Genomic DNA, 70,677 nt, shown 5'->3' on the forward strand with positions numbered 1-70,677 from the left:
AATTTTCTTCAAATCCTCAAAAATGATGAAAAACGGCGTGCTATAGTATGCCGTACGGTAGGGGCTATAGCCCATGTTCAAAAATGATGAAAAATGAGGATAACATTTTTTTCAAAAATTCAAAAAACGATGGGTTATAACCCATGTTTTTTGAAATTTTGAATTTTCTTCAAAACCTCAAAAATGATGAAAAACGGCGTGCTATAGTATGCCGTACGGTAGGGGCTATAGCCCATGTTCAAAAATGATGAAAAATGAGGATAACATTTTTTTCAAAAATTCAAAAAACAATGGGCTATAACCCATGTTTTTTGAAATTTTGAATTTTCTTCAAATCCTCAAAAATGATGAAAAACGGCGTGCTATAGTATGCCGTACGGTAGGGGCTATAGCCCATGTTCAAAAATGATGAAAAATGAGGATAACATTTTTTTCAAAAATTAAAAAAACGATGGGCTATAACCCATGTTTTTTGAAATTTTGAATTTTCTTCAAATCCTCAAAAATGATGAAAAACGGCGTGCTATAGTATGCCGTACGGTAGGGGCTATAGCCCATGTTCAAAAATGATGAAAAATGAGGATAAATTTTTTTTCAAAAATTCAAAAAACGATGGGCTATAACCCATGTTTTTTGAAATTTTGAATTTTCTTCAAATCCTCAAAAATGATGAAAAACGGCGTGCTATAGTATGCCGTACGGTAGGGGCTATAGCCCATGTTCAAAAATGATGAAAAATGAGGATAACATTTTTTTCAAAAATTCAAAAAACGATGGGCTATAACCCATGTTTTTTGAAATTTTGAATTTTCTTCAAATCCTCAAAAATGATGAAAAACGGCGTGCTATAGTATGCCGTACGGTAGGGGCTATAGCCCATGTTCAAAAATGATGAAAAATGAGGATAACATTTTTTTCAAAAATTCAAAAAACGATGGGCTATAACCCATGTTTTTTTAAATTTTGAATTTTCTTCAAATCCTCAAAAATGATGAAAAACGGCGTGCTATAGTATGCCGTACGGTAGGGGCTATAGCCCATGTTCAAAAATGATGAAAAATGAGGATAACATTTTTTTCAAAAATTCAAAAAACGATGGGTTATAACCCATGTTTTTTGAAATTTTGAATTTTCTTCAAATCCTCAAAAATGATGAAAAACGGCGTGCTATAGTATGCCGTACGGTAGGGGCTATAGCCCATGTTCAAAAATGATGAAAAATGAGGATAACATTTTTTTCAAAAATTCAAAAAACAATGGGCTATAACCCATGTTTTTTGAAATTTTGAATTTTCTTCAAATCCTCAAAAATGATGAAAAACGGCGTGCTATAGTATGCCGTACGGTAGGGGCTATAGCCCATGTTCAAAAATGATGAAAAATGAGGATAACATTTTTTTCAAAAATTAAAAAAACGATGGGCTATAACCCATGTTTTTTGAAATTTTGAATTTTCTTCAAATCCTCAAAAATGATGAAAAACGGCGTGCTATAGTATGCCGTACGGTAGGGGCTATAGCCCATGTTCAAAAATGATGAAAAATGAGGATAAATTTTTTTTCAAAAATTCAAAAAACGATGGGCTATAACCCATGTTTTTTGAAATTTTGAATTTTCTTCAAATCCTCAAAAATGATGAAAAACGGCGTGCTATAGTATGCCGTACGGTAGGGGCTATAGCCCATGTTCAAAAATGATGAAAAATGAGGATAACATTTTTTTCAAAAATTCAAAAAACGATGGGCTATAACCCATGTTTTTTGAAATTTTGAATTTTCTTCAAATCCTCAAAAATGATGAAAAACGGCGTGCTATAGTATGCCGTACGGTAGGGGCTATAGCCCATGTTCAAAAATGATGAAAAATGAGGATAACATTTTTTTCAAAAATTCAAAAAACGATGGGCTATAACCCATGTTTTTTTAAATTTTGAATTTTCTTCAAATCCTCAAAAATGATGAAAAACGGCGTGCTATAGTATGCCGTACGGTAGGGGCTATAGCCCATGTTCAAAAATGATGAAAAATGAGGATAACATTTTTTCAAAAATTCAAAAAACGATGGGCTATAACCCATGTTTTTTGAAATTTTGAATTTTCTTCAAATCCTCAAAATTGATGAAAAACGGCGTGCTATAGTATGCCGTACGGTAGGGGCTATAGCCCATGTTCAAAAATGATGAAAAATGAGGATAACATTTTTTTCAAAAATTCAAAAAACGATGGGCTATAACCCATGTTTTTTGAAATTTTGAATTTTCTTCAAATCCTCAAAAATTATGAAAAACGGCGTGCTATAGTATGGCATGAATTGAACAAAGGGCATTGTTCAATTCATCAAAACATTTAGAGACAAACAAATAGACACTTATATGTAGTTAAAGCAACAGAGTTAAGCAACAGAAACAAACAACAATGGATTATACAGTGTAAAGACACCAATTTAATTATAAATGTCAATAAAGTTGAATATCTAATAATATCAATTTAAAATGTATTATCCAATACAAATTTCCTTACCATTTTTAATGTTTTAGTTTTGTATTGCTATTTTTATTTGCTAATTGTAGATTGACCTACTTTTTGTTTCTGGCATTCCGCTGCTTGTTATTTTTTATTTTATTTTCATGTGAAGTACATTTTATGTATGACATGTGCTATATAAATAAAGTTTAATATGTGAAGTACTTTAGTTGTCAAGGATGCAGACAGAGTTGAACCCAGGAGCAAAGTCACAACAAACTAGAGTATAATAATAAAGTATTTAATAAAGAATTACGAGATATCTTACACAGGGGAATGCAGGTAGGAATCAGGCATGAATCAGAATGACATCAAAGTCAACACATGAACAGGCAGGACATCTGTGACACAGGTTATAAACTGACAATGAGTGTTTGTACTGAGTCCAGTTTTATAGTGAGCAGGTTGATTGGAGAAGTGTTCACTGCTGGGCTGATTAGGTAGTTGACAGGTGTGTAAATGGAACTGGGTGTGCTGGAATGGGATATGGGAGGCCAGTGTGGAGACTGAGGGAGAGACAGAATGTGACAGAGTTGCATTTTATGTATGAAATGTGCTATATAAATAAAGTTTACACCACTGACTGTCCCTCCATATAAAATAAAGGCGAAAGTCACAAAAGAAAATTGATCAGTTACAATTCCAGACTATGAAGAATCATTTAATAAAGGAATACTTCCAGATTCAGTTAAAGATTAGCTACAATAATTGTGATATTAAAAGTTAAATGCTCGTCATATGACATAACAGAGAGGAATGGGCCGGACCCTTTGAACCAGGGACCTTCAGATCTTCAGTCTAATGCTCTACCAACTGCGCTAAAGCTGGGGAACATTAGACTGTAAGAGGGGGGGAAGAAGAAAAATGGAGGGGGAAGAAGGGGGGAGAAGAAAAAGAGAAGAAAGAAGAGAAAAGGAGAGAAAAGGAGAGAGAAAAGGAAGGGAAAGGGTGCAATTCTAACTCAGCTTCATGTACAATCCTGCTGCAAGCGATAATGTATCAGAATATTTTCAAAAAGCACTGAAATGTTAAAACTAGCTTCTAGGAAGGGGAAGTACGAATCCAAGCTCGGGGTCCCAGTGTCACCGGTTCAAGCCCCGCTTAAAACAAAACGATATTGAGTAGACTTATGACAGCAGTGAATGGCAAACCTTTAGCATTGGATTCAGAGTGATTTCGAGTAACTGCTACAGTCAACCAAATTATTTTTCACTACAGGGAGTCAAGTATGTGTTTACTGAACGTTGATATTAATCAGCATGCTCACATAATAGTTATAGCGATATCTGCTGTCTTTGCATAAACACCTTGCTTTTTTTGCGGAAAATGTTTTGCTTGCATCCTGGGATGAACCTGGCCGTGGGAAAGGCCAGCCTCATGAAGCTATTACCTGGAGAGGGATTGTCAATGACCACCAGAACAAAGAGTGTAGCTGATTTGAGTGCATCCCGTTAAAAAGTTGGATGCTGCAGGGATTGGCTTGGCTCAGGTCAGCTCAAGTAGGTACTTATGTGAAGAACTCTGATTTGACCTCACAGAGCCATTTGCACAATCTTTAGAATTAAATCAACAACACCGTGAAGGTGTCGGGTGGCCAGCCCTTTTTTGAAGCCTTCGCTGAGGCTGACTGTGCGCGCCTGATTTCCGGGCCACAGTGTGAAGAGAACACGATTTGTGACATCAGTACGAAGTCACTGCTGAATGAATGAAGTCTTTCTAGGGCATCGGTTGTGCTATCTGATGTTCTATGTGAGTAAATGGTCTGGACTCCCATTTGAAATCAGTCAACCGAGTTGTTAAAGGACTCTTTGATAGCTAAAGGTCACACGGATCTAATCAATTCTGCAGAGAGAAGCATCCTGGCTGGCAGCCGCAGACCTTGTACAGGCAACATGTGCCGATATGTCATGGTTAGCGTTTAAAAGATGTAAAAACTGAATAAATAATAGCCCAATAAAACCCAATACTTGACACTACAAAATCCTAAAATCCCTATTCTTGGGGCGAACATTCAGTGAAAATAGCCGAAATACAGGCTCACATCTTGTCACAATGCGAGAGGTTGTGAGTTTGTAGATGGGCTATTTTCAGTGGGGTATTTGTGTGGAGTGAAAACAGGAGGAGGCATGGGGGATGGGGTCAACTAAATAGATGAAATGGTTAAAACTCTAATTTTTCACACAATTGTTTAGTGATACAGAGCTACAGATGGAGTATGGTTTTGATTGATTGAAGTATTTATTAACAGTTTGCAGAATTACAGCACATTGCACAACTCAATACAAAAACTGTTAACTGTGGACGACATCATAAAGCATTACACTTGTTTACAATAGGGTCCACCATTTTCAATTCATCAGAACATTTAGAGACATACAAATATACACTTATAGCCAAAAAGAGGAAATCATCATAAAAGGAGGTAAACATATACAGTGAGGGGAAAAAGGGGTGGATTTTACGGGGGCCAGTTTCGAATTGCAGCCGTCCGTAGGTGCCCTTTGAGAGTATGTCTTATGACTGTCAGTAGGGCGTTCCACATTTTGGTGGCATAGGAGCGAAGAATTTAGTCCCTTGTTTGTGCCAAATCTGGGTTGCACATGGTTTGTTGAACTCCCTCTGGTGTTGTGGGTGTGGACTTCGTCGACATTAAGGAAGTATTTAGACAGGTATGGGTATCTTGGTGGTGTAGCGAATCTTGTGGACCAGACAGTCCCATTGCAAGATGCTGTACTCTGTCATCAACCCTAAGCCATTCCAGCCTATCAAAGTTTGCAGGGGTGAGGTGGGTTCGGGGAGTGAGGCCAAGTAGTAGCCTGACCAGTTTGTTTTGGGAAGTCTGGAATCTTGTTTTAAGGGCCTTTGAGGTGCTGTGGCCATGTCATTATTCCGACCTGCGACCTCCCATTGTTCCGAAATTACTAATACTATCTCTAACCCTAACCCTAAACATAACCGCAAGCACGGGAGCAGCGCATGTTCGCCAACTGGCAGCGCATGTTCGGACTAACGGCACTTCAGATCTATGGGTAGACTGCCTTGCTGAGATTATTATTTCATCCAAAAAGAATGGATTCAGTTTTTCCCAGGGGTAAAGATAGTTTATCAGTGAGCCAGGTGCAGATTCTACCGAGTTCAGAGATGAGGGCCTGTTCAACCTGCAGTTTGTTCCTGTCCGAGACCAGCAGTGCCGAGTCATCTGCGAACAGGAACAAGTTGCAGTCACAAGCTGATGTCATGTCGTTTCCATATATTAGGAACAGTAAAGGGCCTGTATGCTTCCTTGTGGAACGCCACAGCTCACTGGGACTGGGAGGAGGGGGTGACAGTGTTCCATTCACCTCCACCATCTGTTCTCTCCCCTCCAGGTAGGATTGCATCCAGCTTACTGATGTGTTATCAAACCAATTCCTTTTAGCTCGGCGTGTGTCAGTGGAGTGGGATGTTCTGAAGCCAGATTGGAATTCTTACTCATTATTTTGTGGCAAGATACTTTTGAACCAGTTCAGAATTTTTTTTCCATCACTTTCGAGATGGAGTTAAGAATAGAAATAGGGCAGTAGTTGCCGGGGTCTAATTTTTCCCTTTCTTGTGCAGGTGGGTTACTTTGGCAAGTTTGAAATCTTGAGGGACCTGTCCTGTTTGAGGTTAATTATTTGGGTGATGATTGGAGCTATAGAGACGGCTGAGTCTCTGAGAAATTTGGAGGGAATATTGTCATGGCCAGTGGCCTTGTGGGGTTGCAGGGCACTCCGTTTTTTATGTACCTCATCGGTTGTTACCATTACCAGTTTAAAAACGTCTTTACAAACACGTTTGTAAAGAAGATGTTTAAGTAGTTGTATAGTAGAGAGGATGATCCATTTACTGAAAAATTAAGTGTATACAACATGACAGGATAATACAAATGTTTTATCAGGCAAAACATTTAGCTTTGACTAATTTCCCCCAGCGAATATTTTGCCACATTAGAGATCCTGAAGTGCTTGTTCTGTAAAATGTATGCAATTTATAATTACAAGTTCTGGATGGAATTCCTTTTGAAACGGTAAGTAAGGGCGCAGGTTAAGGTATCCTCCATCAGCTGTAGGTTCACGAAGGCTAAGACACATTACAGCTACAATCTGTATGTTTTAACTACATATTGTCTGCTTCAAATGACTGTATTGAAATGGAAAGGTTTGCCCATAATATGCCTACAGACATGCCCAAAAAATACGAGGGATGGCAAGTTGAACGTGGCACTCACCGTATTTAGCAGAACAATCATTATTTAGCAATTTCACCTAATTTTCAATTTGGTTTAAGTTTGAAAGAAACCCTGTTCTATAGTGACTGAGCAAAATGAGGCTAATTACGATATGGTACAGTAGCCTTCTAAAGGTCACAGTATGCTACATTGACCCCTAGAAATGTATTCATTTGAATAGAGGGATATGCCAAATAGCGAAGATGTGAAACTCACAACCATTGGCCAAAGGGTGACGCTGTAGCAATCAATTGAAACCCATTTTTCTCCTGAGATGTTTGATCAATTTGCATTTGTACATGAAAAAATGAAGCCACCATGAGCCAATGAGTATTCTAATGGACTGGCTTCATTATTTTCTTTTTTGAATAAAATCATCTGTGTGGGCTCATTACTCACAACCCAAAGTTTGGATGAAATGGCTCAGTCGGTACTGTTATAAAAGGCAAAACTTCATGCAGCTAATTTAAACCCTGCCTGCTAAAAAGGTCACACAGGTTCGATTCCAGGCTCTGGCTAAACGACCTGCCAGTAATAGTGATGAAAAAGCAATACGATATAACCTATTTAGAATGCTTTAATTGTTTGTGTAAATGCAAGGAAATTGGCAAACTTTTGTTTTGAATGACTTTTACTCTGCAATTTTATTCTATTCTTTATAATATTAATTTAGTTTTGTTGTATGGCCTATTGTTGAAACTTTTCTAGTGTTACTATTCTGGAAAGGTTTATACCGGTAGATCTTGTATCTACTTTACCTGTATAAAAATTTTGAAAGTGAATAAATAAATAGCAATCCCTTTTACATGTAGACAGATGAACACACTGATCTTTATGACACACCTATACTCTACTATTTTGTCTGCACACAGTATTAAAGAGCAGGTGTGTTGCTCATTGTCATCTATATAGGCCAGGCTATATTTTAATGTGTTTCTATAAATAGCTGAGTGTGTGTGTGTGTGTGTGTGTGTATAAACTGAGTCACCAAGCATCACCAGTATGTGACTCAGCCACGTAGCATCACAACATGTAGATAAGACAGCAAAAAGACACATCTTACTCATCGTCGGTCGGGTGGAAACCTCATATATGCACCGCATTTCAAGCTTGTACATCTGCTACTTTTGTATGGCCCTGTAGTTGTATAAATTGTGTGTAAGTGTTGTTTTCTCTTGTATATTTTCTGTTGCTTTGGTCAACCCTGGTTGTTTCTAAATGTGCTCGTCGTCAGATGGAAACCTCATGTTCAAACGGTTCAAAACTGTTCAAATAAAAACAAGCCCAAATTGATTAAATCAATTAATTACCAGCTGCATTATTATCTGTGGGTCTGCTGCTGACGTTATGCCACTTTTTAGCTGCGCTTCACTGTTATGCTCAGATTAGTGACCCTAAAGAATTCTGAGGCAACATGGCTGGAGACGAGGCAGCCAATCAGAACTGCTCGACTAGCCATGTCGTGCAGACGATGGGATGTTATGGGTTGTTGCCAGTGGTGGCAACTGTTGTGACAGAAATAAGCTAAGTACTGCGGCCTCCAAAAAGCAAACCAGGCAAGCAACTGTGAATGAATCCACGTTAGGCTGGAAATATGCAGGCTTGGCAACCAGTGTGGCCAACTGGCGACAGAGCAGGCTCAGCAGAAAATGATCTCCTGTCGGGACTTTCACAAGCTAATATTGACCAGCTTGCAGCTGGTAAAAAACAGCAACAGTAGCAGACCTAGAAGCTTGTGTATGTGCTAATTGTGTGGTGTGGTAGTATGCTCAAGTAGAGCGTTAATTTACGGAAAAAAACACAAGTTAGATAGGAGATTTTTGCCCGCCAGCAACGATATATTCTAACAAATCACAGCATTAAACAGGCACACAGGTCATTCTTTCTCCACAAGACTTTATTGTCCATTTCAGAATTAAACTCGAGAAGCACTACTTTTCATCATTTCTGTCCATTTTTTGCACAATAAGAAACCTTTTGCAGAATCATAGCATGACCAAACCCTGGACTCAGCTGACAAAAAAAGAAAAAGAAAATAGCTGAAACGTATTGTGGCTTTGAACAGACTGCTTCACTTCAGCATTTAGTAGAACCACAGAACCAATAAGGATCAAGAGCCTGAAGTAAGTATGTAAAAGTAAACACTAACCCAAAAAGACCATTGGCTCTGCGACGTTCCACCATATTTACATGTGGACCGACCAGGAAACAGCTGAACCGTTTACATGTGTGGTTCTCAATGAGGGGCCCGGGGGACCCCCAGGGGTCCTTGCTGGGGGTTCCAGGGAGTCTCCCAGCTAAATTGTTGAGAGTTAAAGGCCTATTCATACTCCAGTTTGAGGTGATAGCTTATCACCACAGTGTAGTTTTCTGAAGGTTAGAAAACTACAACATTACGTCACTCGCCACGGTGATCAGCTTCACCCAGACACATCTCTGTTTTTACTGTCAGACAAGTCCTTTCACTCTGGGCTATCGGTCCCTTTGGTTTTGCAGGCACGAGGTTTTTGAATCTGCAACAGAGGGTTAAAGTTTAAGGACATCACGTTTATGATGGCCTCGAGTCATTATGAAAGTGATCGGTGAAGGTGCCAACTTATCACCAAAAACTGGAGTATTTATGAGCCTTAAGGGCTCACACCAAACGGACCGTTACTAGTCTCAAGACTTGTGGCTTAGTACACTCCACAACTGTGGGTCCTTGAAATCAAAACGTTTGAGAACCACTGCTTTACATACCGAAGTTTGAGTCCCTATGCACTACTCAACCACCCGCCCCCTCCAACTCAAAATAAAAAGAGATAATGTGGGATGTTTCATCCTGATGCCTATAGGCCATTTTATTATTCAAATATTATTTCAAATGGAGAACTGATTTTTACAGTTGGGGAAAAGAAAACACAGAAGTCCGTTCCTTCCCTGTAGGTTCACATGCCTCCATCTTGTTTTATGATTGTGTCTTGTCTTCCAAAGTCATGTTTTTTTTTTGTCCATATAAAATCCTTCCTTTTTTGTTGTTGGGTATAATCATTTACCGAAATGTGGAAATAAAAATGTCCCCCAAAAATAAAAACAAACTAATAATGCAAAAACAATCAAAATAAATTCCTGCCCCAGTGTCCAGAGAAGAGTGTGTGTGTGTGTGTGTGTGGTAGTGGTGGGTGTAGAAGAACTCACTGGTGGTCTGAGCTTAGAACCTGAGGTGGGCTTTGTGTTTGACCATGTATCTGTGGGAGACAAAAACAACAGCGTTAACATGAGTCACAGGACTTATATAGACGGATCGTTATGTTGTTGCTGTCGGGCAGTCAGAAACCTCTAAACAAACCCATCCTAGAGATTCATACTTTGTCGATGCCAGAAATAGCAGACCAACAGGCTTGCATGTCTGCCATTTTCAGCATGCGACAGAATAAATTAGGCATATGTGGGCTGGTAAATATAAAATATGCTTTAAAAAAAAAAGATAAAACACTAATGGAGATTCTGCCCAACAGCAACTATATATGCAATAAGTAATTTCTACATGTCTCATATTATTGCCATCTGAAGTCACTTGTCTGTCTGCAACAAATGCTGCAGCGTTCACCGTTCTCCATATCCACATGGAGCTTTGCTGCCCGGGCTAGAGAGGCCGAGTTTGTTCCAGAGGTCATGGGCTCTGTCCAATAAGCAAAGCAGCATAACAATGTGCATACACTCAAGTTGATATAGGTCAGGGCTATTCAACTGAATTGTTCAGGGGGCCACACTGTCAGACACCCAAGGGACAATATTCTGATGGCAATCATTGCTATAGTGTGTTACCGTAACAGGGGTCTTCCCAGATCTTCAGTAAACAATAAATACATTTTCAGATGGGTTGCCAATTTCAGCCAATCAGGAAGAGAATTGTCAGCTTAAAAATGTAATACTGTTCCAGTTCCAGATTTGTCTGACAATTTCTTTGTGTCATCACTTCCAAATTCACTTGGTAATCATGTACCCTGTGTGAGTTATCAGGCAATCATGTACCCTGTGTGAGTTATCGTTCCTGACTTGATCAAATTGGTATCCTGACCTGAAATGTTAATTTCTGATTAAAGAGCTGGAGAGAAAGGGAGACTCCTGTAATTGAACAAACACGCTATAGCAATGACTGCTATCAGAATGTAGAGACAATTAAAACTTATTTTAACCCATTCTGACTAGGGTTGGGATTCGGAACCGGGTCCATTTCAGACCCCGTTCCGACATTGCGGATCCGGAGCCGGTTCCATAATTTTTTTATTAACGGTTCCCCAAACGGTTCTCATCAGTCTCATTTAGCTCCGCTGTGTCTGTGCAATGTGCATGCATGCAAGCAGAGCCTGAGGTGACGTCACCCCACCTAAAGGAGTGTGTGGGGTCGGGGAGGATACGCCCACTGTTCTGTGCATTCAGCGACCGCTCACCGCCGCGGAGCGAGTGGGACAGTATGTCGAAGAGATCTCCAAAGTGTGGTTAACAGAGAGGGAAATGACTCTGAGGCTGAGCACGCAAAGTGGAATAAATGTTATGCTATAGTTGCCTGCAAAGGTTGTTGCAACTTGTACCAGTTGCACGTCCACATTGATGAAACAACTCAAAATCAATATGCCTACACAAGTCCACAACTCACGAGAATAATCTAGGCAAATCGCATTTGAGAGCCATGCGGAAAGCCCACAGAACCACCACAGCCGGCGGGGGATGAGGATGATGCAAGGCTGGTTCACTTTCCCCAGGCTAGTAACGTAATAGAAAATAAAAACTACTAATGTCTACAGAGCTTTTCATTAGGTGTACAACTGTTAATGGTGTTAATTTAGAACGCCAATGTCTCGACGTCTTTCTGCCTGATATTTTATGAATCACGCCAAATCAATTTGTCTGCACTTATTTTTTACAACTTATAAGCAACTCAACTGCTTTTGATTTGGCTCTAAATTATTCGCGTGAGTGTTGAAAGCCCAGCGTTTAGGTGCATATACTTCCATAGATTGATTAGCCTACTTTATAAACAGTTTGCAGAAAAAAGCACAGGAACGTAGCCTACAGTTCAATACAAGGTCTGCTAAAAGGATTTTATAATCAAAGAAAGCACTATTTATTTCCATTAGGGTAAGGGGTCCTTCATATTAAATTAATCTGAACATTAAATACAACATTTGTCACCACAACAATATAATTATTGCAATGTGTACTGTATTTAATATACAGCAAATTGCAATATACAGTACAAATTGCAACAATGATATTGTTGTGGTGGCTAGCTGGTGGTGGTGGTGAAGTTTAAATAATAGTGCCACCTCATAATTGTAAAGTGCATTTACAATAATTGAATTAATTAATTTGTGTTTATTATGTACTTGGTTAGGTTATTTATAATATAAGCAAATCTATGTCAGAAAAAAAGGGGAAACACACACACACACACACACACACACACACACACACACACACACACACCTGTCGAGAGTTTCCCAGAACTTCAGGAAGACAGGACGGTCCAGGTGGCGTTTGTGGTGGCTCAGCTCCAGCACCGTCACGTCCCACTTCCCGACGTTGGGGTCCGTCTTAGCCTCGTCATACTTCAGATGGAACGCACGAACTGCAGGAAACACAATAGATGGGACATTTTACATGAAAATAAAAGAGGAAACCTGTCTGTTTAGGGCTAATTAACAGGTCTCAACTGTTTTGGTCGCAAATGCGGCTGAAATGTTATCAGTGCGTCCTAAAAATATAATTGGGAGCAATTGTGTGACTGCCAATAGTGGCAACAAAGCGGCAAGTGGAGTGAACCAAAACAAGCCCTCCCTGGTCCCGCCATCCAACACATTCCTCTCTGAGGTTGAGCTGCCCCATTGAACCAAAACAAACCCTCCCTGGACCTGCCATCCAACGCATTCCTCTCTGATGTTGAGCTGCCCCAGTGAACCAAAACAAGCCCTCCCTGGTCCTGCCATCCAACACATTCCCCTCTGAGGTTGAGCTGCCCCAGTGAACCAAAACAAGCCCTCCCTGGTACTGCCATCCAACCAGTGTTGGGTATAACGGCGTATAAACAAACGGCGCTACCTAACGTCGTTATTTTTTTCAGTAACGGGTAATATAATTAATTACAATTGTCATTGTTACAACGCAGTTACCGTTACTGACAATGAAATGTGCTCCGTTATTATGTTAAGCGTCACCAAGCTTTCTGTTACCACGGGCCGACTGACAGTGTGTGTGTGTGTGTGTGTGTGTGTGCGTGTGTGCAATGGGGCTGCTGCACCTCCTGCTGCTGCAAACATGAAGCCCAACACACCGGCTCCGTCCGCCGCGCCGCGTCGCCTGGCGCGCCGATAGAACCAGTTATATTTTCCAGGCGGCGCCGCGCGGCAACGCGCCGCGTTGGACGGAGCCGGTGTTGGGCTTCACAGCACGGTTAGAATAAAACAAACATAGCAGTCAGTTGTGAACTTAGAGTACCTTGATGCTACACAGACCATGCTAATGCTAAAGCTAATGTTGACAGCCTGACTGCATGCGTGCTTGCAGGAGAGAGAGAGAGAGAGAGAGAGAGAGAGAGAGGGAGATGCAGGGGAGGGCCTCTCGTGTGTGTGTGTGTGTGTGACTGACCACTGACCAGTTGTCTTAAGTTCTGAGCCAATTTGTGTCTTTAATTAATTAGACAGTATTGTCTACCAGTTGTCTTGTCTGAAGTTGTTGGACTTTTGAGGTCCAAAAAGTTTGAGAGCCACTGGTGTAGGCAATTACACCTGGTTTACTGTCGAGGTTCAAAGTTCAATAAATATTATATTGAAGTGCAATTCATATATTGAAGTTGAAGTTTATTTCTCCCTCATGGCAAAAGGTTATGTCTTATGTGTAAGTTGTAACTTGTAAGTACCTGTCTATGCTGTTCTACTCTATGCACCTTGTGAAACCTGCTCCCAAAAACAATCCAAATTATTAGACATATTACTTTTTTTTACGCAAATAGTTACTTTTCCTAGTAACTAGTTACTTTTACAATAGAGTAATTCAGTTACTAACTCAGTTACTTTTTTGGAGAAGTAACTAGTAGTAACTATAACTAATTACTTTTTTAAAGTAACGTGCCCAACACTGCATCCAACACATTCCCCTCTGAGGTTGAGCTGCCCCAGTTAACTCTTGGTGCCAAAAGCGTTAGCATGTAGATCGTTTACTCATTGACACAACGGAGCAGAGTACTGCTGCTTCGACAAGAGCTTTGTGTACAATATCACTGCGTGTCAGAAAGTACATTACTTCAAGTGTTTGAGGTTGAGAAAATATCTGAGCCAGCTACGGAGAAAGAAACGGTGTCTGTGAATGAGAAGACGGTGCGTGTCAGAGCCAGGCAGAGATTATTCATAGGAACACACAGTTGGTATATTTCGGCAAATTAGTTTCTTTTGAAGCCGTTGTAATTTAAATATTCAGAATCAATCAATGTGTAGCCTATTGAGAAAGAGGGAGCACCGGTGCCACCAAGTGAAAAAGTAAATTCTGAGCCCTGTGGAAGCAATATTGCTGGGTTAAAGCTCAGTTAAAGTTAAAGCTCAATATTGTGATAGTAATAATCATAGCAATAGAGTGTTTGTTCAGTAACAGGGGTCAGCTCATCTCTCCATCTCTTTAATAAAAATAAATTAACACATATTTCAACAAACAAACATCAGGACTCATACAATGGGAATGAGCGTTACATACTCATTCTGTTTTTCACAGTGAGCGTCCGTGGTTCTCAAGACTGGATTTGACATACTATACGTGCTTGGTTCTTTTCTACGACAATGCGGCGCCAACATATGCCACAGCTGCTTAACAACCCTACACTATTACAATTAAAGCATTCTTTATTGTTATGAAAAGAACTAAAAGAGAGGTTCAAATTTTTGTGTGTGTGTGTGGGGGGGGGGGGGCGTCAAGTATAACATCCAGAACTTACTTTTGGCAAAAATGTCAACAGGCGATCCGTCGGGCAGCAACCAGGGCCATCCCTTGAACTGCCAGGCAGGACCCTGAACGAACACAGCTACCACACGGTCCCTGCAAGATACATTATTATAAAAAAATATTTCTAATAATATCCTTAAATTATTCTACACTGAATCAATCCATTCCACTTTATTTATAGAGCATATTTAAAACAACAGCGTTGAACCAAAGTGCTGTACACTAAGTAAACAAATATAAAATACCAAGAAACGGGGTGCAACACAAACCAAAGAATTTGGGAGGATGTGATCATACTTCTGTGCTCCGTTTTAGACTACTACTATCGGCATGACAGGCAAGCTTGGCTAACGCCAACACAAAGTAATCAAGTCTGGTTGAGATAAAAGCATGGCTAAGAGGTTCAAAATCAAAAAGGTTTATAGCAGACTTGACTTTGTCTAAAAGCCTCAGCTGGATTTAACAACACGTTAATCTGATTGTCAAACTTAAAGTCACTGTCCAATTTGACACCAAGGTGACATGTTTGAGAACCATTGCTTTAAACGATAATCAGAAAATGTGGAAGCAACCACAAATGAGCAACTACACATAGGCCCTCATTTATCAATCGAGTGTAAAATCTGCCACAGATTCGAGTGCAGGTTTCGTAGTACACCCACGTCGCCACGGCATTTATAAAGTGATCGCAAACAGCTGATCCTTCCTTAATTTCGTTCTGACGTTAATAAATGTGACGGCTGAAATCTATCTGGCACGCCCTATGAAATCAAGCCTCGCCCTCGTTTTTGCGACATGAACAATGGCAATACGACGGCTGGTAAGTTTGGTAACCAGGGTTACAGGAAAATATACGTTTCTCCCGTGTCTTGCTGCCCGCCTCTGGCGCCTCACCCCCCTCTCTCATACACACACACACACACACACAGACGCACACGCAACTTGCAAGCCCAACTGGTGTCTTGTTAAATAAATAAAGAGCGAACACCTGCATGAATTAAATAAAGTTTCCCTCTCACCTCGCTTGCCTTGCTGTCATGTCCACGCACGCACGCACCTACATGACACCTCGACATCGCATCGCCATGAATGGAATTAGTTTGTAGGCTGGCCTATATTAATTTTACCCATTCGTGCGCTGTGCACGGCGAAGACTGCGCACTGCTGTGATATTAAAGTCCTGTAGGTGACTGCCTTGACGACATGATAGCCTCTCTCATGCAGCATGAGAGAGGCTATCATGTCGCCACGGCAGTCATAATCAACGTTTATGTAGTGATTTGATCATTGATGAACGAATCATACACATATGGATGAAGGCTTGCCGCGGCTAGCTGGTATGTGTTGGCGACGCACGCCGCGGTCCCGTCCTCCCTCCCGACCCCCGAAAATGATCTCGCTTTTATCTGAACTGTCAAAGCACTTATTTAAATGGTGAATGATTAAGCCCCTTACGCCTATAGCCTGCTAGTAGGCTACTTACTACAAATAGGCAAGCTGTATGCTTGTCATTGTCACTTGGAAATAAAGGCGTGCAGTCCATGTATGCCTTTTTAAAAATAATATCATAATCACATATGCCGCATCACCGCATGCGCTCCAAAATCATCTCACAAGTGCGCTTGCATAACAAGGCCAGTAAAGCACTGTTTGAATAAGCACAAACTAATACATTGTAAACATGTTATATTGTTTTTAATTGCGCGATTTTAATTACTTGTAAAGTTGGAAATCTCTCCCTTTTTTTTTTACATACACATACCGTTTTATATTAACATTTTAGGAGTGAAAACATATGTTTAGATGCCTTTGACAGCGTGTCAGCAGTTCAGACAAGGCTGCTCCGCTTGTGTACGACAGAAAAACAGCCAAGGAAAAAGCGTAAGCAAGCTGCCGACCAGACGTGGGTTTTGAACGTTGTCACGTTCAATTTCAAGCTTTGCCGGAAATGGTAAATGTCAAAAATGTCGGCAATTTCGGCGTGCACCCATATTTTGGCGTACGCACGGTTGATAAATGAGGGCCTTACACTCTAAAAAGAAAACCCTGCGGATATTAAAAAGAAAACCCCACCGATATTTACAAGTGACTGAAAACTTCAGACAAATCAAGCCCAAAGTCACTTGCAAAAAGCAGACGTGGCAACACAGGTGGGTGACACTCACCAGTCCTGAGGAGCCAGCTTGAGGGGCTGGTCGATGACGCGGTAGGGCACGGTGACACTGACCGTGTTCCCACCAGGCTGGATCTGGTCTTTACGACGCTGGAGCAGCACCTCGTTGTCCCGGGGGATACCCTGCTTCTTCTTCTCCTCCGACGTCACAAACCTGAGAGAGAGAGAGAAGACATTTAAAAACTGTGGTTCTCTAACATTTTCATGTCAAAATCTCATGTAGGGTTCTGTATTTGGACGCAGAACCACATCAGAAAATACTTTTGTCCGTCATACAAAGTTTGAGATTGATAAAATGTTTAAAATTATTCACTGACCCCCACCCCTTATCTGGGGGGGTCATATATTTTGGGACCTCCCATAATAGTACGAGACAATTAATGACAGATTTAATATTAGGGTTGTTTTATAAATATTCCGAGTTGATTTCTTACACTTTGAAAGTAGCCAGAATAATCTTTTCTGACTTTTGGTTGGGGTCTTTCTTCACCCACGACCCCCCGGACTAATCTCAGTACTCATTACATTCCTCGCTCTGCTCCTGTTCCAGAACAATGTCAAATTAGATAATAATTGAAGCATTAAAAGTTTTTGTAGCTGGGCACAGATTACAAAAATGAGTAGTAGCTAATACTGGCCAAGATAATTCTGGCTACCTGACGAATTGCCCTGAGCTTCCACCAATCGAACAAAATGGATGGAATTCAGAGAGTGGAGGGTTCCAGTCAGGGGTCTTGCCCTCCCTGCTCCAAAGGCAGTACTTGAGCTCATCAAATGTGGTTGCAAAGCAGGTTGCAAGGGACGGTGCAGCTGCCTTAATAATAAACTCCTCTCTGCAAATGCTATGGTGGAGACCGTCAACACTATCAGGGAGGACATTCAAGATGATGACAAAGACGAATAGATCCTGTAAATAATGTATTGTAGGCATAATTGACCATGGGCTCTTTAAGAGGATAGGTGTGTGTGTGTGTGTGTGTGTGTGTGTGTGTGTGTGTGTGTGTGTGTGTGTGTGTGTGTGAGAAATAAATGGACACGTTCTGCTTGCTTAAAGTGAGAAGTTGCAATACCTTCATTCCCTGCAGTAACGCCTGTCAACCATAATGGCAGAATACTAATAAACTATCAAAGTACAATACATAAACGCAAGATACATACTTTTTAAATGCTTCAATTATTATCTAATTTGACATTGTTCTGGAACAGGAGCAGAGCGAGGAATGTAATGAGTACTGAGATGAGTCCGGGGGGTCCTGGGTGAAGAAAGACCCCAACCAAAAGTCAGAAAATATTATCAACTAAGAATATTTAAAAACCTATAAAACAACCCTAATATTATGAAAATCTGACATTAATTGTATGGTGTACTATTATGGGAGGTCCCAAATAGATGACCCCCCAGATAAGGGGTGGGGGCAGGGGCGGTTATTAGCGCTACGCAAACTACGCAGCTGTGTAGAACCCCGACGCTAGAGGACCTGAGAGTTCTCCCTGAAAAATGTCTAATATTGCAGCCCGTTCAGTCGCAGCGAAACGTTTTGGATAGTAACTGCAAAAGCCACAATGTTTCCTGGCCTAAATGACGTTGATTTCCTGCCTTTTCTCTGATGGTCCTGCATATTTCTCTGTGATTTGGGTTACTGTTTAAATGTGTCAATATGTGTCAAACAAATGTCATGTTTTACAGAATTGAAATGCCTGGCCACTGGAGACTTCTCATTATTATTTCTGATATTGCTCTTGTGTTCAATAATTCTAGTTTTCAATTCTCTTTTTGTTTTTCCAACATTGCAATATCAGGGGCAGGGGCACTTCAAAAACAAAACTACGTCTTGCACGTGATTCTTCCTCTCACTTTGATTTTTTTTGTACCTCGTGTGTGGGTGCAAAATAGTGTCTCCAGCGATCATAGCATTACAATGAATACAGTTGAATGACCAATCTATCGTTATTCAGAACAGACAAAGGGGGTGCTATTGTTCTACAAGATATTAACCTGTGATCCCACCATTCCATTGTCTGACCAGTCGATATCTAAAGATAAATATAAATGTATGCTCAGAGAACACCCAGTATACATCCCATTATATATCCTACCCTACCAAAAATACACAAGAGCTGTGAACCTCTGTGTCCCAGGATGCCCCATGGCGGGTATTGGCTTTGACCGAACCCATTTCACAGTATATTGATTTTCATATCAAAGATTTAGTTAGTTTTAGTGCTGCCGTGGTCCTGGTAATTGTGAACTGAAAACAGGTGCTCGTTGGCGAGGGTTCAAAACATGAAAAGATAAAAAGGAGGTCCACAGCACTCTGTTCCAGTCAAGTGAAAAAAAAAGGCTTTATTATAACAGCATTGTAAAGATTAAAAGATTGGAGAGATTGCAGATTCAGAGTTTCTTTGCACCATGGATGTGACTAGCCTATATAGCTATAAAGCTCTCAAATATTACATGGAGTCACGAGAGACTTGGTTACCCCCGACTGACTTGATTATGGACCTGGCTGAGGTGGTTCTTACGAAAAATTATTTTAAATTTGAAAATGAGTTCTATCTTCAAAAACAAGGTGTTTCAATGATCTATACTGAATGTGAAGGTAGCCTACTGGGGGGGGGGGGAAGTCACACTGTGTGTCATAGGCTCAATATGTCAGTTTGACACATTCAGTAGATCCTATGATCTTTTGTGGCCAAATATAATTTCTTGGGGTCTAATAGGACTATAGTAAATAATAAAAAAATAAATCGCTATAAAATGTTGTAAAACAATACATATTTAGCCTCATGCTTGAATGCCCCCACCCCCCTGTCAAAAACGGCTAAATACCCTAAAACGAAATAAATCAGCAAATGAAAAATAATTAACACTTTACTTTCTCTAATAACCTTAAAAAAAGAGCCTTGGTTGAAAAATAACTAAAGTTGTCCTTTAAGGCGAGACACTACAGGTGAAATCATGATTTTTTATTTTTTTTGCCATTTTACTTCCTAAACATGTTTTCTTTCAAACTAAAGCAAAATATATTTTCTGGGTGAAATTCCAACATCTCTATTTTCATGATTGGTTGTTGGTACAAAGGAAGTGACCATATTTGGATCAGACCACAGTCAGCTCGAGGTCCAGACCTTTCCAAAGATACATGCCATTATATGTTGTTGCCAAGGTTTGGATGAGATATTTTGTCTCAAAATAGTGGCTTCAAATAAAACGTTTTGGAATTTTACAATACAAATCTTTAAATGCCGTTTTCTCAAAATGAGTTTCTCATACCTGGGACAAAGAATCTCCACTACAGTTGAACTCACATACACCAAATGTTCCAGTCTTATTCATAACTATATTCCGCAGACATTTACAGATGGAATTGTTGATATATCATTCACAGCCTGATTTACATCACATTTTATACCTAAAAACATGCCGAAAATTGGGTTTTTTATGCCTGTTGACACTATTTTCTGATTTGTGGAGTGATAATTAGAGATATCAAAAATCCCATCTGTAATTTTCTTTGTCTCTAATGTGTCAACAAAATTAAATGATCATTTTGAACCTGGCTTTATCCGATCTTCAGATTTATCGTCCTGAAATGTATGCAAATTAGCGCATATAATGCCTAATTTGCATATTTAAACATAATTTCAGAAAACTTGTAATACAAAAAATCTTAGTTTTAATATAAGTAATCAACTGGAGAAGTTTCATTGTGATAGCTATTATTTAACTTTTTTCCCTATTCACCTGGGGTGTCTCGCCTTCATTTCAAATAATTTGTCACGCTGCACGCATGGACCGACGACCAAACGAGAGGGACTTCCCTCTCTCTCTCTCTCTCTCTCTCTCTCTCTCTCTATCCCCCCCTCTCTCAGTCTCTGTCAGTCCAGTCAGTGTCATGATTACACAATTTTCTAATTTGATTTTGAGCGATCACAAACTGTCTGCAGGCAATCAAGCAAATGTGATACTTAATATTTATAACAAATAACAGCAACACAAGCAGCTGTTCATTTTACTTTTATAAACCAGTAATTTGAGCTGCACTGCAGGGCAGACTGGTTGGGTGGTGGTTTCTGATTATATCAGTTATCAGGGCAACAGGTTTGTGTTTATTCCCGAATCCCCATATTGTTCCTGATTAACAAAGTAAACATTTTCTCATACTTTATCTAAAGCTTCTGTGTTGCAATAAATTATATTATCAGTATTACATGAAGTGAATCAGTGAATGTATTTGTTTTGCACTGGCATAGTAATGGCATCTTCTTAATTAGCCTATTGCAATCCCAGCAAATCAGGCACAATTTGCTGTTTTATTTGCATACGCATCAAAAGTGGCGGGTTGGCTGGGACGGTTTTAGGCGCAAAGTAACCACAATATACCGCTAATAAACTTACAAATTACATATATATATAGTATAATTATGTATAACTAGCTCTCAATGATGACGTAAGAAATATGTGGATTAAAGGCGTTACGTCATCATTGAGAGCTAGTTATACATATACGCACCATGTAATCTGGTCCCAGCAAATCAGGCACAATTTACTGTTTTTTTGCCGCAAAGTAACCACAGTATACCGCTAATCAACTTACAAATAACATATATATATACAAATCCAACTACAGATTACGGAAGTATTTTAGATCATGTATATTTTAACAAATGTGAAAGTATTATTACAGAAATTGAAGTTAGAGACACATATTACTCTGATCATGATTTAGTATTAATATCACTATAGTCCAAGATGAAATACATTTAAAACAATTGACAATTTACAATAAATAATAAAATAATTATACTGTATACGTGATAACATATTTTAATTCAGTTTATATACCTTTTTTTCATCACATATCAATGATTTATTTTTCTTTGAAAAACTAAAAAGGGATCCAGAATATTTCTAAATTGATATAACTGTATTTCTTATATAGATATAAACTTGAACCATACTTAATAATACTAGGTGTTTACATGCATAAAGTAGGTAGGTAGCAAATAGTTACACCTAATAATTAGACATTTCAAACGTTCCTTCACAGAGATACTGAGATTTGACAGTTTACAGCGGTCGAAAGTACTTGCGCGCTCTGCTTGCGCACTAGTTGGCCATTTATGGCCTACTAGTGTGCAACAAGCAAGTATGCACTCGACAGAGTGCAGTTCTAGTTTATTCAATGTTCATATCTTGCTCAATACTGAGTGTAGATTTGTACTGATTGACTCAAGTATAGTTAGTATAACCTTGTATCCCCACCCCCCCGCAAAATGTGTCTAGCACCCTTAAAGTGCCCTTTTCAAATTTCGGCCCCTGCCCCTCCAAATCCCTGTGCACGTCCCTGAGATTGAGCTAATGGCACAGTTTTTTCAGTACATGCATTGTACAGGTGGGTCGTGGGGGAGCTCACACTGTACTTTGTCTGCTATGCCGTTTTGCCTGGTAGTCTGCTGTGCCGTTTTGTGCACACACGCAAAGCACACACGGCCAATCAGAGCCCCCTGATTTGTAAATCCGGCTTTGGGTGGAGGTCAGGACATTTTTAACACAATCATTTTCTCATAGTTTGGACTCTATAGGACCAAGATCTGAAATTTTAGCACAAAAATCCTACAGGAGCAGTTTATATGACAGCTCGCACCACACAATTGGTTAAAATAGCTGATCTACAATCTCACAAAGTTGTGAGCTTGTAGATTGGCTGTTATTTTTGCTAATGTTCCCCCTAGAATATGGATGCTGGGGTTGAAGAGGTTGAACTGATACTTTGAGAACCAGCCTGTTTCTAAGGGTTTGTTTTTCTTCTTTTTTGTAACATGAACAACACAGGCCATGTGCTGTAGCAGTGTTAAGAATGTCATGTACAGTACATGTACAGTACACAACGCCTCTTACCCGTTGTAATTGTACATACTGGCTGGAAAAACCAGTGCGTCGTTAGCTCTGAAAATCAATTACTTCCCCACAAATGACAGCGCCGCACGACAGAGTATAAATTGGGCTTTAGAACGCCTGGTTGATTTATAGTTCCATTTACACCAGAGGTGCATCTGCAAGGCCCTGGCGTTGGCGGGTAGGCCACATGTGCACTTAATCTCATGAATGAATGCACGCTCATTTTTCTTTTCCAGCTTGGAAAGGGGAAAAAAAGCTAGCTGTATTTCCAGTCGTCTTTGTGACGTGGATTGGATTGGTTGTTTTTTCTTCAGTTTATGTGTGCATGGTACTGTAGATACGGAGGCCTAATTAAACATGCTGTTGGGTATAGCATACATTTATTAGACATTCATTATCATCTCGCTTGGTTCTACACAACCGGATAACGAATAATTCCAAGAAACGTGTGCTGAAAGGAAAACCCACGACCTTGCTCTCCCTGTCCCCTTTGTCCATTTTCTGAAAATGCAGAGTGACGAAGCTGGCACTGAAGAGAATTTTCTGAACTGAACTCATACTGAACTGTAAACTTTGGGGAGTTGAAACGGCAGCATTCATGCCAGACAGATATAAATACTTTACTTACGGTTGTTGATTAATATAGATTGTTTAACAAGCTAGATTGGAGACGTGTCGTGACAGTAGCAGTACCTCCTGGTGCCGAGTATATCCATAGTTTGGTAGGACATTACAGAAGCTCTAGTGGTGACATCATGTTTCTTATTCAACTTCATGTTGAATTAATATGTTTGTTTGCTACATTTCATTTCAACCAGAGGCTCTCTTTTACAGAGAATAGCAGCATGTTATGTGATGTTCCGTCGTAGAACGACGTTGCATATTAAAAATAGCAGATCTACAAGCTCTCAACGCGTCCAATCCGTAACGTATTAGCATTTGTAAGTCTGCTATGATTCATGGTCGAAAGGAAGAGCTGCTGTGAGTTTAGTCCCATCAGAATGCACAGCTGCCTTTCACAACCATTCGATGATCCTACATTAGGTAAAACTTTACTCGCTGGTTGTTTTCAAGGCTTGCAACAAAGCGTTTTAATGATGAATGCTCATTTATATTGGATGAAGAAAAATAAGATATTTAATCAGCGAATAAACGAAAATTTGACTACCTTTAGGTAATCAAAGTCGAATACCAAAAATCAGTATTCGTGAATGCCCTAGGCTTAGGACACAGACGTGAAATGACAGAAAGACAAAATGAGCAGACCTGGAAAACTATCAAAATTTAAGCTGATTTAATTATCTCTAAAATTATCTCTCTCCTGATTGGATAAAGCTGCTGTGGCGGACGGAAACGTTCGTACATACTACATACTATAGAAACACAGAGCTTTAACAATGAGAGCTCTGAGGACGACAAAGCAACGGTAAATCCCAACAGGCATAAACTCAGGCTTACTTGAGGTCTTGGAGGAGGTCCTTAGCGTTGAGCATGGTGATGAGAGAGGTGGTGGCAGCGGGGATGATGACGATGGGGGTCCGGGACCCTGCAGGGTTAGGAAGGAATTTAAAACCACGTACCACGGTAAAGGACACACACACACACACACACACACACACACACACTTGTGTAAAACGAGTAAGACGCACCAGGGCTCGAAATTAACTTTTTTACTTGGTAGCACTGGTGCTCCCAATTTCAAAATGAAGGAGCACCAGAAAAAAATTAGGAGCACCCACCAAAATCTAAGGAGCACTAATATGTAATCGATTTTTTACATTCATAAAAACAATAATATAACGTGTGGTTTACAAATAACATAAAATGACTAAAGTATAAAAATACATGCCAGAATTTAAAATGTAGTGTCCAGACTTTCTGTCCCTCATCCATCCATCTCTTCAAAGAGGCCGAGGCATCAAACATCTCCAGTTGAGGACCCTCGATCTAGTCTACACTGATTCCGGCCAGTCACATCACCCGTTTTCTTTTTCTTTGTTTTGTGTTTTTCACCTTCATAGCCTATTTAGATCATATAATTAGAATTTCTAATATAAAATAATTTCTATGTAAAACATGGTATTTATAGCTATGCCTACTCACTATGCCTACCACTTCAGTGCTGGAAAATTACTCTAATGTTATACTTAAGTAAAAGTAGCAATACTGCTGCTATGTAGAAACCAGGTAGAAACACTTACAAGTCTGCTATTCTCTCTCCCTCCCTCTCTCGCATTCCCTACCTCTCTCTCATTCCCTCTCTCTCTCTCTTGCAAGCGCGCGAGCGCACACACACGCACACACACACACACACGCCGGTCCGCCTCCTCCTCTTTTACAAATTACAATCACAGAGTCCGTAGCGTACCGCTCCGGTCTTTTCTGAATCGCTGCCTTGAAATAATGTACTTTCTGACACATAGTGAAGTTGCGAGCCGAGGCGCTCTGGAATGTGAGCGATGCAGCGCTCAACGTTGTCCCGTACCGTTGTGTCAAAGAGTAGTTAACTACACACGTTGGTTTGTTAGCATCAAGTGCTAGTGCAGCTAGCAGACAGGAGTCTGCAGTGGAGTTGGATAGAGCGGCTGCGGCTCAGAGCGCCCGTTTTTCGAGAATTGATCGTTGTAGCCAGGCGCACCACAGTAATTATTTGTAGTAGCACTGGTGCTCCCAAATATATTTTTAGGTCGCAAAGGTTAAAATTCAGGCGCATTTGCGACCAAAATGGTCGCTATTTCGAGCCCTGGGCACAAACGCGGGAAGCGAACGCCATAACCATATAAGGAGTCCCCAAAGCAGCTATACGTCCAAATATGGAGTGTGTTGCATCAATCACAAACAAATCACTCAGCAGTCAGCTCCATATATGGGCACAAAGGGGACACACACGGACACACACACGGACACACAGACAGACAGACATGATCTGCTAGGTCTCATAGTAAGTGCTCACTGCGTTCGCAATCACTGTGTTCACAATCACACACATTTGTGTAAAATCTGCTAAATGAATGCTTACCAACAAATGTGATGACTTATCACATTTGTGATGACAGCTTTGAGTGCCATTTGGTGGACAAAAGTGGTGGTGCTTGGGTGCCGGGTGTTTTCAGGCTATTCCACTATGACTCGCGTCCTGTTTTGGCTTCCATCTCGAATGCTAAAGTATTAGCGAATTAGAAAAAAGCCTGCAAAGGTGCAGCCTAAAACAGAAACTAATGGCTATTGAGAAAAACCACCAGTGCGGGCGGGGCCCTGGCAACCGTGCATAGCAACAGGAGCTATTAAAAAAATGAAACACAGCGAGGCAATGCTATAGCGATATCAAAAGCCTTAAGACGAGCCTTCGTCATCTGTACCCAGCGGCAGGTAGGTATAGGACGGGTATACTCGTCATACGAATCCAACGTGTTAATGGTACCCCAACTTTCAGCAGCTGTCACAAGGGTTGGAACAAATTGAAAGGTGATATTGACACCTTTATTCAACCTTTGTGAAGAAAGTCATTGGTAAGCATTTATTTTGCAGATTAGTCACAAATTTCCCTAAATAAGATTGAAGCTTTACATTTTTGCTTTTCTGAAATATCTGAGACCATTAAGGTTTTATGGAAGGATTTACACGTTAAGCTACAGAACATGTATTCTTTTCCATTCTAATTCCAATACTGGAATCAGTCATGGCGAATGAGAACTTGAATCCATGCAAACAAAAACTAAAGGGCCAGGGGTTAAACAGAAAAGAAAAAGAGGTCACAGTTGTCAATGAGAATTGATAGTTTGCCATAAATCAATGGCCATCTTTGAACAGTAACTATACAGTTCAATCTATAACCACGCCATCCAAACGGGTTAAAACCATGCATACAGTACCTTTCTTCTGATTCGGCGGAGGTCTGGCTTGTGAAACTGGAGACGGAAGAGGAAGAGAAAGAAAAGCATAAATCACACATGTACAACATACATTGTTGAATTGAAATAACCCACCAACTACTGTCACATATTTTCGCTATTGTACGTCCAGACCCGTTACTTTTAATCAAATGGAACAGAATAACCTGTGTTCCAATGGATCTAATGTAGTTCATATTTAGTCATAAGCAATTGTTAATACCTTTCGATTTGTTAAATGTTTAGATTATATAAAACACTTTCCCCTTCTTCCTTCCAAATTTAGCAGATCTACAAGTTCCAGACATCATTTTGGCATGTTGTGAGCTTGTAGAACGGCTATTTAAGATACTTTTGTGTGTCTTGTATGACGAAGTACAAGTAGAACATTAATTTACTGGGGAAAAAAGTAGTAAAAAACTAAAAAAAGAAAATAAATAAAAATGTGTGGGGCCAAACTCGTGACGCCAGGATTAATGTGGTCAAAGTGAAGTGAACAGAGGAACCTACAAAACCTGTCTTACAAAACACATTTGCTTGTTCACTGCTTGCACCCGGTGTAATCATTTTCCTGTGGAGGACATGGAACAGTAATGATTTTATATACGCAGCTTTTTTCCGCTGGAGGCCTCCTGGATTATTAATAACGCAGCACGGAAAAGCAACACCAACACATAAATCAGATAAGAAAGCCATTATTGCAGGTATACCAGGGGGTATGGTGATGATCAGATGAGTAATCCCTTTACAGACATTTTATTGGAGACCCCCTTGAGCTGAAAGCAACAGTATCACAAATGCCAAAATAAACAAAATAACAAACTTTGGAGCACAATATTAGTAATGGGAAATATGTGTGAGGAAAAAAACTAAAATAAAGAATTATAATAAAAATAGTACAAAATATAACTTGGAACAAAAGACTGATTGTGTTCTACTTCTATTTCTGCGGGTAACTTTCCTTTTTCCTTCACTCCTCCAAATTATCTTTTAACCCATTTGGGCGGGAACCCCTTTTGGTGTTAGCATTATGTTATGCTTTAGCTATTGAAAAATAGCAGATCTACAAGCTCATAGCGCGCCACGAGGGGCGTGCTACGAGCTTGTAGGTCTGCTAAATTTTGAAAAATTGAAGAACGACTGACATAGAAACATAGCTTTTTCAGAAAGCTGTCAGGATGTAGAAGAATTTTTTTTAATCTGATCTCAGGTCAGAATGGGTTGAAGCCCCAACACACTGCAAGTATCCGACGCACGGGTTAGCAAAACAAGCTCATTGTTTACAAGGGCTGCTGCAGCCACACTGGAGGCGTCAAAACCTGTCGACGTGTCTCTCAGGGCTATTTCTGGAGCGTCGACGTTGTGGCACAGACCTTCCCAAATGAGATGGAGAAACGCAGAAAGGTTTAACTCTTTTCATGTTTCACGGTTTTGTCAGTGATGCCGTGTCACTTGTCACAGACTTTACATCAACCCTGTTTATCAAGGAAAAAAAACAAACAAACACAGTCTTACATAATTGCGCACACACACACATGCAGACTTCTAAACAAAGCACGGGTGCTGTGTCTTAGGGTCAGTGCTGCAATGGAAGAGGCGAATAAGAGGCGTGATTCATCACAGCACAAAGACTGGGATTGAAGGTTTCCAGCAATGGATAGCTGGAGGATGTGACCTTTCAGGGTTCACCGACTCCGAAAAACAAAATAAAAATACTGAGAAAAAAAACATATCGTTTCTTTTATTATATATATTTTTGACAGCCCTTACCACGTTCTACCTGGTGTACCTATTTGGTCAATTTCTAAACATTTGGATATTTAATGTTTTTCCCCAGGACTAGTATCTTTTGTGGGCTTGTTGATGGGCTCTTTGTCGTACAGTATGATGAAGCATAGTGTCTTTCCCAGCAGCTTCATACCTAAAATACATTCCATCACATCACCTCGCCAAGCGCCCCCGGTGAAAGGTAAAGCGATGGATAGGAAAGTACACAGAATGTTGTTTAGCAGCAAAACCTTTGACATCCTAATAGAAAAAAAGAGGAAAAAATGTAACTAAACCATTTAGTGATTTTAGTGTGTTACTTGTGCTCCGCGAAGCGTTCCGATATGTAAATTCTATATTTTTGCTGCATGGGGAATAGAGGACGACAGATATGCGGCAGTAGCGAGTGTGAGCAGAGGTCACCTGGGAACCGGAATGGACACCAGTGTCAAAGTGTCCCTGAGCCAATATAGTAGAGATTGGTGATTACTTTTGATGCAGTATGGTCTTTCTCTTTTATGTTTAAAAAGGGTCTTAAAAGTCTGTAAATCATCACTTACTGTCATCTGGGGACCCCTAAAAAATCATGTGGGGGAACCTCCTGGGGGTCCTGACCCACAGGTTGAGAACCGGTGCCATAGCACCCACGTTGAGAAACCCTGCTGTGGTGGTACTGAGCTACTGACCTGGACGGGGGACGGGCTGCAGAGCTGGAGTCTGAGCCTTCCTGGCAGACGCTCCCTCCTGCAGAACACACACAAACAAACACACACTTTTAACAGAGTAGCATAAAAAAAAGGCTTACATATCCTTGGGGAGTTGTCTTTTACTGCCGTTCACCGAGTCGTTACTGCAGTGTGTAATAAAATGCAAATAAAAGCAGATCTCAGATATGAAATATGTATGAAGTGGGTGGTGCCTAAAGCGGGCATCTACAGCAATTATTTGCAACCACTTAACTTGTATATCTACAATTTTTTTAATTCCAACTCCCGGAATCCCCGGTTTAAAACAGTGAATTTGCAACTGGACAGTCCACACAAGTGTGAAATGCCTTGCAACTTTTTTTTGCGATTGGACAAGATGAATCACTTCAATGAGCCGGCATGCAGAACTTTTCTCTGCAAATCTTTCGTATGGACTTTAGGTAGCTTAAGGTCCCTATAGGTTATTCAATCTAAATTAACTGTGGGATGTAGCCACAGAAACATTTAACAATTACTGTACACGCCTGAGAAGCAAAAAAAAAAAAAGTATCGTACTGAAATCCAATGATAACTATTTAGGAGGGAAAAAATGCCTCTTTCAGTATCATCTTTAGGATGATAGGCAAGTTAAGGAGAACTAAGAACAGATGTGATGCTCTGTCCAGGGGGAGTTTATTTAATAAGGCAACACACCTCCCTCGTTCCGTATTCATAGAATTCCGCTTATGAAATATGGAGGTTTGCAGTGCTTTACCAATTTGTTGCTCATCCTCCCATTTTCCTACAGGGCACTATTGATTCCCCTTGGGGAAATTAAGTGAGTATGTGTGTGTGTGTGTGTGTGTGTGTGTGTGTGTGTGTGTGTGTGTGTGTGTGTGTGTGTGTGTGTGTGTGTGTGTCTGCATGAGAAAGATGAAGGGGGCAATGCTGAGGGTCACACCCCTGCGGTCTAGTTGTAATCTATCATTCAGTGACATTCCCACAGGCTGGAGCGCAAACTCGCACAGGACCTTTGGAAAATAGCGCAGCCGTGGGCTGACCGGCAGTCCAGCTACCCTCCCCCGGCGACTGCTACTAAGTGCCGATACGGTCAGGAACACGGTGGCGGTGGCAGAGTCAGAGCGGGGCCAAGTGACACAGAGAATGACACTCAAGTGATATAGTGAGTGGTGTTGAGTACGTAGGCCGCTTGATATGAATAAAAAACACTCTTGTATCAGAGCGTGTGGTGCAGGCCAACTCCAGGATACCAGGATTTTAAGCTTCCAAAATGTGTCTATTAATCAAACAGAAAAGATGATGTTTGGGCAGTTTGAGGAATGTCTTTAATGAATGAATGTCAAACTTCATGCTTGAGCAGTCACATTTGCAAATCTTGTCACCACATCTCGATCCCAAGGAAATCGCAATAACACATCTGCCAACTACTCTATTTATACCCAGTCTTTAATTCACTGCTTCTCTCTGCATTTCCTTATAGCAACAGGCCAGAGTTTATCAGCAGACTGATTCACAAGAGTGTGTATACACACACCCCACTGCATAAAGCCCTTCTGGCAACTAACTGCAAAAATATATCGAAACCGATATTTACAACCCGACAGGTCGGAACTAGTAGATTATCAACACATGGTGCTAGTAACAACAGCACGCTCCAGTTGTTACTGTTGTTTCACTGTCGTTTGAATTAATTAATTTGTCATGAGTTGACTCATACACTTGGCTATAGCTGTTCTGTGCACATGTAGGCGCACGTGACGTCATTAATTAAATTGCCGTGGTACAGAAAAAAATAAATCACCATTACACCACTGGTTACAGCTTGCATCAGTGGAAGTAGTATACTTCAAGTTCCAATTTCTCAGTATCAGTTGGTCAGAGTCAGAGGTAATAAACCATGTGAAAAGAGCATTTCTTGTGTGCTGGCACTTTATTCTTTTCCAATTTATCAGTATCACAATGAAAACTAACTTTCAAGTGCTTAACGAAATCATTTGCTTACCCTTCTCTCGTTTTAATATTATCGCTAAATAATCTATCACGTTCTTATTTTGAATGAGAGGCAGTTGAGAAGTCAGAAATGAAGAGTTTAGTATATCCATCAGATCAAAACCACGGAGAGCGCTCTAGATTAGGAGAGACGAGGCATTCTTTCTGCCGCGGTACAAAAAAAAAAAAAAAAATCTCTCGCCTGATATCATTGAAGATGCGCTAGGACGTGTACACATGTCCTTTGAATCCGTCGGTTGGATTCCCTAGGGCGTGTGGACACGTCGGATGGACGGAACCTATTAATGTTGAATTATCAATACAACCTTAGTGTTTAGCCAATAATTAGCTATTTTTCAATTTAGTCTCAGTCAAGTTTCAATCACCGCCGTTTGGAAATGCACACCTATTCAGTGTGCCTATATCTGAACGTACCCTATATTTAGTAAAACCAGGGGGGCAGTCAGACAGATTTTTTGTGAAGCCACTAAGGAAATGAAAGTTCATATAATGGCCTGTTGTGGCGCTATCATTGGGCTCAAAAAAAACCCATAGCCCCATAGAAGTCCATGTATTTGGGCCCAACTTCACCTAGACTGTATTACCTTAATAAACATGGTCATGAATACTTTTCGCTTCCAGTCACTAGTTTAAAGTCTCATTTCTAATGTCATAATATTCTTTTTGGAAAATGATGGCCCCATTTATAAAAAAAAAATGTCCATAAAGTCGCGCATGTTCTGAGGGGCGTGGCTACCGTTACAGTTCATGAACGGGATCCCCCACCCACTCGAGTCAAAATAAAAACCAACGAAGAATAAGGGGGGGAAGTCCCGCCTCGTTGTCTGGGCCAGCCAATGGTCAAACTGGGCTCAAACGGATCTTGAAAGATGGCGACTTACAGTGCAAGGGATTTCAGGCTTCATTTTACGTTCATGTTAGACTCGGGGAACGCTTTGTCCATATTTTTTACAGTCTATGAGTAAAACTCATCCTTTTTAAATTGAGTCACGTTTGTCGACTAAAAGTTGAGTATTTTAGTCCAAGAAACTTTAAATGTATTTCATTTTCAGTTTTAGTCAACAAAAACTTTTTAGTTTAACCATATTTTCAGCCCTGACTAGCCACCACAGTATGATTTTTAGTATGCGGCCGCAAATAGGCCCAATAAAGGCAAATATCACACACCCACGCATTCACGCAAACTCCCCTAACTAAATCAACCTAGAACCCTGGTATAGAACCAATACCACACTGATCCCAGCAAGACACTTGGTTATATAACCAATGTCCAATTCAACCACCTGAACCCAGTACAGTAACCTCACTAAAAACGCCGGGACTATGCTCCACACGTCCCAAACTCTCTGTTCTGGCTCCAAAACTATGGAATGTACTTCCCATTACAATCAAAACTGCATCCTCACCCCAATCTTCCGAAAACCCACCTTTTCAGACTCCATCACGGCCTGTAGCACTTGCCCTAGCCCCTTAGATAGCACTTTATGTAGACTTAGATAGCATTTTATACAGAATTATAGCATGCTATGTAGACCGCACTAGAATTGCATTTCATGTAGTCATAGCAATTTATAGTATATATGTATAGTATATACGTATAGCTTTTATGTATAGTTTCATTATATAGATATTCCACTGTTACGTTCTTAGCTTACACATCTTTCATGATAACTACTTTATGTATGTGATGTATTGCCATGCTTTTGTTCTTGCTTAATGTAAGTTGCTCTAGATTAAGAGAGTCTGCTAAATGCCTAAATTGTAAATTGTACAACAAGACAACACCTATAGAACCAATGTCCAGTTCAACCACCTGAACCCTGATAAGTCTAAATTCATGCTGAATCCAAATCTACGGCCAGATGTGTTGATATTATGTTCCTAATAAAGGTAGCAAGAAGTTAATTATAAGCATTAGTTAGGAAAAGGGGGGAGTTGCTCCCCACAGCTGCTTAGTCCTGCCTACAGGATGACAAGGAGGAGGACTTCATCTTCATCATACAAAAAGGTTTGGTCAGCCAGCCCTCTCTCTCTCTCGAACGTATTGGACACCTCCTCCACAGCTCTCTCAACCCGCTCTGAACACACCACCTTTCCACACGGAGGATGGGGAAGTTAGACACATGTCCCTTCCACCTCCGCCGGCAACAGCCCGACAGCTGTCTCTCTCCAAGGACGGGTGACAAGGACACAAGCACTCCAAGACAGCAGCCGCAGCAAGCATTGCATCATTTCATGTGGGTGGCAACTCTTTAGTTTGAGAGTGTAGATTAGCCATTTAGAATCATTGATCTTTCGCTTTCCTTTACTATTTTATTATATTGTCTCTTCTCAGATTACTGGCCATTTAATTTTCCTCATCTGACCTTAAAAGGGAATGCCACTCATTTTTAAAATGTTACTGTGTCATTAATATACCTTAGAGTTGTGTGGAAATAATAAAAATGTCTCCCCATTCTGTGTTGCCTAGAACTGGAGGTCTGAAAAACATCAGTAACATTAAGAAGTACATCTTTGTGATGTACTTCATAATGTTACCGATGTTTTTCAGACTGGCAACACAGAATGGAGAGACATTTTTATTATTTCCACACAACTCTAAGGTATATTAATGACATAGTAAAATGTTGAAAATTAGTGGTACATACCAAGAGAATCCTGACACCATTATGATGGTGTCGCGTCACATCCAAGGACACAGGGGTTAAAGTGGTCAACACTATTGTTTTTTCATTGTAGATTCATTATTATGCAGTATGTAAAACACAAGTGGTTATAGTATAAAACAAACGAAAGAAACGAATCAGAAATAAATTCTTCTGCAAATTGGTTTATAAATACAGCGAGGCACCATGGTAAGGATGAAATAATTGGGGGGGGGCATGCCATATCTCCCACCTCCTATCAATTGTGAAATACTGCTGGAAAGGCAGATATTACACAATGGTGAAAACAATATCTTGAACGGTGACCACTGACTACACACAGGGGAGAATTTATCAAGCCTGAGGTTTGGAACCGCTCCAAATGGGTGCCGGGGGAGCCGATAGCGCTGCTCCAGCATAATGGCCCCTGTGGAGGTGTCGATGAGGAGACCATCGCACCCAATCCCCCCGCCCGACACCCCTCGCACTTTTCACCACACGCAAAGTGGAGATATCCTCTTGTTCCTCTTACTGAGGGGTGGGAGTGAATACAAATAGGTCATGAGCCCAACCCCCGCTCGCCTCCGCTTCCCACAAAGCAGGCGGAAACAGTAGCAACAGCAGCTCGTAAGCGGTAGAGATGCTGTGATGTGTCGGTGGTGGATTGAGGGGGGCGGGGGGGGGGGTAGAGTGTACCATCACTGAGGCAGAGGCAGGAGCTGTCTGTCAGAACCCAGACGCACAGCGTTAGCTCTCAACAACCACCCCACCTCCCCCCACAGCTGTCTTAAGCCTCTCACCAGCCGCTCACCTCCGGAATACAGGCGACAACACACACACACTGCGCGTGCCCGATAGCAGGCAAATCCATCAAAATCGTAGGGAGGGAGAGAGTGCGAGGAGGGGTGGAGGAAGGGAGATACGAGAGGGGAAAAAAACGACATGACAGAAAAAATTTAATACGAGCAAGGAAGCACATAGGAAGAGGAGGAAGGAAAAGCAAGAGCAAACGAGAAGGCTGTGGGTGCAGGCAGCACAGGAGGATGAGCAGCAGCAGAGACAGAGGGTGGCTGCTACAACGCACACACGCACATACACCCAGCCGCTACGTTCATCTGCCCTGCCTCGGTGCACGAGGCAACAACCACAGCACAGCCAGAGGACCCCGGACGCCCTGGGCTCTGTGAGCGAGTCGAGATCAGCACACCGCCTTGCCCACTCTTTTCCTGGAGAGGTGGCAGCCAACAGCACAAGCTAGCATCAAAACTCTGCAAGCACAGCCTCCAGGGACGATGCACCGCGGCAGAGCAAGAAATTGCAACACCAGAGCTCTCAGACACATGCATGGCCACGCACATATGCGCTTGCATTTTGGTAGGGAGCTGTGCGTGTCAGGAAGAGGACCCGGCAAAGAAGAAAAACATGTTCCGTTTGAATGATAATGATGAGCTGGTTGGCTGAGCAGACGGGGACTTAGTCATTCTAGAGGAATAAAAGGATGAGGACTTGGGTTATCTAGCCCATACATGTCAGTGAAGCAATAGCGGATCCACAACATCGAGGCACAACACGCGACCGGCTATGATTCACCAAGTCCGAGGACAATTGGGAAAGAGGAACTGTGATTCAAGCTGAAACAGGCGTGTGTGTGTGTACGTGTGTGTAGTGCATGCTACAAACGTCCGTTTCGGGTCTGTGGTGGTGGGCGACCCGATACCAAGGTATGTAAGAGAGACAGTTCCAAATCTGAAGGCCTTTTTTCCTCTCACGCTTGCATGCCAAGTGCGTGTACGTTCACATGGCTGGGAAAGGAAATGCTCCTTTTCATTTCAGTTGACGCGTCCATGAGAGCCGAACATAAGTCTTTTCAGTGCTTCTGTGAGCTCTCACAAACAGTTCTTTGTCTCTGGGGGTCCTTTAAGAGGGTTGTGTGTAATTCAGTAGAATGTGAGAGGACACACATCACTCCAGGGGGGCTTAGTGGCCCACAAACAGAACATAGGCTGACCATTCTACAGACATTTCTTATCAAGATTCTGCACTTTTGGGAAGCATAGTGGAGAAGTGCATTCAGCATAAAGCAGTGTTTTACTGTGTTTAGGCAAGTTAGATTTAAGAGTTTTTAATGCCACTCAGAATTACATTTAACTACTTGAATCCTCGCATCACTCATCTGGGGGGAGAGACATTTGGGAAAGACTGCTGATTAACAAGCTCACAACGTGTTGCAATGAGATGCGTTGCTAGCTTGTAAATAGGCTATTTTCAAAGAGATTTAGTGTAATAGAACAGCTGTCGTTCAAAGATTTGAACTACATTTTAAGTGGTTTAAGTGGATAAGAGTAAGACCAATTTATCACTTACAAAAAAGCACAAATAAAACACAAGCTAAATAAACCCTAAATCCTGTTTTTCTATCCGTCAGTCATGTTTCTCATCTGGCATTTTTACAGTCTTACAAGTCTTTTTAAGGCCTTTTTAATGAATTTAAGTTGAACTTTTTAAAGGGGCCACATAAACTCCGATAATACATAAGAGGAAGGGAGGAACATCTTTGAGGGTGGAGACGTTTCTTAGAATCTAGCAGACAATGTTTTACACAGAATTATTGTACTGCACAATAATTTGTGACTTATTTCAAGATCAGAATAAAGTGTTTGCTTTCAAGACAAAAACAAAAAGTTTACAGATATTATAATTATGTACAGTATTATTGGATACGATCAACGTATTTGCATCTATGAGGTTAAATACTTGAGAATGGTTTGAATGAAAACCCAAATCATACCATATTCTCAACATGACAGAAGAATCAAGTTTGCTTCATTTGCATTTAGGAATACTTTACTACTTTACAACGTTAGTTTACTTAGGGCTATTTAGGGTTAAGTAAGTTATTTCATCACATATTCATAAGGAGGAAGTAACACAATCACATTTAGCTTCATTTAACTCATTGATCCAATGGGAAGGATATTACTAGAAGTTTTGCATCGTAGATGGCTATACTGATTTTCTTTTCCTTTTTCAGAAGGCCGAAATTCATACAGCACATCAGAGTTCATTCACAATGCTGGACCAGACATCAGGTTAAGGTACGGGCTGTTTCTCAGGTCATTTACTGAATGTTGTAGGCTTCAGCAGTGTCTACAGTGCTACTAGCATGGTGGAAATGTGGTGCCATCTTGTGAATGTCAAGGTCAGTCCATTTCAAAATCAACCAAACCAATAAATATTAAAGGGAAAAGTAGCCGTTCTACAGAACCAACAACATCACAGGAATAAATAAATACTATAGCATCGTTTCCCAAACAGTGGGTCGGGACCCATTTGCGAGTCACGACTCACGACTCGAGTAAAAAACCCATTATCTTAAAATGGGGGAAAAAAAATTAATACATTTTAAAACAAACAAAAAGCAATATAGATGAAAATAATAATAATAATTAGAAAGTAGTACAAAATGGCCAATCTACAAGCTTGTAGATCTAGTTTCACTAGTTAGGGTCCCGGACAAACGTCTAAGCTCTCTTTTGGTTCTTAACCTGAAAGGTTTGGGAACCACTGAAATAGACTAGTGATTACAGCAGTAGATGCTCTTAGCTTCAATCATTGCTTATTCAATATTTGTTCCAAAATTAGAATATTGGACACATTTAAGATTTTACTCTTTCAGTAGTCCCATTTCACTAACTAAACTAATAACAGAAATTCCATCCGACACCTGACGGCTCATTTAAAAGCACATTCTGACAAGTGTGACAACCACTCAGCAGGTGAAGCAATTCCTTCGAGAATTCAGACATGGACTACTCCAGTCAGCTCTACATCACTCAGGTACAATGTGCTGTCGATTACTACGTGGATAAGTGACAAGAGCTGAATTAATCTGAAACCATCAACGCTCGAGACACTATGGAGAGATAGACAATAGGACGTAGATGTAAAGTGGGGCCAGGCCATTTACAGCTATAAACACATTTTTTATTGATATTTCACGGGTAGCCAATGCAATTGGGCTAGAACAGGTGTACAGTAATATGCTCATGTTTATTTGTCAAATCGAGAAGCAATGACTATTTCCAGATCCTTACACGTCAAGACCGGCTTTACTTTGCTAACAATCTCTAAGCTGATAAACACTGCCCCTCAACACATTGCAAACTTGTTTGTAAAAGGTCAAGGAGCTGTCCATATGGACACGTAGGTTCCTCACTGAAATGTGCACATGAGCAGACAGGGGCCAAGAGCGTTAGGGCAGTGAGGGAATGGGTCTGGCCTTTGAATTGCCTACTTGTAGTACTGTCATGTTTTCACTGTCATGCCTTTTATAGTATGCCCTCTCCTTTTCTCCCATTAGGACCACATTCCTGGAGATTGGCCTTGGAGCAAATCAATATGAGCCATTAACGGTTCCAGGTGAAACGCGGAGAACACAGACTTCAAGAGCCCCTTGGGAGAACTACCGTCACATATTCTCCACAGTTTCTGCATCTATGAGAAGCTGCTTGCAACTTCCCTGACCAACTCGACTGTGGTCCAAGTGGATTCAAGATCACGCACAGCCGCTGGACGCCATGCAGTGGAGGAGACGCCACTGCTGTACACACATCGCTGGGCTCCTGTATCTCCTCTCGCTCCTGGGGGTCGTGGTCTTTCTGGTCCATCGGGACTGGTTGCCTGGCCTCGCGGGGTCGCCGTGGTGGCGAGAGCATCCCGTGGACCATGGAGGCAGCGGGCCACACTCCAAGGCAAAAGGAAACCAGAGCCACCAGCAGCCCCTGTGGCGGTTTGTGATCATTCCACAGCCGACCATCAACATGGATGGCAACAATGCCAGCTCCCGGCAAGATGCCGATGACGACTCCTCTCCTCGGGGGGAGGCAGGTCTGGAGAACTCTCTGGCAGCCAATGCCAGCCAAAGTGAAGAGGGTGGCCCAAGTGGCGTGCTATCGCCCGGGCCGTACCCCTATATCATTAACGAGGCAAACAAATGCCCAGAGGGAAAACCACCACCATTCCTGGTGCTGCTGATAGCCACCGAGGCTCGTCAAGTAGAGGCGCGGGATGCCATACGGCAGACGTGGGGAAATGGGAGCCTTGCTCCAGGCCTAGGATTCATCCGGCTGTTTCTGCTGGGGGCGAATGAAGGAGAGCTGGGGCACCTACAGCAGAGGACCTTGGAGTCTGAGAGCCTGAGGCACCACGACATCCTTCAGCAGGATTTCTTGGATACCTACAACAACCTGACTATAAAGACACTGATGGGGATGAACTGGGTGGCCATGCATTGTCCAAGGGCCAGCTATGTAATGAAAACCGACAGTGACATGTTTGTCAACACCGATTACCTCATCCACAAGCTGCTCAGACCCGAACTGAATCCCAAGAAGAACTACTTCACGGGAAATAATATGAGGGGCTACGCACCGAACCGAAACAAAAACAGCAAGTGGTACATGCCCCCGGAACAGTACCCAAGCGAGAAGTACCCCACTTTTTGCTCCGGGACAGGTTACGTGTTTTCCGGAGACCTGGCGGCGAAAATCTATCGAGCCTCTCTGAGAATTCGCCGCCTGCATTTGGAGGACGTGTACGTGGGGATCTGCCTGGCCAAGCTACGGATAGAGCCCACGCCGCCACCCAACGAGTTCCTGTTCAACCACTGGCGAGTTTCCTACTCCAGCTGCAAGTACAGCCACCTGATCACGTCCCACGGGTTTCATCCCAGTGAGCTGCTCAAGTACTGGCACCACCTGCAGAGCAACAAGCACAGCGCCTGCATCAGCACCAACAAGGACAGGCAGGGAAGACCTCACCAGAGCAGGCTCAATGCTCAGAGAGCACCCATTACTGCCAGGTTGGGATAGCACTAGACATGAAAATCACTGTATGAAACTCACAATATACTGTACATGTTGTTTTCGGATATATTGCAGATTGATATTTGTACACTTAATTTTCTGAGTTTGGCATCAAGGTCCCAGATTCAAGCTTTAGGTGAAAAAGAAAAGCAAAAAAAAAAAAAAAAGCAAATCATTACATGTTGCAGCTATGTCAGTTTTCTATGAATCCCTCTTCATGTATGTTGTTAACACCAAACAAAATGGATGTGTAATGAAAGACAATTGTTAACATGTTCTGTATTTTCCAGATTCTGTACGAACCAGCTTTTTACAAACCAGCACAAAAGGCTTGCACAAAATATTTACACCCACTGTTTTATACCTGGTTGCCAACTTGTGATGTGACAAAAATAATATGAAGTTAAGTTGTTTATCAAAGCCTGCACTGAGCCATGAGAGTTCATATACACTAGGAAAGAGTCAAGTAGTAAGAAACAAAGATGTACCATTGGGTACCAACTACCAAGGGCCCGTTTCAAGATTTAGAAAAGGAGAAAAGAAAATCAGTCAAATTTTCTATAAACCTTTTTTATGTATTGTGGAAATGCCAAAAAATGAATGTCGTAGAATGAAAGCAGGTTTATAATGTGTCATTCCACAGATTCTGCACAAACCAGCTTTTTACAAACCAGCACAAAAAGCTTGCACAAAATAATTTCACCCATTGTTTTAAACTTGTGATGTGTCAATAATCTGAAGTTGTAAATTGTTTATCAAAGCTTGCATTGAGCCTTCAGAGTTTATATGTATACAGGACAAGATTTCAAACGTAAGAAACGAACTAGAAAGCTATGGTACGGTTTACAGAAGCTATTGTCAGTGCCAAATAAACAGTGAAATATCAAATGGCCAACGTCACTGAAGTGTTCTTTCAAGAGTGGAAGCGTTCAGATAGGAAGTTCAAATCACAAAATCGATGAAACTGGTAGTGAAAAATGGAGGGGAACGCATTGAGGGGCACCTCAGCTTTCACAACTGCTCGATAGAAGGCCATGGTATTGGAGACGGAGCATTCTGTGGGCTGTTAGCAGTAGCCTGTTAGCAGCAGCCAAAGTGCACCAGATGTTAGACATTCATGTTATCATCTGGCCACTGCGAGCTAAATCAAACAGTTGCTGCTAGCTTAGTAGCCAACGTTGACATGAGCCCTGTTGAATAGATTAGAAGCACCTCCTTAATACAACAGATAGTACTAGACATATTGTTAACAGAGCAGAATAGAAATGAAACACTGGTTTATTTACTTCACTGAAACTACGTCCTATGAGTCTTTCAACAGCTACATTTATTTTGCTTCTGCATCTGTTTGAAAGGCGCCTGTGTACTGTGCACACCAATGGGGAGGTACGCAAACAGCTCAAATTCAGAAAGAAGTGCACAAAGGTGAAGGCTGTAACTGGAATCCTCATAATATGCAGTACAAAGAACAGATCAGAGCCCCACTTCCCCATAACTATATCCCAGATCAGAGCCCCAATTCCCCATAACTATAACCCAGATCAGAGCCCCACTTCCCCATAACTAAAACCCAGATGCAGCAGCAAATATATTGACTTTTCTGTGGTTGACAATGATGGATTTAGGTGGTGAGTAAATTTCAAATTCAATTGTGGCCGCAACAGTGCTACCAGCTCTACCAAGAGACAAATACTAAAGAGTAGAGCCTCAAATAGCAGAGTGTATCGACTGTATTGACTACAGATGAGTAGACTCTACGAGCAGTCACAGCTCAAATTATGACACCAGAATCAGAAATTAAAAGTTTTGTCTTAAAGACACGGCATCTTTTCACTCAACACACTGGACTCAATCATCACACCATAACTCTTGTTCCAGACAAAACATGGATGTGAGAGGCTGAGGTGTCCCCATACCATACATAAAGTGCTTTGCACGCACTTTAAACCTTGAGTTGCAAGTGACTTTGAGGTAAACTGCGTCAGTCGTCTGCTCGATCGAGAGACGTTTAGCAGCATTTTTTCCACCAACTGCGTTCCAACTGCCACAGCTGTGCTGGCCTCCAAACAATGTTAAATCTTCTTGTACATAAACCGATAATGGATGTAGCCACACGATTGTACAGCTTGCTCGACATGATTGAACATGCCTCGGAGAGACAAGCTGCCGCTGCAGCACTACCATGCGATGATCGGCGCAACACACACGAGATGGGACACTAGTCTGGACACTGCCAATATCAGACGCAGAGGACATCGTAAACTTCTAATATCACTGGAAAAAATACAAAATAACCACTGTGGTGTGTGAAAAGTCCCGGCCCACAGTCTCTCTCATTATTCCCCTCGAACATATCGTCTCTCTGGGGTGGACACAATACTTTTGTGAATACTTTTGTAGTATGATTAAGTAGGGCATTAATTCATGAAAAAACACAAAAAGTTAAAATATGGAGATAAGAGGTTTTTGGCTCGACAGCAATGCCATGCTACAACAGAGCACGGCAAGGTTACACACTCTTACAATTCATATTCAGGGCTTGACACTAACGGTTGCCCGATTGCCCGGGGCAAGTAAAAAAAAAAAACGTCGGGCAGGTGAAGGTTGCTACCGGGTAGGTGTGCATTTTGAGTGGGGATACAGCCGTCTTTACTTCACTATAAAAACAACACGAGATATCCGTCTTGAATGTGATCAGAGCGCAGCGCGTCTCCCCCTCTCTTTATCAATCTCTCTCGTCTCTCCCAACACACACACACACACCTCCAAGTGGCTGCGACATGCGCTCCGCGAAAACAGCTGATCTGCGAGCTCATCAATAGGTTGCAAAATGAGCCATGAGTTTTTTCAAGCCACCAAAAAAATTATGGTATTTGAGAGCACCTGTACGACTGTCCATATTTTTTGTGGCATGACCAAAAATGCTTCCCAATGTCTCTGTGAGCTTGCTGGCAGGCAGCTAAGACAGTGTAGCTTGCTCGTTAGCCGTCACTCGTTAATGTGTTCCACCTGTGTACTCTCAGAAGCGCATTGAAGTGGGCAAAATCAGAACCTCTGTGACTGTTTTGCTTAAAGGGTAAGACCACTTTTTGAGAGTATCCTTTCAAATGGGAAAGGAAACATTTCAAGCAAGCAGTAGAAAGTAAAAGAATTTACGGTAATTTATGCGATGTTTTTGGGGGGCAAGTGGCCATGACCTTAGGGCAAGTAGAATATGACGAAGGGCAACCCCTGATATTATTGGAGATTTTATTTATCGTGAAATTGTCCCATCATACACAGGACCTGAATTGAATCTGTATTCTGTACTTTAACTGCCTTTTTCCACTCTGTACCAAAATCAACCTGAATAAGGGGGTTTTGTCACAGCGTACAGTCATTGATATCATCGCAATTGTGCGACGCATTGGTCATTTTAAACATTCTAATCTTGCCTACTCCAGACTATTTTAAGATTCAGAAAGAAGTGAACCCCCCAGACCAGCAGCTCAAACGCCTGCAGCAGGACTGACCTGGTGGAACAGCACTGTTGCGGTGACTCAGGGGTAGAGTGGCTGCATGGTAACCACAAGGTTGCCAGTTCGAACCCAGGCTCCTCCAGAGTTGATGTCGAAGTGTCAAATCCTAATTGCTCCTGATGTGCTGGTTGGTACCTTGCATGGTTTCCGCCGCTATCGGTGTATGAATGTTTGTGTGAATGTAATGCTATCTATGTAAAGCGCCTTGGATAAAGGCGCTATATAAATGCACCATTTACCATTGAATCTGAGCACCTGTACACTCCTCGATCCAAGATGAGAACTACTTGTGTGCGTGCCTGCGAGAGAGATTATTATGCTCATCTAGCTTTGTTTGATAAATGGAGCTATGCTTAAAAGTTAATAGTGTTGTGTTGTAACTTGTGCTATAGACACATTCAGAGACAGGTGCCCTGGTGGCAGCAAACGTATTTCCTGTAGGCAGAGACAACATAGCTGCGGTGTACAGTCACGTCAGTCAGCTGTTCTACCTTGAATGGGAAAGTGACTTATGTTAGTCTGCTCAAACGTTACTCTTTTACCTGATTTTTACTAACATTAACTTTACAAAGATGCCCAGAACATCAGGATGAACCTGTGTAGTTTATGGCTGCTCCAACAGTAGTGGCAAAATTCAACTTCGGAGAGAATGAGCCGGCTAAGACGAGGCAGTGAAAGGTCCTGAAAGATACATAACATCGGTCTTAGTGTTACCCAATATTTCTGTTGTATGAACAAAAGGCTGCTGTACTTTATATGCTTAATAATAACAATAATGTGTCAAATAAATCCCAAATCTATTTGATGTCACTGTTACACTGCACTGATCTGTACTTGTCTTGAGTAATATGTCTCATTAATGATAGTAATACAATATTATTATTAAGCATTTAGTATTAAGTATGAGGTAGGCTATGAAGTACAGTAGTATTGTATTCATTCATACAACAGAAATATTGGGTAAGACAGACGTTATGCATCCTTCAGGACCTTTCACTGCTTCGTCTCAGCCAGCTCATCTAACGGCATTCCGTTTCTCTCCAAAGTTGAATTTTGCCACTACAGTTGGAGCAGCCATAAACTACACAGGTTCATTCCGATGTTCTGGGCATATTTGTAAAGATAGTGTTAGTAAAAAGCAGGTAAAAGAGTAACGTTTGAGCAGACTAACATCAGTCACTTCCCCATTCAATGTAGTAGAACAGCTGACTGTTTACACTGCAGCAAATAAGTTAACAGGAAATAAGTTTGCTGCGATCAGGGGACCCGTCTCTGAATGTGTCTATACTAGTATACTGTAGTGTAGGATGGTTTGCATATCCCTCATTTTAGATTTTCGATGAAAATAAACAGTTAATATAAACTATAGAATAAAAAGTTAAAACACATTTGGACTAAGCTACTGTATGAAGCCAGGCAAGCCCATGACTAATCAAAACATATGAAATCCATCATGAATGAATGAATGAATGAATGAATGAACACCCGATCGCCCAGGACGAAATTCACCGTCCTTTCAATTAGTAACACCCAGCGCCGAGGACGAAGTTTTATCAAAAAGACGGAGGTTATTGATTTCAAAGCCGATCGCATCACTCCACAGCCTGGGAGCGCCTGATGCACAACATTCAACGTTGTGAAACAGTGGGACGTCATCAAAAATGTTCCCCCCCCGTTTTGCCGACGAGAGCGAAAATCTTAAAAAAGGTTAACTACTCTTGATCTAAATCATCCCGTTCAATTCTAAGAAAAGATCATGTCTTAGACGGCCCACCGCGGTCCCGTCGCTAGTCGTGTTAGATTTAAATCATACCTCCCGTTGTTGTCGATCAGGCTCTAGAGTGTTTTGGCTACATTTAGCTGTTACAGCCACATCCGGGATAACATCCGGTCCGTCGGTAAAAGTGCTCCGCTACTATAAATCGCCGGGCGCTATGATTTAATGGATTAAATAACCCCGGGCAATCGGAGTGTTAATGTTTTTCTTTTGTTTTCTTCTAATAATAAGGTATATATAAACACAGATTTTGCAACACCGCACTCAAGCCACAGAACAGATACACAGGCTGCTTTCTGACATCCTGGGCCCGGCCACAGCAGAGGTGCAACGGGTTGGTGAGGAGAGTTCTGCAGCGAGCGGCTCAGAGCCCCCACAGAAGGTAACACAGACTGGTTTGCATGCCATGTATAATAAACTGTTGGCTGAACTGAAGATGGGCAACATGAAGCTGCTGACAGCAACGCAACATCACCACAGATTACTTTTTACCTGTCAGAGCCAGTTGTAAAAATAGATAAAGAAACGAAATAAACCACAATCAAGCCAAGGCCAATGAAGGACGATTTCCTCTCTCGCACAAGCAGCATGATCCCATCTCTGTGTGCCTTGCACAAGCGTAGATAGCGAGTGTCTTTTTCAGTACAGCAGGACTTATGGATTAGAAGAGGAACAGGTTAACTGCCAAAAATGCTGAGATGCTTATATTTAGCAAAGCAAACCTGCCATTCATGCTGCTTAATCAGAAGTAAGCTTTGAGTCAGATCATCAGTGTCACACTGATGAAGGCTGGATAGCCGAAACGTTTGTCCTTTGTTTCAAATATGAAATAAACTATTTGAACTGCAGTCTTGGTGTGTGCGACCCACTACCCTTTATTTTGATAGGTTTTGAACGGGTGGCGCACCAATAGTCAGAGCACGGTGGTCATATGAAGAGTGACATGTGAACAGTGTACATAGTTCTTATTCTCATTTTTAGAAAAGAAAAGCTTGTAGCTAAACTCCAAATTAAGAGATAGAGGGAAATGTTTATTGTTGGTGCACATGTGTGTTGTGCCTCTTAGGCCCCATTTACACTGGCAGCCAAATCCAGCCTGAATCAGATCTGAGCCACATCCAGATTGGAATCTGATTTCTTTAAATGAGTCATGTTACTCATTTAAAACAATACGTGTATGTAACCCCCAAATTTTCCTTTAAGCTGCACTATGTGACTTTCCTCTTCCACCCCGGATTTGACCCTGGGTCTCCTGCACAACTGCTGACATTTTTACCTTTGAGTCAATGGAGCCTGCCTGCTTGCCCAGGGGATAAATTGAATCTCGACCTTCAGGTGAAAATTTGTGTCAAACTAGAAACGGGATGGTGTCAAAGGTTATGTCTTACCTAGAAATATCTCAACAGAGACAAAATACAACCACCCCAGTTGTATAAGTTATATATTGTTTCAACATGTATTGTACCGTGGAGTCATGGACTTTTTTTGTTCCTATCGTATGGTTTAACAACAGTGTGGAGCAACAGTTCTTACCGTCACTGACTTCAAGGTCATGCCGTGGTAGGTTCCCATGGTGTCGATCTTAAAACCCTCCGTTTCTGGGGGTTGGCGAGAGAATAGGATTTAGTAATAAATCCATAATAAATAACTTAATGAAATAATATCTATATAGATCTATATATTGGGCATGTTATAAGTGAATGTAAAAAAGTAAAAGTGAATGTAAAAACGTCATGAGGTAGATTGGCCATGTTCACAACAAAAATAAATGAAACCGCTTCTCAATTACCGGTATTTGATTAATCAAAAAAATAACTGATAGAATAATCTCTAAGAAGAAAATTGATAGTTGCAGCCCTGTTGTATATGACACCACATTTGATGTTTAATATCATGGTCAGGCAGAAACCTCCAATTTCCATATTTTTTATGTTTTTCCATAAATGAATACTGTACTACTTGATCATATTACAGTGTCACACAAAAGCATCAAAAGTAGCAGATCTCCAAACATGGCACTTTGTCTGAAAATCATGACATGAGGTTTCCACTCGACCAACGATAATAACACTACAAAGCTTAACATAATTAACTTCAGACAGTTACCCACAAATGCCACAGTAAATAGTACTGTTGTACTACTGCACCCACTTCTGGACGATTCACTTAAGGGCCAAGATTGCAGATATTTTGAAATGCAAATTGCAAATAATAATAATAATAAAAGATTCACTGTAAACGCATAAAAACACTTAAAACCTACATACTTTATTGACCAGGTCGCGAAGTGCCTATACTAGGATGCACCAGCAATTCCCTCCAAACCTCAGCCAAAAAAAACCCCAACAAGCTTGCATTGTGACACATGTGAGCTTGTAGATGTGCTATTTTCACTGAATGTGTGTGTGTGTGTGTGTGTGTGTGTGTGTGTGTGTGTGTGTGTGTGTGTGTGTGTGTGTGTGTGTGTTTTTAAAGACTCACCCTCTTTTCCTTTGAACCTCTCCTGATCGTATCTGTTGTAGGCAGCTGGGACGGGCTGTTTGTTCCTGATGGAAGGGTCCTGGACACAACAAACACACAGTTACCATTTTGGTACCATGTTTGTCTACTCAGTCTGTGTCTAAGGGTTGGAAAGTGGACAGCTCTATATATATATTGTTTTCATGCAAGAACAATGGATTCTATTTCAGAATGCTAACTTTCCAGGAAGAGAAAGGTTGGAAGATCCATTAGTTTTCTACTGCCTTTGAAGACGGCAGAGGCAGATTTCTGACTTGTCCACAGTCCACCAATGAGACACGGTCGAGCAGATGGAAATGGTGCCATCTTCTGAGAATTAGCAAGGAGCAATTATCCGAAGATAAGATTGAAAAAGGCTCAAGTGCTCCTTAAATAATTATACTACAAATACAAAAAACAAACAAATACATGATTCTAATGGAAGGGGTCCTGAACACAACACAATACACCGAGTGGTGAATAAAGTTCTGAGCCTGTTCGGTGCCCTTGGTAAAGGGTTTAATAATGGCTGGCTCACTGACGGCAGACTGACGGCAGACCCTCAGTTAATTTCAAGGTCCATTTCTTGGGGGGAATGATACAGTCATGGAGCAGCTTTTAATGGAGCCACCAGAGAGAGCTCTCTGCAAGGTTCATCAGCGACAGCGTTTAGCTGAGCATGAGGCGTGTTGGAATTAATTTAGCAGAAAAGCACACGTCTGGAATGCCAAATGCCTTTACAATATCTTCACCTGGATTTAATTAAAGTTGGTAATGTATTTTTTTTATATTAAAAAAAGGGTTAACCACTAAAACCCCATATAATTTTGACATACAGCAGTAGGTCAGAATAGCAGACCTATAAGAATTAAGATGAGCTATTTTAGCTGACTGTTCATCCATTTTCTACAATTTGTTTTACTGCCAATCATCTAGAAGCCCTTCCATTTAGGTCAGTGGTTCTCAAAGTCTTCAATTTAAAAACATTTGAGAACCAATTAATCACTGATGAAGTGATGATATTCCAACAGGTGTTTCAGGACTCTTAGGGGGTCCACCAAATCTTTAGGCGATAGGAACCTATTTTTATATTAACCTAGATTAACCTTAAACCTAGATGACCCATTCTGGGGGGGAAATCTGCCAAAAATGGCATGTGAGCTTGTAGATCTGCCATTTTTGGAAATGTTTAATCTGCAACGCAATGTTATGTAGTGGTGGTCCCTGCGTAATCTCTCACTAAGCTAAGGGGTCTTTGGCCTGGAAGCCATTGAGGTTGGTTTGGGGGTTGTTCTCACCACTTGGGTGGCATTCTGTGCTGGTCTCTGCTCCGGTGCGCGACCCTCCTCTCTGGCTTTCACAGACTGAAGGATGGCGAAGATGTTTTTGGAGAAGTTCTGGAAATTACACGAGACAAGAGACTGTCAAAACCTCCAGCCAACAGAAAAAACATTCAGAGGATGTCAAACACAATTTATGTACGGGTTGACATTTCAGAAGTTTACTGGAGATTAATTTAAACGTTATCTTGTTGCCGGCAGGTCTGTTCAAAACTGTTACTTTTCAAGAAATGGAATAGAACCCGTGTTACGATGGACAGGCTCTTGTTAACACTTATAACAATTTATTACATTTTAATTAAAATCCCACACAATCAACCATTTTCACTTAATTTTCCAAAATATTCAAAATAGCTGATCTACAAGCTCCATGAGCTAGCTGTACAATTACTTAAAAAAAAAATTGTAAACTACCTGATCATACTACAGCGTCACATAAAAGCATACTTTTTTAATTTTGGACAGCTTTGTCAGGTTTCCAGTTTCCACCCGACAAAGACAATGTATGCATGTCAGTTTATAACAGCCAGAGAGCTATATCCATCTTGACGCAGCGCTGCCATCTACAGGCAAAGGTTCATTATTATAGCAGTGAGATAACCAACCTGTGGTGAGGACATTTCAAGTGGGTCGGCAAATAATTGGCAAAGCATAGTAAGATTAAAATGATATAAACATGAATATAAAAAAAGATATACATATGTAAATAAATATGTCATGGTATTTATTTTCCTTTAAAATAAATAAATAGGAACAATCGATTGATTGATCTTTAAAATGAACATGCTCTGCAGCTCTGACAAAAAGCAGGTGGCCCACCCATCTGATGGGTTATGTGGATTCATGACTAGTATTTAATCTGGAACAAAAAATTATGTATGACAAACTGTCAGTGTGTGTACAAACACAGCAGTGCAAATGAGTAACAGTAATTAGTAATTACTGACCAGTAAGACGCGCAAACGCGGGAAGCGAACGCAGCGCGTACATATTTGGGTTTTTTTAAGATTTATTTTTAAGTTATTATTTTTTTAAGTTAAGTTTTTAACTTAGCCATAACCATATAAGGAGTCCCCAAAGCAGCTATACGTCCAAATATGGAGTGTGTTGCATCAATCACAAACAAATCACTCAGCTCCATATATGGGCACAAAGGGGACACACACACACACAGACAGACAGACAGACAGGATCTGCTAGGTCTCATAGTAAGTGCTCAGTGCATTCGCAATGACATACAGTACATTCTTCAGCATTGGTTCTCAAAGTGGGGTCCTTGAGGGGGTTCCAGTGGGTATCACCCAGTCCTTGAGAGGGTTCCAGTGGGTACCACCCAGCAAAGGTAGGTACTTTGCAGAAGATGCTTGTCTCACGTTTAAGATTTTAAACAGACTTGAACATCCATCACTGAAACAATTTATAGATCGAAGGGACAGTTGTGCCAGAATAACCAGGGCAACTACCAGAGGGGACTGTGAAGTGCCAACCAGATGTAGAGTGTTTGGTAAAACAGTCTTCTCTGTTAAGAGCCTTCCATCACTGGAACAGTCTCCCTACAGAAGTAAGAGAGGCCTCCAACTATTTGACCTTCAAATTTAACCTTAAGAGGTGGCTTAAAGAAAACCAAATCTGTAATCACAAGTAATTGTTAGCTCTTTTTGTCACTGGTGTCACTTATCACTTTTCTCTATAATTGTTCTGTCCCCTGTACTATGTTGACTTGTTTTTGTACTGTATGTTCGATCGATATGTTTTCGATTTGAAAAATGACGTGTTGATTAATGTGCATCGTCCCTGTTAAATACATAATTAAAATAAATAGTAGTGAATGACAAGCAGCCAATGTATCCATTATTTATATGATGGCTATTCAAACATTTTTACAAATTCCTTTCCTTTTCAGATGGGGGTCCACGGCCTAATTAATATCAATTTAAGGGTCCTCAACATGAAAAAGTTTGAGAACCATTGTTCTACAGCAGGGGTGCCCACACATTTGACTTGAGAACTACTTTGACCAGCTCAACAAGATCTACCCAACATTTCCATTACTGAAAATAGTTTAAACTGTACCTGAGGGGGCTTCATATAAGACAAACACACATGTAATGGGAAATATAATTGGTAGGGTTTTTTTGTATATAACTTTGTAATACTGACACTTGTGCACAACACTCTTGTGGGTTTGAGCTGACATGCCCTTTTGATGTCAATCAAAGTCACCTTAATTAAAGTGGCAGATCGCGGGTGAAGGATTAACTGCAAAACGGGGCCAGTGAATGCAGGCCGAGTTGAATAGTAAGAGAGTGGCGACACACTTTGATCTCTCCGCAAAGCGGGTGCCTATGGGCTATAGTTCCAAACATTGGAACTATCCCATTGAGATAGAATGAGCACTCTTACTCTGAATGCAGGCTGGCTGTGTTGCTACCGGTCTGATTGGCCGAAATTCACATCAGCTGTTACAAGTCAAGTCAAAGTTGCAAGTCCACAATGACTCACGGATGGACATGTTGTGAGCTTGTAGATCTGCTATTTTTGATGCACAAGACCATTCTACGGCGCAGCATAGCATGTTACGTTGTTCACAACTTCACAATGTTCAGTAGAGACTGGAGCGGGGAGGAGAGGACAGCGCGATGCGATGTTTTTTATTCAATACAAACCTAAAAGTTACAACCACAGTTAATTTGGTCTTTATAATGGTTATGATTAGCTCTGGTCCATAGCTTTAGAAGGAGCTGCAAGCTAGGAGGTTATAATTACATACTAGGCTTGCTATAGCTAGCAGGCTATGAATCAGAACAGATGATCAACTGTCTTCACTCCATCGCGACTATTATAACTATGATCGTGCGGCATAGCCGTTTGTTTTTAATAATAACGCCTGCACTTTTGTTGGATAAGCATGAAGAAATATGAATAAGAAAAATAAACATGAAATCACGGCAAGAGCTACTGTAGTGTGAATGTCACCAAACTGGATAATATAGGGCAGAACTGAGGAGGAACTCCTGCTATACTTTACTGTACCGGACGACACGACGAAACGTCTCCAATCTAACTTGTTGAACAAAATACAGTAATAAACACACCAATAGTCAAATTATTTACACACTGTAGTTGTATCGATTTTTGATTTACAGTGTCGACTACCGTTTTGCTAGTCGACTAAAGAATATTTGTTTGGTTAATGCCCCATCTACTAGTAGATCACGATCTACCTTTCGGCCATACCATATTTTTTGTGACAGGACACAACTGTGTGAAGTAGGCCTGTCACCATTATTACACAATCACTTGACCGCAATTACTTTTCATAATCGTCAGCATTGTTTCTATTCATCTGCATAAACCCATATGCTGAAAAAGAGCAGAAATAGCCAATGTACAAGCTCACAATGTCACAATGGATGCATTGGTCATAGCACATTATCCATTTTGATTACTGGCACCAGGCATTTTTTTGTATAGTGGATGCGTCATATCCGCCCACAAAGCCTACTTAAAAAGGCAAACAGATTTGTTTGTTGCAATGTTCAATGCCAAAAACCAAATTCAATCGTAAATCACAATCATTTTATTTGTATGACAATTGATCTGCAACTAAAATGTTACGATGGTGACTGGACTGGAGGTTGGAACTGACCTTGCCACTGCTTTGAAGAATGGTGGTCCGGGTTCTCCAGACCCTCTCTCTGCTGACGATGTCCCTGGTGACATCCACCTCTGCATCCACGAAGCTCCTCTGCTTCAGGGTGATGTCATCGTCCAGATCCGTTTTGATGGTGGAACGCTTCTTGGCCATGATCTTGGCCTTAATGGCTGCGATTTTCTCCACAGACATGGCCTCGGACAACGACCTGGGACACAGGAAGAAACAGGGTTGTGTTCAGATTTATGAAAAGACGCACAGATAACAGTTTTTATTTCTGTTATAGTTAAAGATTTTAATACTCGTTTAGTTTTCTTCCTTAGTTCAAATTTGGGCAGAATTGTAGCAATAATACCATAGAGCAGTGGTAACCAACCTTTTCAAGCCCAAGAGCCCATTTTATTCCCAATTGTAAGCCAAGATCTACCACTAAAACGTGTTAGAAAAAACACTTGTTTTTTTGCTATTTCTGACTATTTCTGACTAAACTGATTCAATGACTAAAGCTTAAATTAGAATAAATTCTTATAGTAAGTTATATTATCAATGTCAAATAATATTAAGACAAATGTATTAGAAATAAAAAATATTAGGACAGGAAATACAAAAAAAATATTAGGACAGGAAATACAAATAAACTTCTTTGTTGAGTTTTTTTTAAATAAAACAAAATGCAAAGGACATGAATTGCTTTTACAGCACAATATTTTGTTTCTCATTTCAAATGAATATTCACATTGGCAGATGTTCAAATGACATAGGCATAACATGACCATATATATTTGCACAGATATGGTGACATACTCTCAGGGTCAGCCCACCTTTAATGAGACTGCTGTGACTGCACTTTATCTGCAAGCGTTTTGAAATCTGGTTCATATTTAGTGATTGCCAGTCCGAGGGTGTCATTAAGATGTGAGTCAGTCATACGAGTTCATGATAGCGTCCCCGACACGTTGAATACTAAACTTATTTGTAAAGTTCGAACGCCAACTTTTAACCAAACGTGGAAGAAACACTGCACGGCTGCACGCAAATAAAGAGTGCACTCGCGCACACACATGACGGATTATTATCGATCAAAACAATCCTTAGCGTCGCTTACAAAAGCATGTGTTGCACACAGTTGCACAGCATGAATGATAAGTAATTACCGACCTGGCTGGATAAATATCAGTGGTCCATATCCATTGTGTGACCTGCTTAACGAGCAACGGTAGGCAGCCGAGTAAATTACGGTACCAGCTTAGTAAATTAATAGTCTACTGTAGCTGTGTGTCAGATGTTCTGTCTGAAGTAGTCAAAGCCAAGGAGAATGTTACAATTTAATTCACAATCGAGCATCTTGCCCTGTATCGAATATCCCATGATAGAACAGCAGGATAAAAAAAAACTGTGGCTTTTTGTGTCATGTTTTGACAGCGGCACTAAACATTTTGACACTTTGTCATAGTGATATTTATCCAGCCAGGTCGGTGATTAAACTGATTACGTATCATTCATGCTGTGCAACACATGTTTTTGTAAGCGACGCTAAGGATTGTTTTGATCGATAATAATCCGTCAGTGCACAGTGTTTCTCCCACGTTTGGTTAAAAGTTGGCGTTCGAACTTTACAAATAAGTTTAGTATTCAACGTGTCGGGGACGCTATCATACTGCGTTCACTCTGACGCTGTGTGCTGACTGCGAGGGAACAACAGACACACAGGACACAGCAGCACATGAGCACATAGTGCTAAAAGGGGGAGGGCCGAGGGCGGTGCGGTGGAAGCAAGGGGAACAGATCTTCAAGCTAAAATGCATCGAGCCTCTACACGTTGTTAGCTTGTAGATCTGCTCTTTTTTGCGTACGACATTCTGCTGTGTATTGGCAGTGATGGCTGGCTGCCCGTCACTTCGCGATCGACGTGAAACGTTCCCGCGAGCTACCAGTAGCTCGCGAACCCCAGGTTGGTCACCCCTGCCATAGAGGGTATGCTCGTGACATCATCGTACCCGCAAGTTATGCGGGAATGCCTACTAAGTGACAAAAAACTACTTTCTGGCCGTGACAGCCCATACATCCAAACTGAAAAGTCCTATCTGATTGTATTAAATGACGTTAAACAACCTTTAACTCACTTTGCCACTCGCTTTATGCATGCGTATACCCTCTATTCAGGTATGAAGCTGTGGGTGGGCTGCACTTTCGACAACCCTTGCTTTAGCAAGTTATGACATGAATATGAATATGTCTAAGAATAACGTAATTTATCTTACTGTGCTGGACATCGCAAACTAGGCCTACCTATAATATATGTCCTGTCGCAAAACACTTTCCCTCTGTGAGCAACTCCTCACAAATAAACACCCCATCTCTCGTGCACGCCTGCTCAATCTCATTCTGCTTGGGTAAACGCCTAATGTTTTTCGATCAAATGGAAATACTGCTGGTTTAGCAGGACTACAGTAAACGATAAATTTGCGGGATGGAGCAGGACCAACTAAAAGGGACTTAATTCTTTGTTGCGGGCAGGAGCGGCAGACAGACAGTCACTGCGGGCGGTCAAAGAATGAAATCATTGCTGGAGTGGGTGGGAGTTATCAGAAATCCAAAGGGAGCGGGTGGGAGTGGGATTAATAAAACACTCCCACACAGGGCTCTAGGCTGAAGCTCAAAGCTTATTAATGACCATCCTTTATGCATGCGAGTTTACTTTATAACATTTAAGTCGTCAGTTCATAGTGAATGAACACAATATTTTTTTTTTACATTCAAGACTACTTACATTGTTCGTTATAAAGAAACACTCAACAATATTCAATATTTAGATTCAAGACTTTGTTTTGTCGCACGATGGCGACGGCCAATGAAAACAGCCGCTCTACAAGCATCGCAAGGCCTTGTGAGTTTGTAGATCAGCTATTTTCGGCATTACTTAAGTCAACATCATTACACTGTTACCCTAGAAACTACTGCTACTACTGGTCGGTGATGTCTAAATACACGCAAATAATTGTGTGGATGATCAGTCCGAAATCTCAGATATGAGAATTTATTTGGATTTGAATGCAGTATGAACAAACTAGAAGGAACACAACTTATAAACAAAAACGATGACACATATGTCTTGGGTGCACTGCACAGCTCCAAAAAGTAACAGAATAATTCTAGAAAATGATCAAAATCTAATTTGAATATTGATATTCTACTGCCCTGGCGAAGATATTTCAGATTATTCTAAACTATTCATACTATACTTGAACGGCAACATGGTAAACGGACAAGTGTATATGCCTTAATAGAAGGCATAAAGCTGAAAGGTTCCCGGGCCAATGACAGAACATGAGTGCTGGCGTTATTGTTTTTTTATATATACAGGCTGAACAAAGCCTTTAGTCAGGGGATATTAATAAAATCTGAATAAATTTCTTACCAAGAATTTTCTTCAATGTTTTTGTAAAGGTGTCTACTAACATATTTTAGTTTAGTTAGTTTATGTTCAACCACCCTAGGGGAATTTATGACAGCTGGTGAAAGTTGGGGTACCATCTTTGCTTAGAATTGGACGGGATGATTTAGATCAAGAGTTATTAACGTTATACGATTTTCGTCTCGTCGGCTAAACGGGGGGGGGGGGGGGGGGGGGGTTTTCGATGACGTCCCACTGTTGCAACTGTCCCACTGTTGCAACAGACGAATGGAATTCTAAAGATATAACGTGAGTGCTGGTATTCATTCCTACAGTTTATATCTTCCTGAACCGTGCAACTTATGATCTGGCTGCAAACCAATTTCCAAGGGACAATAAAGCTAACCTTGAACCTTGTTACACTATTATGTGGAATTACTCAACTGAGTGCTTGCTCTCGCTTTCTTCTTCTTCAAGTCCCACTGTTGCGCAACATCAAATGTTCCGTAACAGACGCTCCCAGCCTGTAGAGCGATGCGATCAGTTTTGCTATGAATAATCTCTGTCCTTTTGATCAATCTTTGTCCTGGGCGTTACTAATTGAAAAGACGATAAACTTCGTCCTGTGCACTCGGGTGTTAATGTCAATCAATCAAGTTACCTTAATGCCTTTTCTTTGGTAATATTTAAATTGTACATTTTTAGGGCATGTCATGTGCTCTACCTGAACAGCCTCTGTGATCTACTGGCAGATCACAATCTACCTTTTGGGCACCCCTGATCTAAAAGCACTGATGTCAGGATGAAAGCACAGGTACCTGATCTGGTCAGTCTGCACGCTGCCTTCTTTGTGGCCCTCCAGACGCGCAGCGAGACGCTCCTTATCCAGACGTACCCTTTCCTCATCCTAAAGAACAAGAACATGGGAGTCTTTTAATTCACAATTCAACTTAACGGATATCATTGCTTCAGTCATCCAACAAAATTAGCAGTGACAATATATCAACTAAAAAGTATTTTTTCTGTGCTTGAGCTTACTGTACGAGTGTGTTGTTTTGCCACATATGGTTAACTGCAATCCACAACTTTCAAGTCCTATCTGGGATTCAAACTCTGTTCCCAAGCCAAAATTTCACCTGTTGAGCTATAAGGACAGCTCGTTTGGGCATAGGTTATTAGACCTTCCTGATCCAACCCGACCATAGAATTTAAATGTGGATAGAAGATCAGGGAGACCACTAACTACAAACCAACACAGTTGTGCATTATATTAACAAACTCTACCATACAGATTAATCAAAATATTGTATTCACTATGGCTTAGTAAAAATAATGTGTTTTTTGTGTTTCGTTTTATTGATTCAGTCTCATTCGCTGCAGTCAGCTGAAATGGGGCTCTGGGATACATACACGCTTTGTTTAGACTTTATGGAACTGCAATAAATTCTGTTTAGGTTGGTCTGTTCACTGGCAACAGCTGAATCATTGGTTTGGCATTATGACTTTCATGACTACCGGTAGTTACATGCAGTGATATATCTGCCGATGATACACAAAAGAACAACATACAGTGATGTTGTGGATGCACTCTAGCCAAATCATTCACAGAAGTATTGAGGAATTTAAACAAAAATGGATTACTCTGTATAATCTGTCAGCCACACACACACTTTAAGGTTTGAGTAGCCATGACAAGTGCTCGAGACGAGTGACATGAATAAACCCTATGGATGAATACCAAGTTAATCAGATCAAAAAGGGGTGGCCAGGGCGTGCCAAATGTGGGCTTTGGCCTGGCAGCACGTTGTGTGTTCGGGTCCCGTTAATAACGACCTTTGCTGCACGTCTCGTCCCTTCTCTCTCTCTCCCTCTTTCCTGTCTATCTTCACTTGATACTATCAATAAAGGCAGAAAAGCAAAACAATAAAAAAGGGGTGTCCATTTACCTCAACCCTTGGCTTTTTAGCCTCAGATGACACTTCATCTGCTGCTCGTTTGACTGAGAAGGTAAAAGAGAAAAAAAGAGCATCCTGGATTAAGTGTTAGATAGGTGGCATAGTTGATATTTTAGTAAGGATCAAAACATAGTAGACAAAAGGTGCCGAGTTATGAATTATCTGCAATAATTACACGACCTAGTATACCTTGCGTTGGCCTTTGCAGACCTATTTCTATGGGGGCACTTCTGTCGATGCTTGTTGAAGTAGCTGTAGAAAAGAAAGACACAGGAGTCAGTTAGCCATTAACCCGACAACAACTGTCAACTATTGCAATGATTCTCAAGCCGTTTGCCGGGGCCATGACAATATTGTAAGTGAACCCTGTCAATAATAGTCAAACTAAGATGTTAATGGTAACATTAATATTAAAAAGTGATAACAATAAATAAGAACTTAAAGCATAGCCTACTAAGTTAGGTCCACTGATACAGAAAAGGTTGAGAACCACAGAACTATTGTATAACAGCCTCACAACGTACACAACACCAAACTACAATACAATCAACAAGTTGAAACTATAGCTCAATTAAAACCACATAATACAAATAAAATCATGTGGCTCTCTGAATCCACCTGGGAATTGCATTGTTCCGATATCATATGAACTGAAATGAATTCCACAAAAGTGTGCACAAGAACTTTGGCACCAGCAGTGATCAAATTAGCTCCGGACAATTACTGAACTTAAAGACAGCTAGATGCCCGCAGAGCTACACTGTGAAAACAGAACCAGTTACACTGACATTCAGTTCAATAGTCATTGCAAATATCACTTACAACTTTCGCCATTGAGATAGAACAGCAGGCCCTTTCGATCCGGTCTTCTGACGACTGGAATGTTTTCCGTCTATTTTAAACAAGAAAATAAAATGCATGAGTGCAATTCCTCTATTTATTTTCATCATACCTGATTGGCATAAGGAAAAAGGTTCATTTGAAATTAAGCATATGCCGATAGAAATAATTATTCCAAGTGACTTACAGCAGCCCTTCGCACATACGATGGATGAGAGAGATGCACATTGTTGAGCAAAAACAAAATTGAGTCAAGAGTATAATACTCCTTTGGCTGCCCCTCCTTTCCAGTTCTGAAAGAAGAAAACAGAAGAGATGACAGTTAAAAAGACAGGTTTGGACTCTGGAGTCACCATTATTTTGTGAGATACTAGAAAAAAGTAAACTAAAACTAAACTACTCTATTAGGTAATTATATCAGAGCTGCACGATTTGGGAAAAATATATAATAGACAAATATTGCGAATTAGTTAATTTGCAATTAGTCAAGCTTCATTCTGTTGGTTTACAATAGTTTAAAAAACAGGCAGCTTGCGCACATCCAGTTCCTCACTGGTGCGGGGCAAAAGGCAGATGCATACATGGAAGGAGAAGTCTGCACACAGCCTTAGCTCCAACAGTGTTTATTATCATTTAAAACACCGACATTTCAGGAGTGAGCAGCCAGATGACAGTCACTCATAGCAGAATTCATGAAACAAGTTTTACTCGAGGGGATAACTGGAAAGACTTTTCAAATAAAAGCCTCCTAAGCTTTGACAAAAACAAAAGGTGATACAAACGTTCAAGGTGTTAAACCCCAAATCTATTCTGGTCAAGGTCAAGCAACTGTAAGATTGTCAGCACTGACGTAAAGTACACTGACGACAGTATAGTATATATGACTTCTAGCCAGTGAGCCAATCCTATGGTCCATTTTAGTAAGAGTTAAATTAATATTGTACTTGATTCATGGACCAAACATTACCTACTTTAAAACATGTACAAGTCCATTTTGGGCATTTCTCTTATGCAATTAATTGCAGTCTCTGCTAATTGTATATTGCAGTAGCACAGAATGCTATTGTGATACATTTGGGGTCAATTGATTTATCAACCTTAAACATCAGTGTACTCAGGTAAGGTGTAGGGTGATGAGCCCTTTAATGATAACATTATAGGTCACGTGGCACTGTGTGAAACACCTGGTAAATGTGCTTTGGTAAAAACCTCCCAACTTCTTCCATGATCCATTACAGTTTTGGGAGAAAAGAAAAACTACTGCAACGAACTCAAGTTAGACCCTGGCCCTTTTCAGGACGTCCCAAATACAGAAACGTAAACTAGGGTCCCGAAAGGGGCTAGTTAAGTTAGATCAGACAGTTCGTTTCTTCTGATCTGGATGCTGCAAACATCAACATTAGTCCCGAGACGTCCTCCTCATACCAACATCCATGAGGACAATCAGGACATTACTGATACCCCCGTTCGCAAGCAACACAACACCAGCTATGCTTTTAAATCGCAAATAATTAACTGCGTCTAGCTTTAAAGACAGGCACAACCCGTATTCGTATGGACTTTACACACTTACAGCAGAAGTGGTGTAACCTGGAGCCCAACACTAAGATACCATAAGATATTATTATACAAACACAAATAAGGGACCGGGAAAAGTTCAAGCATTTTAACCTCCTAGTCGTACTCGTAACACTAAGTTGCTACTTAGCCTGTCGTTAGCCTGCTGTTGCTAAAGGCCTACAGAACGCATTTCTCCAGCCGTCCAAAGTGAGCCTTACCCCCAGATGATGTAGTTGGTCTTGACATTTTTGGGCCAGGAGAACTCCCCGAATATCACCTCGTCTCCTTTGGCGACGATCTCCTTCTTCTGGATGTTGTACTGACGGAGAACACTCAACACGTCCGCCATCTTCACTCGTCTTCACGAAGTGTGTTTATGGAAGGACCCCGGTTATCAACACCGTGGTGGCCTCGCAGGATGCCTGATGTCACTGTGACAAGCATGCAGTGGCCGTGTGGCACAACCGTCTGCAAGTTTTCTCTAAGAATAAGCGTAATAAAGTATAAGTAATAGCGTACTAAAAAGTGTATTATTTATAAGGTGGCAGTTAACTATGAAACCTTGCGTTTTTTGTCACGTCACGTCACTCACAATCGTCACTCAATCTGTCACTCACAATCCTCGGCAGGTCTCGTGACATCACTATGACATCATCAGGGATGATAGTAAAATCCCCATACATGGGGAAAGCCCCCTATATTTATTGTGCCTAAGCCTGTACATTCAAGACACTGCCCCCGCTGCCACCCTTGAATCTCCATATATGGAGCTGACCTGTTCTGACATTCCATATGTTGATCAGACCTCGATCACACCCTGTAGGTACACTGTGACTCAAGACACGCTCCATATATGGCCAGTGCCCAGGCGTCTACTGGTAATAGGCTACGTATGGGCCTACTGTACGACAATGTAGCCTACAATCTCTGTTACAATTAAGTTAGTAAAACGTCTTGTATTCAAATTGTACTTGAGTAAAACTACCAAAGTAAAAGTACCAGTAAGACGCCCTGAGGGAGAGAAGCCCAGGCATCCGCCTGGGTGACGGCAGACTGCTGGGCGAGCACTGGCGCTATGGCATTGTGCATGGGTCAGAACAGAACAGGTCAGCTTCATATAGGAGATCTACATGTCTCAGTGTCTTGAGTGTACAGGGTTTGATGAGGGCCCAGGTAGGGCCATGGCCAGGCCTTCATTTTCTGGCCCATCTAGAGTTTGAATGGACAGGTATCATTCAAAACTTAAAGGTCTTTGTATTTGTATACACAACAAAAAAAGCTCCATAACACACTGCTCCATAAGCTTAACAACAAAAAGGATTTTGCTAGTAGTGTTAACCGTTGGCATGTCTTTTTTATTACTGTATCGCCTATGTCTTTAGACTCTTTAATTAATTGAATACACAGGACCACAATGGAAACAATTTATAAGCCGCCATGGCTTTTTGTGTTATCCTTTGCAATCATTAAAATCATACCTATTCAACTACAATAAAAAAGTATTCAACCAATGAACCACACTTTCTAAACACAATAGTCCAACATAATTAACACTACGACAAGAGTTCCTTCTTTAGGCCTATAGATACTCTTTACCAGAGATACTAAGAAATTTCATTTAGACCCAAAATATGAGTGTAAACAGCTCAGTGAATTGGGCCCATTGTGTTTGAGGTTTCCCATTGATGTTGGCCATCTGATGCTTTTAGTTTTTAGCCAGTGATTTGTTTTTTGAGTGGTGCAACCACTCCTATGTGTGTCCCTGGGTCCCTGGGTCTGCACGAAAATAGCGTTTGTTCACCACCAAGTGTCACTGTTGCACAGCCTAACATGCAGACACACACACAGGCCAGGCAGGGGTACAGTACAGTACAGTACAGTACAGTACAGTACAGTACAGTACAGTACAGTACAGTACAGTACAGTACAGTACCACTCACTTCAGACGGGTCTGATTTTTTTAATAAAAAATTATACTATAACAAATAATAATCTTTCATCGTCTTGTGTGTTAACACAAGATATTTAAAGTTTACACCACACAGTTAATTAATTATAGTTATAGTTACTAGTCTGAAAAAGTAACTAATTACTTTACTAGTTACTAAATTATGAAAGTAACTAGTTACTAGTTACTTTACTTTATAAATTATTTAAGCTCTACTCTAAAAAACAGGAATAGAACTCTTACGGTATGCCAATAGTACAATACTGGTTGTACTGGTTGCACTCAGGCGCTCTGAAAATGTCAGATCTACAAGCTCACAACGCATTGCACTGCAACTGTTGTGGGCTTGTAGATTCAGCATGCAACCAAATGTAAAATCAGGCATTACGATGGTCGACGGCAGGCCCGTGCAGAGAGCACTGGTGGGGCAGGGGCCGATTTTTGGGGGTGGTCCTTCCCTTGTGCCATTTCATGTCATTGGACAGTAAAATAAGCAATATGTTCTCATTAGTCTGAAACTAAAACTGACTGATGGCAGATTAAAAGAAAATTCATTATGATAGTGGAATTTATCATTACTCGTCAAATGTTTGTCTTGAAGCGCCAATGGCACTTTTTGGCCCCCCACACAAGCCCTTATTGGTCCCCCACACAAGCCCTTATTGCCCCCCCACACAAGCCCTTATTTGCCCCCCACACAAGCCCTTATTTGCCCCCCACACAAGCCTTTATTGGCCCCCCACATAAGCCCTTATTGGCCCCCCACAAGCCCTTATTGGCCCCCACATAAGCTCGTATTGGTCCCTCACCCCCCCCCCCCCCCACACACACACCTGTCCTTTTTTTTCTTTTAGAAAGGGCACTTTCTGCAAAAGGGCAGGTGCTCAAGCCCCCCTAGCCCCCCCCCCCCCCCCCCCCCCCCTCTGCACGTGCCTGGTCGACGGCACCACGGCCCTGTGTGTCAGTCGTGTCAGATAAATTTGAAACCATGCCCAAATATGGAGTCGTACGTCATAAGATGTCATAGATACTGTAAGTCCTAAAGGCACTTTTTCAACCAATCAGCTTAAGAGAGTTCGGGGACCTCCATATATGGGCAAGTGTTAGTCAGTTTTGAGTTCAGAAATCTCCATATATCGGCATCGAAGGGAAGCAGATTCCCTCACTCTCTAGAGTCGTTCTCTAGACCCACCATCTAGATTTATTCTCGAACTTTGGCATGCTGTAGCTGCTGATGTATTTCACAAAGCTTCAAATGGTCTGTCACTTTCAGGACTAGCTGGGACATTTAGAAATTGTATTCAAAATCTCTATCTTTATACTTTTTGAAATTGTGACTTTAGAAAATGAATATACACGGTTTATATTGACGGTTCGACCTTCCATTGGACATGTCATGGCTAGCATACGTCTTGCATCCCGGCTCCTTTCAAAAAGGATACTACACTCCAAAACGAAAACACTAAAACCTGGTGCTGCTGCTGCTGCTGCTGCTCAGGGGTCCAAGAACTTTCATTTTTCAATCTACGGCAAGAAGAACGCCACAGTGTCGGATGATCTCTCCACACAGTACCGTGTCGTGGACCACGAGTTTGATGCCGTGGTGGTGGGTGCCGGAGGGGCAGGACTCAGAGCCGCTTTAGGCCTGTCAGAGGCCGGATTCGACACGGCATGCGTCACCAAGCTGTTCCCCACCAGGTCTCACACGGTCGCCGCGCAGGGCGGGATCAACGCCGCCCTGGCCAACATGGAGGGAGACGACTGGAGGTGGCACTTTTATGACACCGTGAAGGGATCCGACTGGCTGGGAGACCAGGACGCCATCCACCACATGACCGAGCAGGCCCCGGCTGCCGTGGTGGAGCTGGAGAACTTTGGCATGCCGTTCAGCCGCACGGACGACGGGAGGATCTACCAGAGAGCGTTTGGAGGCCAGAGTCTGAAGTACGGAAAGGGAGGCCAGGCGCACCGCTGCTGCTGCGTGGCAGACAGGACAGGACACTCCATGCTGCACACCCTGTACGGACGCTCGCTTCGCTATGACACCAGCTACTTTGTGGAGTATTTTGCTCTCGATCTACTGATGGAAGACGGGGAGTGTAAAGGAGTGATTGCTCTGTGCATGGAGGACGGATCTATCCACCGCTTCAGAGCCAAGAACACGATTATCGCTACCGGGGGTTATGGCCGTGCCTATTTCAGCTGTACGTCGGCCCACACCTGTACGGGAGACGGCAATGCCATGGTGACGAGAGCCGGTCTGCCCTGCCAGGATTTGGAGTTTGTGCAGTTCCACCCCACTGGTATCTACGGCGCCGGCTGCCTGATCACGGAGGGTTGTCGCGGCGAGGGAGGAATCCTGATAAACAGCGAGGGAGAGCGCTTCATGGAGCGCTACGCCCCCACCGCCAAAGACCTGGCCTCCAGAGACGTGGTGTCCCGCTCCATAACTGTCGAGATTAGAGAGGGAAGAGGTGTTGGCCCACAGAAGGACCACGTTTACCTCCAACTGCACCATCTGCCTCCTGAGCACCTGGCCACCAGACTGCCCGGCATCTCGGAGACAGCTATGATCTTTGCTGGAGTGGATGTCACAAAGGATCCCATCCCAGTGCTGCCCACTGTCCATTACAACATGGGAGGGATACCTACTAACTACAAGGGACAGGTGATCACCCATACCAGTGGAGAAGACCAGGTGGTGCCTGGCCTGTATGCCTGCGGAGAGGCGGCATCTGCCAGTGTCCACGGGGCCAACCGGCTGGGTGCCAACTCCCTGCTGGACCTGGTGGTGTTTGGCAGAGCTTGTGCCATCGCCATCGCCGAGCAGGATAAACCAGGAGAGAAGCTGTCCCCTCTGAAGCCCAGCGCGGGAGAGGATTCCGTGGCCAATTTGGATCGGCTGAGGTTTGCCGACGGAGGCCTGAGAACCTCAGAGATTAGACTGGACATGCAGAAGACCATGCAAAACCACGCTGCGGTCTTCCGTACAGGCTCCGTTCTAAAGGAGGGATGTGACAAGATGGATGCCATCTACCAGTCCTTGGAGCACGTCAAGACTTTCGACAGAGGCATTGTGTGGAACACGGATCTGGTGGAAACGTTGGAACTTCAGAACCTCATGCTGAACGCCGTTCAGACGATCCACTCAGCAGAGCAGAGACGTGAGAGCAGGGGAGCTCACGCCAGAGAGGACTTCAAAGACCGCATTGATGAGTATGATTACTCTAAAGCTCTCAAAGGCCAGGAGAAGAAGCCCTTTGAAAAGCACTGGAGGAAGCACACGCTGTCCTATGTTGACCCCAAGACTGGAAAGGTGACTTTGGAGTATCGCCCCGTGATTGATGGCACTCTTAATGAACAGGATTGTGCCCACATCCCTCCTGCCATCCGCTCTTAAGCTCCGTTCACATTGAAGAAGCTGCTTTAAAAAGCAGAAGCAGAAATCTAAAAGACGCAGCTTTTTTTTTGAGAAAGTGGGCGTGTACAAGGTACCTGTCACTCAAGCTGCCTGGACTGGCTGTCTGGCTTTGAGACGAGAGACAGGCAGTTTGAGCAGATGCGCATTTGAAAGTCTAAAATGTAAAATAGCGACTGTAGAGGAGACATACTTATATATTTAGTTACATCATAACCTATGTATGGATGAATAAATAATATAATCTTGGTAAACTTGTTTGTAAATAACCGAACGGACCGGATCTCAATCCTCCCCGTCTTCAGTGTTCATGTCTCCCCCCCACACTCCGCTCTCCTCTCCCCCCTAGGCCACGAGCGAAACACTCCGGGCATTGTTTTAAATGGCGGCTCTGTATGTAATGTTAATGTTGATTTAGAAAGAGCATACCGTAGAAATACAATTGTATGTATCCAGCACGTCGTAAAAGCAATTAAAACAGCTTATGTTTACGTGCGATTTCCGGACATTCAGTCCCAAGTCTCCCGTGGAAGGGAGCTCCTATCTCGGCGCTGTCTGAAATGATTCCCTCAAATAAATATATGCGATTGGTTTATCGATTCAGAACGCAGCAAACCAATCACAAAACATGGGCAACATATTGCATAAATAGAGGGGGTACATACAACTGATATAAAGGCTATTAATTATTTTTTTAAGGTATGATTCACGGTGCCCACGTTTCAACAATCAACATACAATGCAGCGACACACACACACACACACGAAAGTGGACCGACTTCTGGACCCTGTGGCCCGGCCCGCGGAGGACCCCCTAAGTTGAGACTGGGTGTCGAGGAGCGTACACCAGTGGTCAACGCCCTGTGCTCAGGGCGAGGTCCCGCGACAAGGGCAATTAATTTTAGTGCGAGGAAACGTCCCGCAAATCGTCTCCGAGCACAGCTCTCCTCGGCGTTCCAGTACTGGGGACTACTGTACTGTGTACTGTGTGTGTGTGTGTGTGTGTGTGTGTGTGTGTGTGTGTGTGTGTGTGTGTGTGGGGGGGGGGGGTACATACAACTGATATAAAGGCTATTAATTATTTATTTTAAAGGTATTGATTGACGGCGCAAAAGCTTCAACATACTACCGAGAGACACACGAGGATCGGCACAGAAACGCGCTGAGAGCGGGCTGCTACTTCCCTCTTCTCGGGGAAGGTTTTGGCGAAAACTCCCGACACAACTATTGTTTAGTTGTTTGTCTATCTATCTATATCTGCTAATTTATCAACCGTGTGTGTGTGCACTGTTTAGTCCACAATCAGCGTCAGCGACGGATAGCGTTCCGGAGAGTTCAGTTCAGTAGTCCATCCATAGCTTCGATGAGAACCGGAGGGGGGGGTGAATGCACGATGACTTGTCCCCAGAAACGTGACACTCGCGACGGCACACGGAACACAACCTGTTTTCACCGCTTCGACAACTTGTTTCTCATATAAACTTTAATTTCTATCACAAAATATGCTATGGTCTTGCCAAATATCCATTCATATTTCATATACAGCCCATATTCAAAAAGTTTCTTTTTTAATGCGGACAATTGGGTCGGACAGCTTTCCAGAGGGTTTTCGGTTTTGTAAAATGAGCTCAACTCCGCCTCCTCAAACCACGCTGTGCTCTGATTGGCTACACGCAGATTTTTAAAGCTCCAGCTTTTAAAAGCTGCTTTAAAGTTAAGCTCCGGTGAGCAAAAAAAAAAGCAAAAACAAAAAAAAGCTATTGTTCCAGCTTTTAAACGCAGAAGCTGTTCTGCATAGAGATAACATGGGACGAAGAAGCAGAAGCTAGCTTCTGCTTCTTCAGTCTGAATGGGGCTTTATTAAGAAGACCACCTCTCATCTCCTTGCCTCACAAACCCTGCTCCACTAACCAGTAAGACGCGCAAACGCGGGAAGCGAACGCAGCTCGTACATAATTGGGTTTTGGACGTATAGCTGCTTTGGGGACTCCTTATATGGTTATGGCTGAGTCATGGTGACACAAATCACTCAGCTCCATATATGGGCACAAAAGCGGGACAGACAGACACACAGACAGACAGACAGACATGATCTGCTAGGTCTCATAGTAAGTGCTCACTGCATTCGCAATCAACGCCTTTTTATTGCCAGTTAAGTCTGTGCTTCTCTTATACAACACAGAGCCTTGGCACATTCCGTGCTCAGCCAATCAAATCCTTTCCGTGGTATACACAGACACACAAAGCTGGGCATAGGAGGTGATAGAGCCCCTCAAAAAGTAAAATCTTGAAGGCAGACTGAAGAAAATAATGTATACTATATGCTTATATGAATAGAAGGATGGTATACTTGAAGACACAGATGCAATCAGTTTTCCCCAGAGCTTCTTTGTGTTCTGATAGCTGCACCCCATGACTGACACATCACAGGGTAGACAGCCTGGCCTGGCAGAGATCTGTTCTCTGGGAATGTACTTTTTTAGGCTAAAACTGTGTTAGCAGAGGATGGTTTCGATCCATTGAACTCCGGGTTATGGGCCCAGCACGCTTCGCTGCGCCACTCTGCTGTCAATCACCCCAGATGGGACTCGAACCCACAATCCCTGCCTTATCCATTGGGCCACTGGGGCTGCAACAGTCACCATTAAGGGAGCAAAATAAACTCAACAACAAACAGACCATGTTCAGGCTGCACTCACACTGTCAAGTCAACCCCCAATTCCACTCCAAATGACAGGTAAGGAATCAACTCAAAGTAAACTTTTATTTTCAACTTTTTTGCACAGTTGCAGTTGCGCAGTTGCTTTTGTTGACTTGGTTGGTTCTTCAATTAGGTTGAAAACCTTCGAAAACAAAGAAACAGGTTTTAACAACAATGCCAAACAATAATAATTCAAAACAATAAGTTCTATTTTTAAACATGCTTGATTTTAAACATTAAATAATCAAACGTCTTTTAAACAAAGTGTTTTAACGATAGTGTTTTTACACAATGAATGGCAAAATGTAATGTCTTAAATTAACTTATAAAGTCGACATTTTAACCCAATTATTAAAGTCATTTTCAATTAAACATTTCACAACTGTAACCTTTATAAGCTTCAATAAATTTAGGAACATTTGGTAACCAACAACAAATGTTAGGTACAACTATTTAAGTAAATAAGTAAAGTATGTATAAGAATTTAAAGGGAAAAACTGAACTTTGAGCTTGTAGACAACGTAGAGCTTGTAGATCAGCTCCAATTACCTATAGGCATTTGACATGCCTTTAAACATGGTAAATCATATAGATTCACATTTTTGTAGTCTCTTAAATTAGTAAATATAAATTGAAATGCAAACTCAATACAAATTGAGGCTCTACTGAAAGTTCCAAACTGAACTTAATCTAACACATTAGCCCATTAAGGCCAGATTTTTAACCACATTAAGCATAAAGTAGAAGTACAATAAACAGTAGAATAAGTTAAATAAACATAACAGACCATTGGCGTCTTTGGGGGTAGAGCTCTTGGGTAGACCTTCAGCTTGCTTGTTTGTTAGTTGTGTGAGAGTCACCACCACCAGCAAAATGAGCACCAGCAGCCATCTTGCAGCTGATGCACTCTGGGAGATGTAGTTGTCTGAGGTCTGAGGTGTCTTGTTGAAGATCCATGCTCCATTTATGAGTTTTAACTCAACACACACTGTCGAAACGCATGTTTTGTCTCTGTTCTGGGTGGAGAGAGGGGCAGAACAGCTCGCAATCCATTTTCAATCGGACTCACGTGTTTATGACGAAACAGCCTTACTGGATTGCTCTGTTCTGCCCCCCCCCACCGAACAGAGCTGTTGGGACATACTGTAAACCACGTAACTCCCATTGTAAATAAATTGCGTGCTGTTCTGCCTCTCCTCTCCCCCAGAACAGAGACAAAACATTGTGTTTCAAATGTGTGAGCAGAGCCTCAGGAAACTCTATAAAGAGCACGTCCAAAACTGCTTTCAATTCCGCCCATAGAGACACCAAAAATGCAATAAGTTTCCCCCAGAGCTTCTACGGGTCCTGAAGGATGCACCTCACGACTGAAACCTGGCCTGGCCGAAATCTGTTCTCCTAGGAGTGCACTTTTAAAACTCTTAGCAGAGGATGGATTCAATCGATTGACCTCTGGGTTATGGGCCCAGCATGCTTCTGCTGCACCACTCTGCTATCAGTCACCCCAGATGGGACTCGAACCCATAATCCCTGGCTTAGGAGGCCAGTGCCTTATCCATTAGGCCACCGGGGCTGCAACAGGAGCTATACCACAGCCTGTGTTGTACTGTTCAATTGTTCATTCCTACAATGAGATTGTTCTGTCATTATGTGGACAAACCACAGTGTCAGTTAGAGAGAGAAAGAGACAGTGGTGGAATGTAACTTAATTCAAGTCTTTATTAAGGCTGCATAGGGTCATAGGGAGTAAGTATTAAGGGAGAAATGCACCATGTTAAGGTAACTCTATAGAGCGCTCGTCCAACAATGCTTTCAATTCGGCCCATCGGAGGCACCACAGATACCCTCAGTTTTCCTCAGAGTTTATTTGTGTTCTGATGGCTGCACCCCATGACTGACACATCACAGGGAGACAGCCTGGCCTGGCAGAGATCTGTTCTCTGGGAGTGCACTTATACTATTTTAAAACTTTTAGCAGAGGATGGTTTCGAGCCATCGACCTCTGGGTTATGGGCCCAGGACGCTTACGCTGCGCCACTCTGCTATCAGTCACCCCAGATGCGACTCAAACCCATAATCCCTGGTTTAGGAGGCCAGTGCCTTATCCATTGGGCCACCGGGCTGTGACAGTCAGTATTAAGGGAGCTAAATAAACTCAGCAACAAACAAACATTGGAGACACCAAAAATGCAATCAGCTTCACGGGTCCTGAAGGCTGCACCACACAACTGACACCTGGCCTGGCCGAAATCTGTTCTCCTAGGAGTGCACTTTCTATTTCAAAACTCTTAGCAGAGGATGGTTTCGATCCATCGACCTCTGGGTTATGGGCCCAGCACGCTTCCGCTGCGCCACTCTGCTGTCAATCACCC

General features: G+C 41.8%; 3 protein-coding genes across 3 annotated transcripts; 2 read left to right on the top strand and 1 right to left on the bottom strand.

The window, feature by feature from the left end:
* Window positions 1-9,578: 9,578 nt before the first annotated feature.
* cdc73 (cell division cycle 73, Paf1/RNA polymerase II complex component, homolog) lies at window positions 9,579-60,592 on the bottom strand. Its single transcript, XM_080779315.1, has 17 exons — window positions 60,457-60,592; window positions 58,866-58,971; window positions 58,661-58,730; window positions 58,028-58,090; window positions 57,830-57,882; window positions 56,702-56,790; window positions 52,484-52,697; window positions 48,793-48,891; window positions 47,477-47,555; window positions 46,529-46,593; window positions 29,161-29,218; window positions 26,690-26,725; window positions 24,276-24,363; window positions 16,908-17,069; window positions 14,735-14,835; window positions 12,241-12,382; window positions 9,579-9,998 (listed from the first exon to the last, which is right to left on the bottom strand). Exons 1-17 carry the CDS (start codon window positions 60,585-60,587, stop codon window positions 9,962-9,964), a joined length of 1,593 nt encoding a protein of 530 aa, XP_080635441.1. The 5' UTR covers window positions 60,588-60,592; the 3' UTR covers window positions 9,579-9,961.
* Window positions 35,426-39,717, top strand: LOC308325117 (beta-1,3-galactosyltransferase 2-like). Its single transcript, XM_080777522.1, has 3 exons — window positions 35,426-35,557; window positions 36,868-36,931; window positions 38,197-39,717. The coding sequence occupies exon 3, from the start codon at window positions 38,414-38,416 to the stop codon at window positions 39,704-39,706; it is 1,293 nt and encodes a 430-aa protein (XP_080633648.1). The 5' UTR covers window positions 35,426-35,557; window positions 36,868-36,931; window positions 38,197-38,413; the 3' UTR covers window positions 39,707-39,717.
* Window positions 60,593-63,582: 2,990 nt separating the features above from the next.
* Window positions 63,583-65,586, top strand: LOC308324958 (succinate dehydrogenase [ubiquinone] flavoprotein subunit, mitochondrial-like; the record flags this gene model as incomplete). The annotated part of the gene is made up of 1 exon (XM_080777309.1): window positions 63,583-65,586. The coding sequence occupies one exon, from the start codon at window positions 63,583-63,585 to the stop codon at window positions 65,584-65,586; it is 2,004 nt and encodes a 667-aa protein (XP_080633435.1).
* Between the last annotated feature and the right edge of the window lie 5,091 nt (window positions 65,587-70,677).

This window comes from Protomyctophum bolini, assembly GCF_963924005.1.
Source record: "Protomyctophum bolini genome assembly, chromosome: 12".
Lineage (NCBI taxonomy): Eukaryota > Metazoa > Chordata > Actinopteri > Myctophiformes > Myctophidae > Protomyctophum > Protomyctophum bolini.

Excerpts from the sequence above, each read along its gene's own strand:
- LOC308325117 (XM_080777522.1), top strand. The coding sequence starts at position 38,414 with ATGCAGTGGAGGAGACGCCACTGCTGTACACACATCGCTGGGCTCCTG.
- cdc73 (XM_080779315.1), bottom strand. The coding sequence starts at position 60,587 with ATGGCGGACGTGTTGAGTGTTCTCCGTCAGTACAACATCCAGAAGAAG. Across the intron at positions 48,892-52,483 it reads TTCTTCAAAGCAGTGGCAAG|AACTTCTCCAAAAACATCTT; the intron begins GTCAGTTCCAAC and ends TGTAATTTCCAG. Across the intron at positions 9,999-12,240 it reads TTCTGGGAAACTCTCGACAG|ATACATGGTCAAACACAAAG; the intron begins GTGTGTGTGTGT and ends TGTCTCCCACAG.